This window comes from Saccopteryx bilineata, chromosome 3 (assembly GCF_036850765.1).
Source record: "Saccopteryx bilineata isolate mSacBil1 chromosome 3, mSacBil1_pri_phased_curated, whole genome shotgun sequence".
NCBI classification, from domain to species: Eukaryota; Metazoa; Chordata; class Mammalia; order Chiroptera; family Emballonuridae; genus Saccopteryx; species Saccopteryx bilineata.
In genome coordinates this window covers 203,089,475-203,161,563 of record NC_089492.1, presented here as the reverse complement: position 1 = coordinate 203,161,563, position 72,089 = coordinate 203,089,475, and the positions used below count along the sequence as shown (strand labels likewise).

The following is a 72,089-nucleotide window of genomic DNA, read 5'->3' as shown; positions in this document are numbered from 1 at the left end:
ATTTCCTTGAATACTTGAAACAAGACAAGATGTCTGCTTTCATCACTCTTATTCAACATACTATAGGAAGCCTTAGCTATGAAAATTAGACAAGAAGAAAAAGGGCTTCCAAATTGGAAAGGAAGAAGCAAAACTGTCATTATTTGCAGATAGCCTGATACTGTGTATAGAGAACCCTATAAATTTCATTAAGAAAACCCTACTAGAACTTATAAATAAATTTAGTAATTAGCAGGATACAAAATAAATATCCAAAAATCAGTTGCCTTTTTATGCACAAATAATTATCTATCAGAAAGAGAAACAAAGACATTTACAGTTGTTTCAAAGTGAATAAAATACCAGGAATAAATTTAACCAATGATGTATAAAACCTGTACTTAGAAAATTATATGATCCTAAAGAAGGAAATTAAAAGCACATAACATGTTTATGGATAGGAATAATTAAGATCATTAAAATGTCCATACAGCCCAAAGCAAACTATAGGTTCAACAGAATTCTTATGAAAAGACCAATGGTGTATTTCACAGAACTAGAACATGTATTTCAAAAATGTTTATGGAACCATGAAAGCCCATGAATAGCCACAGCAATCTTGAGAAAGAAGAAAAATAGTAGGAGTCATGCTACCTGATATCAAACTATACACAAGGCTACAGTAATCAAAGAAGTCTTCTACTGGCATAAAACTGACATATAGATTAATGGAACAGAATAGAGAGGAGTGAAATCAACCAAGGTCTTTATAGTCAATTAATACTCAATAAAGGAGGAAAAACATACAATGGGATAAAAATAGTTTATTTAGTAAATCATGTTGGGAGAATTGGACAGATATGTGCAAAAAAAAAAATAGATCACTTTCTTACATCATACACAAGAATATACTCAAAATGAATTAAAGCCTTAATGTAAGACTCAAAACCATAAAACTCTTAAAAGAAAACAGACACTATGGACATTTCTTATAGTAATATTTGTTCTATATATCACTTTGGGCAAAGGAAACAAACAAAAAATAAACAAATATGACTGTATCAAACTAAAAATGTTTTGCATAACAAAGGAGACCATCAACAAAATGAGAATACAACCCACTGAATGAGAGAACATAGTCACTGGTACAACTCATAATTCAATAATACCCAAAATTTACAAAAAATTTATAAAACTAAATACCCCCCAAAAAAAATAAACACTCCAATTAAAAATGAGCCAAGAAGCCTGAACAGGGCGGTGGCACAGTGGATAAAGCTGTGGACTGTGATGAAGAAGACCCAGGTTCAAAACTCTGAATTTGCCCTCTTGATTGTGGGGTCATCTGGCTTGAGTGTGGGCTCTTCAGCTTGAGTACAAGTTCGCTGGCTTGAGCATGGTATCATATACATGACCCCATGGTTGCTGGCTTGAGCCCAAAGTTTGCTGGCTTTAAACCCAAGATCATGGCTTGAGCCCAAGGTGGCTGACTTGAGCAAGGAATCACTCACTGTGCTGTAGCCCGTGGTCAAGGCACATAAGAGAAAACAATCGATGAATAACTAAAGTGCTGCAACAAAGAATTGATGCTCCTCATTTCTCTCCCTTCCAGAATGTCTGTCTCTGTCTGTCCCTCACTCTGTCTCTGCCACAAATAAATAAATAAATAAGTAGGCAAAAGACTGGAATAAACACTTCTGCAAAGTGGATATACAGATGGCCAATAGACCTATGAAAAGATGTTCAATGTCACTGATCATCAAAGAATTGCAAATTAAAATCACAGTGAGATATCACCTCATACCTGTCAGAATGGTTATGACCAATAAATCAACAACCAAGTGTTGGCACGGATGTGGAGACAAGGGACCACTTGTTCATTGTTGGTGAGAATGCAGATTGGTGCACCTGTTACAGGAACAAGTTGGAGGTTGTGCTGCTCATCACTATGAAGCCAACATAGAGACAGGGACTGAAGTGAACATAAGTGTCTTTAATTGAATTGCCAGCAAATGCCAAGAGGCAGAGGACTTTGGATCAGAAGTTTGCCTTCACATTATCAGTTTGCAGGCTGCTTCTACATGGTGACAAGGGCTAGTTAGGGAGGAAAAATAACCGTGGCTATGTATCCTTTCTCAGATCTGAATCCTATTCTTCTTTAGGCTTTGGCATGTTTAACATCTTTAAAGTTTTTCGTCTTGTTACTTTTCTCAAGGACATGAATTTGGTCTGAGAGCTCCATGGTCAGGGCTGTGGACTCCTGTGTTGGATCTGGTTTCCTTTCCTTTTTTTTTTTAAAGTGAGAGGAGAGAAGGCAGAGAGATAAACTCCCACATGTATCCTGACCAGGATACACCTAGCAAGCCAAGTAGGGGGCAATGTTCTGCCCGTCTGGAACTATTGCTTCATTGCTCAGCAACCAAGCTATTTTTTTTAATAATTATATATTTTTAATGGGGTGACATCAATAAATCAGGATACATATATTCAAAGATAACAAGTCCAGGTTATCTTGTCATTCAATTATGTTGCATACCCATCACCCAAAGTTAGATTGTCCTCTGTCACCTTCTATCTTGTTTTCTTTGTGCCCCTCCTCCTCTCCCTTTCCCTCTTCCATTCCCCCCTCCCCCCACCCCGTAACCACCACACTCTTATCAATGTCTCTTAGTTTCACTTTTATGTCCCACCTACGTATGGAATAATGCAGTTCCTGGTTTTCTCTGATTTACTTATTTCACTTCGTATCATGTTATCAAGATCCCACCATTTTGCTGTAAATGTTCCGATGTCATCATTTCTTATGGCTGAGTAGTATTCCATAGTGTATATGTGCCACATCTTCTTTATCCAGTCATCTATTGACGGGCTTTTTGGTTGTTTCCATGTCCTGGCCACTGTGAACAATGCTGCAATGAACACGGGGCTGCATGTGTCTTTACGTATCAATGTTTCTGAGTTTTTGGGGTATATACCCAGTAGAGGGATTGCTGGGTCATAAGATAGTTCTATTTTCAGTTTCTTGAGGAACCACCATACTTTCTTCCATAATGGTTGTACTACTTTACATTCCCACCAACAGTGTATGAGGGTTCCTTTTTCTCCACAGCCTCTCCAACATTTGCTATGACCTGTCTTGCTAATAATAGCTAATTGAACAGGTGTGAGGTGGTATCTCATTGCAGTTTTGATTTGCATTTCTCTAATAGCTAAAGAAGATGAGCATCTTATCATATATCTGTTGGCCATTTGTATTTCTTCCTGGGAGAAGTGTCTGTTCATATCCTCTTCCCATTTTTTTATTGGATTGTTTGTTTGTTTGTTGTTGAGTTTTATGAGTTCTTTGTACATTTTGGATATTAGGCCCTTATCTGAGCTGTTGTTTGAAAATATCCTTTCCCATTTAGTTGGCTTTCTGTTTATTTTGTTATCAGTTTCTCTTGCTGAGCAAAAACTTCTTAGTCTGATGTAGTCCCATTCATTAATTTTTGCCTTCACTTCTCTTGCCTGTGGAGTCAAATTCATAAAATGCTCTTTAAAACCAAGGTCCATGAGTTGAGTACCTATGTCTTCTTCTATGTACTTAATTGTTTCAGGTCTTATGTTTAGATCTTTGATCCATTTTGAGTTAATTTTTGTACAGGGGGACAAACTGTAGTCCAGTTTCATTCTTTTGCATGTGGCTTTCCAGTTTTCCCAGCACCATTTATTGAAGAGGCTTTCTTTTCTCCATTGTGTGTTGTTGGCCCCTTTATCAAAAATTATTTGAATATATATATGTGGTTTTATTTCTGGACTTTCTATTCTGTTCCATTGGTCTGAGTGTCTATTTTTCTGCCAATACCATGCTGTTTTGATTGTTGTGGCCCTATAATATAGTTTGAAGTCAGGTATTGTAATGCCCCCAGCTTCATTCTTTTTCTTTAGGATTGCTTTGGCTATTCAGGGTTTTTTATAGTTCCAAATAAATCTGATGATTTTTTGCTCTATTTCTTTAAAAAATGTCATTGGAAGTTTGATGGGAATTGCATTAAATTTGTATATTGCTTTGGGTAATATGGCCATCTTGATTATATTTATTCTTCCTAGCCAAGAACAAGGTATATTCTTCCATCTCATTATATCCTTTTCGATTTCCCTTAACAATGGTTTATAGTTTTCATTATATAAGTCCTTTACATTCTTTGTTATGTTTATTCCTAAGTATTTTATTTTTTTTTTTGTTGCAATCGTGAAGGGGATTATTCTTTTGAGTTCCTTCTCAATTGTTTCATTGTTGGCATATAGAAAGGCTATTGACTTCTGTATGTTAATTTTGTATCCTGTGACCTTACTGTATTGGCTTATTGTTTCTAGTAGTCTTTTTGTGGATTCTTTGAGGTTTTCGATGTATAGGATCATATCATCTGCAAAAAGTGATACCTTTACTTCTTCTTTTCCGATATGGATGCCTTTTATTTCTTTGTCTTGTCTGATTGCTCTGGCTAGAACCTCTAGTACCACATTAAATAAGAGTGGAGAGAGTGGACAACCCTGTCTTGTTCCTGATTTAAGGGGGAAAGCCTTCAGTTTTGTGCCATTTAATATGATGTTAGCTGATGGTTTATCATATATGGCCTTTATCATGTTGAGGTATTTTCCTTCTATACCCATTTTGTTGAGAGTCTTAAACATAAAATTGTGTTGTATTTTATCAAAAGCCTTTTCTGCGTCTATTGATAAGATCATGTGGTTTTTGTTCTTTGTTTTGTTGATATGGTGTATTACGTTAATCGTTTTACGTATGTTGAACCATCGTTGAGATTCTGGGATGAATCCCACTTGATCATGATGTATTATTTTTTTAATATGTTGTTGTATTCGATTTGCTAGTATTTTGTTTAGTATTTTAGCATCTGTATTCATTAGAGATATTGGTCTGTAGTTTTCTTTTTTTGTGCCATCCTTTCCTGGTTTTGGTATGAGGGTTATGTTGGCCTCATAAAATGTGTTTGGAAGTATTGCTTCTTCAATTTTTTGGAAGACTTTGAGTAGAATAGGAACCAAGTCTTCTTTGAATGTTTGATAAAATTCGCTGGTATAGCCATCAGGGCCTGGACTTTTATTTTTGGGCAGGTTTTTAATGGTTTTTTCTATTTCTTCTCTACTGATAGGTCTGTTTAGGCTTTCTGCTTCTTCTTGACTCAGTCTAGGAAGGTTGTATTGTTCTAGGAATTCATCCATTTCTTCTAGGTTGTTGAATTTAGTGGCATGAAGTTTTTCATAGTATTCTACAATAATTCTTTGTATATCTACGGTGTCCATAGTGATTTCTCCTGTTTCATTTTGGATTTTGTTTATATGAGTTCTTTCTCTTTTTTCCTTGGTAAGTCTTGCCAAGGGTTTGTCAATTTTGTTGATCTTTTCAAAGAACCAGCTCCTTGTTCTATTAATTTTTTCTATAGTTTTTCTGTTCTCTAATTCATTTATTTCTGCTCTGATTTTTATTATCTCCTTTCTTCGGCTGGTTTTGGGTTTTCTTTGTTTTTTTTTTTCTAGTTCCTTAAGGTGGGAAGTTAAGTGGTTCACTTCGGCTCTCTCTTGTTTGTTCATATAGGCCTGAAGTGATATGAACTTCCGTCTTATCACTGCTTTTGCTGCATCCCATAGATTCTGATATGTTGTATTGTCATTTTCATTAGTCTGTATATATCTTTTGATCTCTGCACTTATTTCTTCTTTGACCCATTCATTTTTTAAAAGTATGTTGTTTAGTTTCCACATTTTTTTGGGATTTTTTTCCTCTTTTTTGCAGTTGAATTCTAGTTTCAAGGCTTTATGATCAGAAAATATGCTTGGTACAACTTCGATTTTTCTGAATTTGCTAATGTTGTTTTTGTGGCCCAACATATGGTCAATTCTTGAGAATGATCCATGTACACTGGAGAAAAATGTATACTCAGTCACTTTGGGATGAAATGTCCTGTAGATGTCTATCATATCCAGGTGCTCTAGTGTTTTGTTTAAGGCCACTATGTCTTTGTTGATTGTCTGTTTGGATGACCGATCCAGAGCCGTCAGCGGTGTATTGAGGTCTCCAAGTATGATTGTATTTTTGTCAGTTTTTGTTTTAAGATCAATAAGTAGCTGTCTTATATATTTTGGTGCTCCTTGGTTTGGTGCATATATATTAAGAATTGTTATGTCTTCTTGATTCAGTGTCCCCTTAGCCATTATGAAATGGCCATTTTTGTCTCTGAGTACTTTTCATGTCTTGTAGTCAGCATTATCCAATATGAGTATTGCTACACCTGCTTTTTTTTGGATGTTATTTGCTTGGAGCATTGTTTTCCAGCCTTTCACTTTGAATTTGTTTTTATCCTTGTTACTTAGATGAGTTTCCTGTAGGCAGCATACAGTTGGATTTTCTTTTTTAATCCATTTTGCTACTCTGTGCCTTTTTATTGGTGAGTTTAATCTATTTACATTTAGTGTAATTATTGACACTTGTGAGTTCCCTATTGCCATATTATATCTTGCTTTCTGTTAGTTTTGTGTCTTGTTTGATCCTTCTCTTTCGTTTTTCTATCTTTTGTTTTTATTTGGTTGTATTCCATACATCTTTCCTCTGTTGCTATCTTTTTTATCTCATGTGCTTCTGTGGTGGTTTTTTCAATGGTGGTTACCTTTGAGTAATTAAAAGGGTCCCTACCCTGTTCATTGTAGTGAACTATTTTGTGAGTACCTTTGCACTCCATCTTCCTTTGCTACTGTTAATCTCCATCTTCTCCCCCTCTTTCTTTTTGTTGTTGTCACAGTTTAAATTTGGTTTTATTGTGTTCTTCTTGGAGCTTTTACTTGTGGCTCTGTTTTTTTTTTGTTCTTTGTATATGATTGGAGAACCCCCTTTAGTAATTCCTGGAGTGGGTGTTTTCTGATGATAAATTCCCTCATCTTTTCTGTATCTGTGAATGTTTTTATTTCTCCTTCATATTTGAAGGATAGCTTTGATGGGTATAGTATTTGTGGCTGAAAGTTCCTCTCTTTCAGGACTTTAAATATTGGGGTCCACTCTCTTCTAGCTTATAGAGTTTCTGCTGAGAAATCTAATGATAATCTAATGGGCCTTCCTTCCTTTATATGTTGTATTCTTCTTTTCCCTGGCTGCCTTGAGAATTTTTTCTTTGCTGTTGGTTTGTTTCAATTTCATTATGATATGCCTTGGAGTAGGTTTGTTGGGGTTAAGAAAACTCGGAGTTCTGTTTGCTTCTTGAACTTGAGGCTTTAGTTCTTTCCACAGGCTTGGGAAGTTCTCATCTATTATTTGTTTGAGTATGTTCTCCATTCCATTTTCTCTCTCTTCTCCTTCTGATATACCTATTATTCTTATGTTATTCTTTTTGATGGAGTCAGATAATTCTTGTAGGGCTATCTCATTTTTTTAAATTTTTGAATCTCTTTCTTCTTCTCTCTGTTGTGCCTCAAGTTGCTTGTCTTCTATTTCACTAATCCTCTCTTCTATTTGACCTGTTCTATTAGCTAAGCTTGTTACTTCATTTTTCAGCTCGTGAATTGAGTTTTTCATCTCTGTTTGATTTGTTTTTATAGTTTCAATTTCCTTGGACATACATTTTTTGTGTTCATTGAGTTGTTTTCTGAGCTCCCTAAATTGCCTTTCTGTGTTTTCTTGTATATCTCGGAAGATTTTTAGTATTTCTATCTTGAATTCTCTGTCATTTAGCTCCAAGGTTTCCAATATATTAAATTTTTTCTCCATAGATTTTTCCTCATCTAGCTGTGTTACCTCTCTTTCTTTTGTATCCATGATATTCGATTTTCTCTTCCTTAATGGCATCTGAGGGTGGTTTTGTTGATAGTATTAATGAGATTTAATAAAGAATAAAAAGTTTAAAAAAATAAAAAATCGAAAAGAGTTGTTTTTTTAAAAAAAATTAATAATGAAATAAAGAAAAATAAAATAAAATAAAAATTTTTAAAAAAGGAAATTATTCCCCCCCTCCTTTTTTCCTCTGCTCTCTTCTCCCCTCTTTCTGGAGAAAATCTTGTGGTGAACTGTGATTTATAACAAACAATGCCTGTGATGGAGGGCCTGAATTGGGGAAAAGTAATAAAGGGGCAAAAAAAAAAAAGAAAAAAAAAGAAAAGAAATGGGGTATGGCCCCACAAAAAGCAAATAAGGAAAAAATTTGGGTCAAGAATAAAATGATTTGCTTTTAGGTGTTGGTTGTCTAAGAGTTATGATGAGAGGAATAAGAGGAAAACGGAAAAATGGGGGGACAAATTAAAAAATTACTATTGTATTTAGTGGAACAAGAACTAGATAAAATGGAGAGCCAGGGATGGGAGCACTGCTAGTGAGTTAAAAAGGTGAAGTAAAAAAACCCCAAATGCCACAAACATAAGTTTGAGTCCCAGATAAGATAATTTGTTCGTTATTGAGGTTTGAATGAGAGGAGACATAAAGGAGAAAGGAAGACACTAATATAGAGGGAGAAAAGAAAGAGAGAGAGAGAAAAAAAGAGGGAACCACTAAAAGAAGAAAAAAGAAAGGAGAGAGAGAGAGAGAGAGAGAGTTAAGGGTTTTGGAGTGCAACCCTCATAGAGAGAAAGGAAGAGGAGAGAAAAGATAATGGGAGATGTAACACTTATGGGTAGTGTAGTTCAAGGAGAGGAGAGAGTAAGACTGGCAGAGAGTTAATCGGCCAAATTGGAGGAGGAAAAAAAGTCTCAAGAATGAAGATAAGAGAAACAAACGAACAAATATAATAAAATGGGATAGGTTATAAAGTTTGCAGATTATTCTTGATTTTGAGAGGTTATCTTCTTGCTTTTTCTTTTCTCTCCCTCTTCCTGGTTGGTGACTCTGTACCCCGGGTTCTGCCCCTTTGGCATGCTCTGGTAGAGGTTTGCAGTTGATAAGTCTCTATGGCAATGTCATGTATTGTGCTTTAGTCTCGTTGGCAGTCGAGGCTCATTAGCATTTATAGTCTCCGACAGTGAGAGAGTCCATGTTCCTGGAGCCTTTCTCCTAGTCTTTCCTTCCTCAATTAGTAGCCTGATAATCCAGCTATGTGGTTGCTGCTGCCTCTGCCTGGATAGTAAGAGGCTCAAAGAGCTGGCAACTCCCCACTCTATTTCCACTCAGCACAGGGCTCTGGGTAAGGCTCAGTCAGTCAGAGCTGCTAGCATAATCAGGCGGGGTTTCCGCCCACTCAAAGACCTCTGGCTCTGCCACTCTGTCTGGTAACACAGGCGGGTGCCCACTTCCGTGGTGCTTGGAGGAAACTCTCGCTCACTATGTCTGCATGTAGACCAGGATATACGGCCAGCAGTCTCACGCTCTGAGTGAAACCCCCAACCGCATGGAAAAGTTGCAGCGTTGGAATTGGCTTTAGCTCTGTCCCCGTGCACGGCTTTTGCAAGGCACTGGGGCGGCCCGAGATTCCGCTTTGGCCCACACAAAGGCCCCTGACTCTGCCCCTCTGTGCGATAACACGGGCGCACACTGCCGAGGCACTTGGAGGAATCTCTCACTCCCTATCTGTGCGCGCAGACCAGGATATGAGGCCGACTGCGTTTCCCTCTGAGTGAAACCCCCACCAGCACGGAAAATTTCCACCGTTGGAATTAGTTCTCGCTCCCTTCCATGCGCGGCTTTCCCAGGGTGCTGGGACTGCCCAGAGATTCTGCTTTCGGCCCACAGAAAGGCCTCTGACTCTGCCTCTCTGTGGGGTAACACGAGCACCCACTCCCGGGGCTTAGGAAGAAATCTCTCACCCACTAACTGTGCACTGACCAGGAGATTGGGTAAAATGGCTGCCCCGCTTGTCTTTCTTTGTTTGGGTTTGGCGCGAGTGTTAGCTTGTATTGCCCGGGTTGCCACAGGATCAGTTTTTCCTCCGCTAGGATCTCCGTGCCACAGCCTGGTTCGGCCGTTTTGCCGCGGCCTGGATCTATTCACCCCCTTTGCCCGCCTCAGTTTCTATATTCACAGTTACCAGAGAAAGCTGCCCTGTTTAGGTTAGTGAGGAAGGCGGAGCATTTCTTACTCCCTATTTCCTTCGGGGTTTGGTTATATATTTAGCCAATTTTTCACTCGACCATACCTTCGGGTGTATTGTGAAGCATCTAGAGGCTCCAAGTATAGGTTTTTCTGTTTCTGGTTGAAGATCTTGTTGAATATTGGGGGAGATTTATTGGTATCGCTTCCTACCCCGCCATTACTCTGACGTCATCTACCCAAGTTATTTTTTATCCCCCGAGGCAGAGGCTCCAAGAAGCCATTCTCAGAACCTAGGGCCAACTCACTGGAATCAATTGAGCCATGGCTACAGGTGGGGGAGTGAGGGAAAGAGAGAGAGAGAAAGAAAGAGACACAGAGAGAAGGGAGAGGGTTGGAGAAGTAGATGGCCACTTCTCTGTGCCCTGAATGGGAATCGAACCTGGAATATCTACATGCCAGGCTTATGCTCTACCATTAAGTTAACCAGCCAGGGATGATCTGGTTTTCAAAGCCTGACATCTGGGCTAGGGAAACAGTGCAGCTGGCTTCCTTATGCCTGAAAAATATGAAAAACAAAAACCTGACAATTTTATAGTTATAGTATAAGATTAATGTATTGGAAATATGTCTACTGTCTGTCCCCCCTTACACAGCCACTATGGAAAGCAGTATGGATTTACCTACTTATTTTTAAATGTAACTGCCTTATGATTGAGTGAATTCACTTCTGGTAATTTATCAGAAGAAACTCAAAACACTAATTTAATGGAATATATTACCCCTATGTTCATTGCAGTATTATTTACAATAGCCAAGATTTAAAAAGAGCCCAAGTATCCATTAATAGAAGAGTGGTTGAAAACTGTGATACATTTCCACAGGGTAATATTTACTTGGCTTAAAGTTAAAAGAAATCTTTTACTTTGTGACAGCATGATGGACCTGGATAGTATCATGCTAAGTGAAATAGGCCACTCAGAGAAAGACAAGTACCACATGATTAAATCATTTGTGCAATATTATGAAGAAAATAAACTAACAAACAGAAGTTCAGAGAATAGACTGACAGTTGTCAGAGGGAAAGGGGATTAGAGAGTGAGGTGAAAAAGGGATAGGAATTAAATAAAAAACAAACAAACCAAAAAACAACAACTCATAAAAACAGACAATGGCATGATGATTACCAGTTGGAAAGTGGGAGGAGGTAAATGAGAATATTGGGGGTATAATTGCCAATGGAAGGAGATTTGCCTTGGGGTGATAAACACACAATACATATTGTGTGTATCATCTGTATATTACAGATGATGTATATCATAGAATTGTACATCTAAAACCTATATAATTCAATTAACTAATGTTATCCTGATAAATATTTAAAATATGAAATTAAAAAGGTGATGTCTTTACAAATATAAAATTAAAGATTTGCTTATCTTGTTGGAGGGTGGATCATGATTTTAAAAAAAGGACTTCTACTAAGAACGGCTCCTGGTGGTTATGTGGGCTCAAATTCTGTCATCTGAACCAATCCTTGAAAAGGTTTCCTGGAATTCTATTTGAACTAGTAGGACTGAGGCTTTCCATCATCTATCACTCCTGGACAGTTCTGACCAATCAGAGCAGCTCTGTTTTGATGAATCAGGATAGTGTCTTTTGAACCTATCAAAATGCAAGAATTTGGAGACTTTATTTGCATGACCATACACCAATCAGGGATCAGGTAAAGCGACTCTCATCCATATAAGCAAGCTCCCCAGGAGCTCACTTTCCTTTTCCACTGAGTATGGAGACTGTGTTTACATGTCTGAGTTGAAACACCAAAGATGTCCCCCAAGAACAGTAAATCAGACTGACACAGGTTCGAACCTGGGTCCTCCGCATCCTAGTCTGATGCTCTATCTACTGTGCCACAGCCTGGTCAGGCTTGTCAGATTATTTTCTGTCACCTTATATTTGTCCCTCTTTACACCCCTCCCTCACAATCCCCTACCCCTGGTAACTACTTTATTTTTATCTATGTCCATGAGTCTCAGTTTTATATCCCACCTATGTGTAAAATTATTCAATTTTAAGCTTTTTTCTGATTTACTTATTTCACTCAGTATAATGTTCTCAAGGTTCTTCAATGTTGTTGTAAATAGCAATATGTCATCACTTCTCATGGCTGAGTAGTATTCCATAGTATATATGTACCACATCTTCTTTATCCAATCTTCGGTCGAGGTACACTTTGGTTGTTTCCATGTCTTGGACTCTGTGAATAATACTGTGATAAACATGGGGGTGCATGTTTCTTTTTTTTTTTCTTTTTGCATGTTTCTTTACATACCAATATTTTTGGAGTAGAAACTCAGTATAAGGATTGCTGGGTCATATGGTAGTTCTATTATTAATTTTTTGAAGAACTACCATACTTTGTTCAATAATGATTGTACTAATTTGCATTCCACCAGCAGTGATTGAGGGTTTCCTTTTTTAAAAACTTTATTGGTTCCACTGGTCTCTTCCTGGGATTCAGACTACAGCAGGAACATCAGCTCTCCTAGGCGCAGGCCCACCTTTTGGACCTGATAACCTTCATAATTATGTGAGCCAATTCCATTCTATATATCTACATATCTTCTTGGTTCTGGTTTCTTTCTCTTTTTTTGAGAACCCTAACTAATACACATGGTCAAATTTTTTACAATAACAATAACACTCTCACTTATGAAACTTGTTACAAATTCAATTCTTTGCCCATCGCAGTCTCTCTTTTCTGTTTTGGGAGCTCTTCTTTTAGGTCTCTTACATGAATGCTCTTGAACCTCATTGAAGTCTGTATTCATTGTTCTCACAACCCTTTCACTTCTTCCATGTCCCCTAACCATCTTAGATTCCATGCTTCTGAACTAAACCCTCTCCTGTAAACACTTGTAATTCAGTTTTCAGCTTCTTCTGAATAGTCAGTCACCTTGCTGAAAGTCTGGACTCTTCCTAGAGTGCTCAGTGTTCATCATTCAAAGGCCAATCTCTTAACAGCTGCGGGAAAATGAGAAAGACTACTGAAGCCCAGAGGTCTTCATTAGAGTGGGTGAAGCAACTGCTAAGACTGTAGCTAAACCTCTTTCTTCCCAGCCCCATATTCTTCCACATCTTTTCATAAGTGTTCATCCCAGGAATGCTGCTACCTAAAAATCTCTTCACATACAAATTTCCAACTCAGAATTTGCTTTCTAGGAATTTCAACCAGCAGTAGATTGTACCTGGAGAAGTCTAAAAAATAAGATTTTCTTTTTCACAGAGAGAGATAGGAAGGAAGAGAGAAAGAAGGGAGAGAGATGAGAAGCATCAACTTGTAGTTGCTTCACTTTAGTTATTTTTTTTATTGATTGCTTCTCTGAAAAATAAGATTCTTAAGAGGAATTCTGGATCCAGAACATGGGATTCCTGGATGGCAGGGACCTCACCAGTGTGGTGAGTATGGCATACAGAACCTTGGCACAAGGTAAGTATACAGTTATTCATCTTTGCACCAGTGCTGTTCATAGTTAGTGCCACAGTTAGATCACCATCCCAAGGCACGACATCCATCCTTCTGCTGCTGTGAGTGTTCATTGCTAAAACGCTCGCAGCTGCCCCGTTCTCTGGAGACTTTGCCTTGATAGTATAGTAGCTGCTCTGCTCAAGATGGATGCCCCCCAGACAATGGCTGACAGGGTACAAATGTCTAACCCTTTGCTCCAAGGAGGGACAAACTCTCATGCTATCAGCACTCCAGAGATCCCAATGGACCAGCTTGAAGTTCTTATCCACCTGCAACCATAGCCTCTTTTAATTTTTATTTTCTTGCCCTTTCCCTCTTCCTTTAGACCCCGTTTGTTGAAAGCACTCCCTCAATAAATCATGTGCACAAGAACCCAACACCAGGGCTTTGCTTCTAAAAAATCTAACCTAAGACATTATTGGTAATGTTTTATTGTTTGGTATAAATAAAATTCGTGTGAAGTTCCTTAGTGTGCTTAAAAAAAAGTGTGAGAAGTCTACTATGCTTGGGTTAGGGTCCTACATTTATATTGGGTTAAATTTGTTTATTATTGTTTTTACAATCTTTTATAACTTCACTAGACATTTTCATCATTTTTGTTTGTTTGCTTACTGAGATGTGTAAAAATAATTTTTGTCTCTTGGTGTGGAACTTAAATACTTTCTTGTTTTTTAATTGATTACATTAAATGACAATATTTAGATTTAAAACACCAACTCAAAATTACTCACCTTTATTCTCCTTAAACAATTGAAAGACCTTATAAAACTGGATCTATATCCTGACTCTTTCTGAGTAATTTTATGCTATTTTAACTGCTCTGATATAATCCCAGAATACATTATTATGATTTTACATGCACCAGAGATCTCTTGCTCTCTTGGTTCTGCATTCAGTTTTGTACTTCAGACTGTACCTTTGTGCTATCTTTATTTCTTCCCAATCTGACATTATTAGAATTGATTTACTCATAGAAAACTCTTCTCCAAATATAAATGTTCCACTCATTTTGAAAGTTAACTTTTTCTGCCATACAGCTAGGAAAATGATATTTCACTACCTTGCACTTTCTCTCTTGCACTATTGTTTGATTACCCTTATAATAAAGAATCATGAGAGCCCTTCCCCACCCCCCTTTCCACCATGTGAAGACACAGCAGGAAAGCATCCCTCTATAAATCAGGAGGAGGGCCATTACCAAGAACCTACCAATGAAGGCACACTGGTCTTGAACTAACGGCCTCCAAAACTAGATGAAATCAATATTTGTTTTTTAAGTCACACAAATTATGGTAACTTTTTATAGCAGTCTGAGCTAAGACAAACCATGATGTTCATTTCTATCATATGTACATAGCATCTGATATTTAAGTGTCAACACCTAGCCCCAATGTGTCACAGTCTGTCATCTCCAGCACTAGCTGGGACATCCAAATCTGCAAGGTCACAGTTCCCTTTGTCTCTTGCCAATCGCAGAGAGGCGACACTTCACTTTTAAGGATGATAGGGTCCCTCTCACAATTGCATAGTCTTATGTTTGGTTATTTCTTCTATCACCTTAAGAGTATAATGCAAAGACAGGGAGTAGAAGCTACCATAGCTGAGATTTGAAAGAGAGGCAGGAAACTGTGTGTCTTATTTTGAAGCAAATACAAGTTATTGAGAACACAGCATAAATGAAAACAAGATTAGAGTACAGATTTTATACTTTCTATACTTTGGTCCTAATGTTAGACCTCTCATTGTACAGGCTGATGTCATTTGTAGAAGCAGTGAGCACTTTCATCATCTAATAGTCATTTTCTACATTCTTCTTATTATTTTCATTATTAGTATTAAACTTTACTTTTTTTTGAAATAGTAATACAAACTTTCTTTACAGGATTCAAAAGAAAGTATATAATGGTTAGCAGGAGTAGGCAGGTAGAGGGAAGGGGATAAGGTGAGGGGTAAGTGGAAGACTGTAAAGAAGGACAAATATAAAGTAATGGAAAATGATCTGATTTGGGGTGATGGATATATAGCATAATTAACAGTACATATGCTATACAGATGTTTACCTGAAATCTATGTAATCTTATTGATCAATGTCACCCTGTTAAATTTAATTCTCTAAATAATTTTTTAAAATAAAATTCCATGACTTGTTCATCCCTGATCCCAGTCACTTCTCTCAGGTAGGAACCTATATTACTAGATTCTTTGAGGGATTCCAGAGATATTCAGTGTGTATACACACCTATGTACTTCATTTTTTTCACTTTACAATGTATTTTCAATACTGTTATATATTCACAAAAATAGAGATGAACTTTCAATTTATTTACTGGCTGCATAGTATTTTAGTATATTCACATGCTAAATTTATATTGCCAATTTACATAGATGAATATATAAGTAGTTTCCAATCTTTTGTCATTTAAAGTGTTCACTCAATGGATTGTTTGTAAGTATAGTAATATGATTTTAAACATGTATCCTTTATAACTTAAACAGGCTACATAAAGCATATGTGTGTTCTACTTAATATGGGCTAAGCATTGATACACTCTAGGAAGCACCTTCTATGTTTAAAACTTGAATGAGTGAAATAAAAAATAACACATACCAAGCACAAGTCAGAATATACATCCATATTCAATAATTTCTTTAAAAGAAGAATTATTTCTTTTTATTTCTTTATTTTTTAGATTTTATTTATTTATCTTTAGAGAGAGGTGAAAGAAAGAGACAGAGAAAAGGGAGGAAGAGCAGAAAGCATCAACTTTCATATGTGTCTTGACCAGGCAAGCCCAGGCTTTCGAACTACTAACCTCAGAGCTCCTGGTTGATGCTTTATCCACTGCACCACCACAGGTTAGTCTGAGAATTGTGTCTTTTTTTTTTTTTTTTTTGCATTTTTCTGAAGTTGGAAACGGGAAGGCAGTCAGACAGACTCCCACATGCTCCCGGCCAGGATCCACCCAGCATGCTCACCACGGGGCGATGCTCTGCCTATCTGGGGCATTACTCTATTGTGACTAGAGCCACTCTAGTGCCTGAGGCATCCTCAGCGCCTAGGCCAACCTCGCTCCAGTGGAGCCTCGGCTGCGGGAGGGGAGGAGAGAGACAAAGAGGAAGGAGAGGGGGAGGGGTGGAGAAGCAGATGGGCACCTCTCCTGTGTGCCCTGGCCGGGAATTGAACCCGGGACTCCTGCACACCAGGCCAACGCTCTATGACTGAGCCAACTGGCCAGGTCAGAACTCTGTCTTTTTAAATAGTGAGCCCAACGATTTCACAGCATTACCAATGAGATTAGCAGGAACAGACAATATTGCATAGATCTCATTGCCAAATCTTTCTATGGTTTTTCCAACCCAGGAAGTATCCACATTTTCAGTAGCAGAAATTTCAGCTTTCAAATGATTTATTTCTGCATTCATCTCATCAGCTTGCTTTCTAAATCCACGAGTAAGCATGTCTTCTTGAAGCTAAAAAAAATGTGAGGAAGGAAATAAAATGTTTTAAATTCCCATTTTTACTCAAGAATAACATTCTGTATTTAAGAACATATTCTTAAATACTTGAACTATTTATCTTTCACTCCTAAAATTGTTCCTGTTATGTAATTAAAGTGAATTGTTAACAAGGAATATATCCTGTCTTGGTCCGAAACACTGAAAGAAAGCATAGTTTAGAGCAGTGTTTCCCAACCTTTTTTGTGCCATGCCCCACCTTAACCTTTCTAAAATTTTTATGTCCCCCCCATGTAACATACATAATTTTTAACATTAAAAAATTGATTTGTTCATTTAATAAACATAAATGATAGGTTCTAGGAAGAAATCACTATGAAATTGTTAACAAAACACAGTAAGTAAAATTTCAAAACATATAATGAAAAACAGAAATTTAAATTCCAAATAATTTTAATACAGATTTTTCTTTTTTTTTTTTTCTCTCTCATTTTTCTGAAGCTGGAAACAGGGAGAGACAGTCAGACAGACTCCCTCATGCGCCCGACCGGGATCCACCCGGCACGCCCACCAGGGGCGATGCTCTGCCCACCAGGGGGCGATGCTCTGCCCATCCTGGGCGTCACCATGTTGCGACCAGAGCCACTCTAGCGCCTGGGGCAGAGGCCACAGAGCCATCCCCAGCGCCCGGGCCATCTTTGCTCCAATGGAGCCTTGGCTGCGGGAGGGGAAGAGAGAGACAGAGAGGAAAGCGCGGCGGAGGGGTGGAGAAGCAAATGGGCGCTTCTCCTGTGTGCCCTGGCCGGGAATCGAACCCGGGTCCTCTGCACGCTAGGCCGACGCTCTACCGCTGAGCCAACCGGCCAGGGCAATACAGATTTTTCTATATTAATTTATTACTTTAATTTAGTGTGATCCTTGCGCTTGATGCATGCTACACAGAGATTTTATATTAGGTTCCAATTTGGTTAGCTTTAGTCTCAAGTCTCCATGTTGTGTTATATCCAGCCGATTTCTTTCTTTTTTTTTTTTTTACCAGTAAATCATTTACAGCACTAAATCCACATTCAGCTAAAAATGAAGATGGAAATGGTAGCAATAGTTTTCTTGCACATTTGGTTGAATTTGGGTATTTGATTTCTGTTTCCTCACAAAGCCATACCATCGCTCCTTTGATATTAAATAAAGCTTTAACTGACTCATCATTTTGCAATTCTGCGAGTTCTTCTTGATACTGCATATTTGATATATCAGACAAATCCACTAACATTGGCTGCATCATCCATGTTGGGAAATCAATTTGTTTTAAATCAGAAAATTTTTCTTTTAAATCAGCCGATAGAATATTCAAATGATTGACAATAACAAGTAAAGCAGTATCAGTTACTTCACATTTTTGGAGCCAATGAAGTTGTTTAAAGTTTTTGTTGTTAATATGTTTCTGACATAACTCAATATTGGTAATGAAACCAAATATCTTTGCTTTTGCATCAACAAGAGTTTTATTTGTTCCTTGAAGTTGCTTATTTAATATATTTAGTTTTCAAAGATATCGGCTAAATAACTCACAAATGCTTTACCATCTATTGTTAACAGATACTTCATTTCAGGTTTGTCGTTTAAAAAATCACTAAGAGTATCAAACAGTTCCATAAATCTTTTCAAACAGTTTCCTTTAGATAGCCATCTTACTTCAGTATGAAGTAAAAGTCTCACATGGTCTTCATTTTGTTCTTCACAAAATAGCTTGAAAAGACGCTCACATTGGGCACTAGCTTTAATAGCATTAACACACTTTATTACTGTATGTAATACTTCATTCAGAACAGGCGAGATGTTTTTAGCTACCAAGTTTTCCCTATGAATAACACAATGCACAAGAATCATTTCTGGATTTGCATCTTTCATCAATTTTAAGCAGCCATTTTTCTTGCCCATCATATTGGGAGCACCATCTGCAGCACAAGATGTTATATTTTTCATTGGTATATCATTGACATCTAAGTAGTTTTTTAGCTTATTATATATATCTTTGGAGGTAGTGGTGCTTTCTAATCTTTTACAGAACAACATTTCTCCAGCAAAATGTCCTTTATCAATATATCTTACGTAAGTTATCAATACTGCCTCACTGTCTCTCAAAGTTGATTCATCCATTTGCAAGGAGAATTTTCTTGTTTTCAGCTTTTCAATAAGTTGTTTTTCAATATCCTCACTCATTTCATCTATTCTTCTGCTAAACAGTATTGTCACTGAGTGGCATAGCTTTTACATCTTTGTCATCTTTTTCAAGAACCGTTTTAAGAAATGCTGATATTGATAGTTTTATTAAATTCTCTCCTATAGTGTGATTTTCTCCAGTTTTAGTGATGAATAAAGAAATTTGATAACTAGCCTCAAGAACACGATTATTAGTTGAAGTATGAGCAGTAAATAGAGACTTTAATGTTGTTCTTTTTTCAAAATTTTTCTTTAAAGTTTTAAAGTAACTCAAATCTGAATTAATATGAGCAGTATGTTTCGCCTTCAAATGTGCCTCAAGACGACCTCGTGTCATTGATTCGTTGGTCAAGCATTGCTGGCATAAAAGACAAAAAGGAATCCGCTCATCGTGAACAGCGGGTATGAACCCAAATTTTAAATATTCCTCCAAATATTGATGAGTTTTTTTCTTGCTTGCACCACTCATTTTACTATGGGCTATAATAAAAATAAGATCAATTAAAAACTAATATTAAAATATGTGTTAAAATATATTCAATGTGACATAGAGTAAACATATACTAAAAATTCATATTTATTTAAATGTATATAACACATTTACTACACTACCACCACAAATCGAAAGGTATCTACATTTTTTCCACTTGACAAAATTTTCTGGAAAGTTATGCTCCTAAAATTAAAATTGTCGTGCATGCACTATTATAGCCCCAATAATATTTATAAAATATTAGTGCTTTCTAGCCCCGATGCAAGAAGTATTTAATAAAGAGTTTAATATTGATAAAAATAAAGTCAAATACTTACCAATTATATCTATACAATATAATATGTATATTTATTAAGTCAACGAGCTTTTACAACAGTTTTGACTGACACTTATTTCAAATTAACACCAACTGAATGATGTGAAACACTACAGAACTTGCGATGGGCCAATTAGGTGAGAATAACTGTGTTATTTAGCGAGTTTTTAAAACGTCCAGGGTTCCCCACGGCAGACGGCATGCTCCGCGGTGAATCCAGGACGAAGTTTACTTGATGACGCCAATCACCCAGTTGATATTTTGGTCTCTTCAAATGAAATTATACTTAATAATTATTTACCACAATTATTTAAGAATTGCATTTTTTGTTAAATTTGGCACCGATATCTAGCATTGCATTTAAATGGCCCGGGGCAAAAGAGTTAAAGTCGTGTCAAGTCCATTTTCAAATTGCCCCCCTTAACTATCGAATTGCCCCCCTGTGGGGCATGGGGAAACACCGGTTTAGAGTCTTAAAAATTTTCACACAAAAATAGGGTTTTCCTAGGATGCCAAGCATGGCCTGAAGACAAATGTCATGTTTCAGTTATAATAGCATTTGAGAGGTAACCTTGGTCTATTGGCACTAATTCTCAGTCCCTCTTGGAATAATACAGTCAACTAAAATGTAGAAATAATGGGAACTTAGACACTGTTCTAGATCTCCATTATAAACGTGTCCAGAAGGACAATCAGGAATTCTTCCTTTGCCATATGATAACATTGGTAGTCTATATACACCCAAGATAATGTAGCGAGTTTAAAAGCTGTCTTTCCCCTGTGTTTTGAAGTCTGGACATTTCTGATATGCCTTTGTCAGCAAAGATCTACCTAAAATTCTTTGGGTGTTGGGTAGTAGGGTTCTAAACTTGGCATTGATCTTGGTAAAGCAAACCGGTTCCTGAGCAGAATACGTATTTGTGCTTGAAATACCTATGTATTCAGGCCACATGAAGACCATTTAAAAATATCCCAAAATAACACCTCAAACCCTATTTATATATTCTAATGATTCAGAGGGGAGGTACTTGTCATGAGCACTCCAGAGTGTATCTACAGAGGACATTTCAAAGCCATTTTTACCAAGGAGGAAGACAAGCACAAGAGGTCAAGATTAAAATAATTCCTACTCAGTAAATGTTCTTCTTTCCATGATCTGGCTTTATCGTCATTCATCACATCTGAGGTACAAGGACAATGACCACTGAGCAGTACTGAAGCCACAGCAGACTTACCTTCAGTTTATGTTCCAACATCATAGTATGCTCTCTCAATAGGTTTTCTCTGTCCCTCTCCATTTTCTGCTTCAGTTGGAATATGTTTTCCTCGAGACTTCTCTTCTGCGCCTCCATCTGCTGCTGCTGCTCCTGGAGTTTCTGTCTCATCAGCTCCTGTTCCTTCTCGGCTGCCTCCTTCCTGGCCCGCTCCTCTGCCCCAAGGAGGTTTGAGAAAGGGAAGAAAATTAAGTGAACAATGATCTCTACCCTCCTGAGCTCAGAGACAAAACTAATCTCAAAGAGGAGGTGGGAATTCTCTGAATTCTCTTCTTTGTCCATACCATGAAGAGCATTTCAGAATGTGATGGGAAAGGCCCTGACTGGCTGATCAGTCCCTGGTTGTTTTCAGATTTAATGGCGTATGTCCGACAGAAGAAGTAAAATCTCCCTGCTGCAGGAAGGTTTTGTTCTCACACCTGTCCAAGGACACTGCAGGAGCCCGCCCGCCCACTGTGAGCCCAGCCCTGCCCACACCTGCCATGGCCTTCTCCCCGTCAGTGAGCGCTTTGTCTGCCTGTAGGATGGATTTCTCTATTGGCACCTGTGATTGCAGGAAGCTCTGGAAGACTTCATTCGCCTGAGGAAACAGGAAGGAACAAAGAACCTAGGTTTCCACTGTGTAGAATTTTACTGCAAACACAACTCTGTCCATGTCATTTTGCGTTCGTGCTTAAATTGCTACCATGGCTCCACACACAGTGTCCAAGCTCCTTACAGTGACCAGAGGCTCTCCAGACCGCTGCTGCCTGTCTCCCCCCAGTCTCTCTCCTGGGGCTACTTCCTTCCCCCTCCCTAGGTCCAGCCAGGGAGATCCATGTTCGGTTCTACAAACCCACGGTCTCTGGTGCTTTTTAAATTTACCTTCCCCACGTGAGATGCTGTCTTTAATTAGTGCTTTTCTCTCCTCTGCCACTTGCTGACTGTCACTTTAAATAAGTATTTTAATGTCTCTGCCTCTCAGTTCATGAGTCAAATGTTGACAAAGTGTAGATGCTTCTTAATGCAACTCGAAGAACTGAATTAAAGTTTAGGGAAAGAGCTTAACATTTTGTCTAGAACAATAACAGTTCAATATATTTTAGTTGCATTATTATTATCATTATTTTTTAATATTATTATGAGTTACCACCACTTATGTAGCTAATTTTCTCAGGTTTACAAGTAATGTAACCTTGAATGCAATTGTCTATTTATTTGGCTTCCTTTTCTCTTTTAGTCAGCCTTGAGTACAAAGTCTCTGACTTTAGTAAGTTGTCTGCCTTTGGCACACTAATGTCATGTTTGTTGGATAAAGAAATGATTATTTCCCTTCTGTCTCTGGTAGATTTCAGGAAATCATACAGGGAATCCTCGGGTTATGACACACTTTTGTTCCTACAACATTGTCATAACCTAATTTTAGTGTAAGTTGAAACACACCCTAGCCTAAGTCACTTACCTATTCTAACACAGTTGTAAAATCATAATCTAGAACAGTAGTAGTCAACCGGGTCCCTACCGTCCACTAGTGAGTGTTCTAGCTTTCATGGTGGGCAGTAGCAGAGCAACCAAAGTATAAATAAAAAGATAGATTTAACTATATAGTATGTTGTTTTATAAAGATTTATTCTGCCAAACTTAGCGAACATCTGACATAAGGTACTTGGTAAGTAATTATTTTTATATGCTTTAACTTGCTATAACTCTGATTTGTAAACTTTAAAGTAAAGTTACTTCCCAACTTTATAAATCACCATTACTGTGGAACCGGTGGGTGATTCGAAAATTTTACTACTAACAGAGATACAAAAGTGGGCGGTAGGTATAAAAAGGTTGACTACCCCTGATCTAGAATATAAAAACACAGGTAAGCAACGGGGCACTGTACTGTAGTAACAAAAATAATAATAAAAAACTATTTTGCCCATGTAATCCATAAATACAAAGCTAATGACCTAAGCTGAAACATTCACTTCTCAATTTTTTAAAGATTTTATGGGAGTATCATACACTTGAAACATACTATGTTCATACTGTTGTAACTCAAGGACCCCCTGTACCCTTTTTTTTCATTTTAGTGGGAAGCAGAGACAAACTCCTGCATGCCACCCATCCTGATCTACCTGGCAAACCCACTAGGGGGTGATGCTTTGCCCATCTGGGACCCTTGCTCTGCTGCAAGCAGAGCCATTTCTTAGAGCCAGAGGCAGAGACCATGAATCCATTGTCAGTGCCAGTGGCCAACTTATTCTAATAGAACCTTGGCTGCAGGAGGGGAGGAGAAGAGAGAGAAAAAAAGAGAGAAAGAGAGAAAGAGAGAGAGAGAAGCGAGGGAAGGAGGGTGGACAAGCAGGTGGACGTTTCTCCTGAGTGCTCTGACACTCCTGGCTGACATTCTACCACTGAGGAGACCAGCCAGTGCCCCCTTGTACTCATGTTGGAGAATGGACATTTCTTCTCTCTTCAGGAAGAAGGAGAAAAGAGTAGGCTTTAAAGCTAAACAGTCATAATATGCCCATGATCTCATATTACACACAATGATGTTGTGCTCTCACATTTTCAGGAGACCTTCTTGACCTCATTCTGTGGGATCCTCATGCTCCCCTCCTACCTCACCTTCACTCCTTTCCTGGGCACTTGCCAATAGTCCTGTTCAATTCTTTCCTTTGTTTCCAAGTAGAGCTTGTGACCACCAGGAACAGAGAAAGTTCCCACTGAGATACTTTCCATTAGGGCCATTAAAAGCTGCTCAAGTTCATCTCGGCAGAATTTGGCAGATGCCTCTTCATTCTGCAGCATAAAACCATCCTTCTTGTCCTTTATGACTTCCTGCAAGAGAAGTATAGACAAATGTCACCAGAAGAAAGGAAGAGAGGAGATAAAATTCCAAAGAACCTGGTAGAAGGGAGTCTAGCTCTGGTCCTCATGAGAAAAGCATTCTCAACTGAGACTCATGGACACAGATAAGAATGATGTGGTTACCCAAGAGAGGAGGTTTGGGGGGGGGGTTTAAAGAGGAACAAATATACAGTTATGGAAAATGATTTGATTTTGAATGATGGGCACACAACACAATGAACAGTTCAGATACTACAGAGATGTTCACCTGAAACCTATATACTCTTACTGATCCATGTCACCCCACTAAATTTAATTTCTAAATAAAAAATAAAGTATATTAAAATTAAAAAGGAAAGACATTCTGTTGGAGAAGGTCATGGAATAAAACAGAATAATGAGGCCTAATTTACTAACAAGCCTGAAAATTCCATGTGAGGCAGGGGGAAGCTTGTTAACCCCCCTGGTCTCAGGGTCTTAACCCCCCAAAATCCAGGGTTGCATATCTTATCTCTATGCTCTCTGCAGCTGCAACATTCAGTGATTCATCTTCAGTGATACAATGACACAACAAGGAACATTAGAAATTGAAAATAGCCTGGGATTAGGTTATTAAGAGATATTTTGGTTCCTGAGAATGGGAGAAGGTTCTCAGAAAAGCAACCAGCTCAGGAGTGACTTTGGGGTGTTCTGGGCAATCTTGAAATCATATTCACTTCAGATAGCTATCTATATTGATTGTGCATCAGAGATCAGAGAAATTTCTGGATTCAGTACTTGAGGTTTTGGGGGTAGGGAGATGCAAATGTAGTTCTTTGAAAGTTTATCCCTCATGAGATCCATACTACTTGACCCCTGAGTGACAGAGGAGCCACAGGGTCATAAAAGTCCTTCTAGGCCTCATTCTTCAAGGGGAAGGGTCACAAAGAAGAAATAGCACTATGACAAAGTACCACAAGATTCTTCTGGAACTCCTGGTTTTCATCCTTGAAGGAGTTCTCCATGAACACTTGAATGGCTTCCCTCTCGCAGGCCATGTGCACATCCAGCAGCTCCTGGAGCGTGTCTGTGGGGAAGCTCACTCGCTGCGCCATCTGCTGGCTGTAGTGCTCAGCTGCCTTCTGCATGGCCGCTGAGTTTTCAATCTGGGCCAGAGTTGTCACTGCATTCTCCAAACAAGGCACTGCCCCACTGTTGATGGCGTCCACATAAGTCACCACCAGAGTCCCCAGTCCTAATAAGCCATAAAATTTAGAGGGTAAATATCAAATTACCACTCAACAGGATTCAAGATTCTGAAACTATATCTAAATCTTACACTCTCTGTTTTGAACACATACACACAGACACACACACACACAGTAACTCTGTTTACTACTGTCCCACTGACAATTTTTATGGTTCTTCAGGCCACAAGCCTAAAAGAATTCAATATCTATCTTCATTTGACATACTAAGATATCTAGAAAACAATTTCTCATTAAAACAGAAGTAAATTGTTTACATATGTAGATAGACAAGGCAGTGTAAATATGATCATATTTATTCCAAATTCTGAAGTTTCCAGTAAATTTTCAGAGGTTTTGGGGCTAATATTCTTTTTTTTACAGGGACAGAGAAAGTCAGAGAGAGGGATAGATAGGGACAGACAGACAGGAACGAAGAGAGATGGGAAGCATCAATTATCAGTTTTTCGTTGCAACACTTTAGTTGTTCATTGACTGCTTTCTCATATGTGCATTGACTGTGGGCCTTCAGCAGATCGAGTAACCCCTTGCTCAAGCCAGCGACCTTGGGTCCAAGCTGGTGAGATTTTTTTGTTGTTGTTGTTCAGGCCAGATGAGCCCACACTCAAGCTGGCAACCTCGGGGTCTTGAACCTAGGTCCTTCTGCATCCCAGTCTGACGATCTATCCACTGTGCCACCACCTGGTCAGGCAAAGGGCTAATAATCTATATTGGACTTCTCTAACCTCCCAAAATACCTTTTGCATTCTCCTTGGAAATCACACTCAGTATAAAAGCCTTCCTTTGAAGAAAGAGTATATCCTGTTTTTATACTCAGTTAAAGATTTACTATCAATAGCAGATTTTTTCATGTATAGGGACTCTGCAGATATTAATGATACCATTTGTAATTTGGGAGAGGAATGTATAAACCCCCTAAAGTGTGAGAAAGATACACTTACCTTCATGGAGTATGAATATCTGTAGAGCCGTAATGCATATAGAATCAATCAGAACTCTTGGAGAACACATCATATAATATATTGAACAAATATTAGGCCCCACAGAGTGTGAAAAGGAGACTCACGTTTCCCGGTGACTGTGATTCCCTCTCTGAGGGTCTTGGTTCTTGCTTCGGTGCTAATGTAAGAACAGAATTTTTTTATTTGCTCCTTGAATTTAGGATGTAGTTGGTATTCTTCAATAATTTCAATATTGGCTAGAAATTCTGTGTCATCTGTTGGCCGGATAAAGGCAAAACACTTCCGTTTTGGAAAGTATTGCTGAATGCACTCTCTTGGGAGGTTGCATAATTGGACTTTTGGACTCCTGCCTGAAAGATTAGAAATAAAATGAGAGATCACAGTAGAACAGTCTGAGGACAATGACAGGAAAATTTTGTATGTTTGCCTTATTCTTTGTGTTTAACTTCTGTTTATAATTCTCTTAGTATAGATATCCAGTGCCTCTTTAACATCAAATTTATCAATGATACAACTCTGGAGAGAAATATCAAAGAGATCAATCATGGTAAAAAAATGTATTGCTGTCATCAATCCTAAAAATAGTAGAGCATTGTCTATATTATTGTTATTGTTTACTGAATAAATGACTAACAGAAAAACAGATCCAACATAGAGTTTTGGCCTGTTTGGTCCCCTGTGGAACCAAAATGAGAGCCACAAACAAGGCTTAATAAAACAATATTAGAAATGACACCCACATTATTTAAGGAAAACTGTTTTGATGCTAAACATTATGTGTACAGCATTAGCTTTCTTAAAAAAAGATTTGAAGAATAAATATTACTAAGATGTAATTTTAAAATGTCAGCACTAATCTCTAAACTATTTAAGGTAAAGAAATATATTTGATTGACATTGTTACTCATTTGACTAGCATTTTTCATTGTTTTGAGAAAGCATAGATAGAAATATGAAGATAAAATAAATAAATCAGAATTAATATTTCTTTCAAGGTTTCATCAGATACATATGCACACACATGAATGTATAACTTATTAATTTGAAATTATAGCAGGGATACATATTCAGGAATTGAAAAACACTGTAATATGTAGAAAGAATTAACATCATTAATATATCCATATTGTCCAAAGTAATCTATAGATTCAATGCACTCACTCTTTATCAAAATCCCAATGGTGTTTTTCACAGCACCAGAATAAATAATCCACAAATTTATAGGAACTGCAAATTTATATGGACCCAAATAGCTACAGAAGTCCTGAGAAAGAAGAAAATATTTGGAGGTATCATACCTGATATTAAACTATACTACCTACAAAAATTAAGAGATATTTCAAAATGAATATGAAACAATAAAAAAAGAATTTGATTTTTTTTTAATTAAACAAGAACATCAGAAAAGCAAATGCCATGTCAAGGAAAGTTGCTTGATTATGCAAATAAGATAAAAACCAACTTTTACTTCACTGGTGAAAATGCTCTATACAAAATCTGAAAGTACTGGAGTATCTGCACATTCCCTAATTTTAAAAGTGCATGTCCTGCAATTTCCTAGTCCTTTCAATGACTCTGCAACACGATTTGAGTGAATGTGAAGCATGTAAAGCCATAGGACTTCTTGAAGCTGGTCAAACATAGATGACAGTGGCAAGAGCACCTAAAATATCCCAAAGCATGATTAGCAGACTGTGAAATCATTTTCAAGAGACTAGCACAGTATGAAGAAGACGAGGGCAGGATCACCCATCTGCCACAACAACAAAAGACTGCTACTTGACGTTATTGGCAAGAAGGAGTAGGAACAGCACTGCAAGAGAGCTGCTGGGACAGTTTCTTGCTGTCACTAGATGATGGTAGGTACCTAGACTATATGAAATCCACTCCATTGTGTTGGACTGGATTCTCAGCAACCAATGGTAGGCATTCTGTTTTCTGCTGAACACTGTAGAACCTGTAGAAGGTGAGCTGATGAGCATCATCATTAGACCCATGATGAGTAGTCAATTGTTCTCTTCTCTGATGAGCCACAGTTCAGTCTGCATCCTGACAATCATTGTGTCCTGATATGGTGTGAACAAGGAAAAAGGGAGAATCCATGTTTCATGTGAGAAAAGGACTCCTTCAGTGGTGGTGAAATCATGGTGTGGGCTGGCATCAGCATTGTTGGTCGTACCGACTTTCACGTCATCAGAAACGGATTGCTGACTGCTGTTAGATATTGAGTTGAGGTCCTGTACTTTATAGGAGTACCCTATGCTGGAACTGTTGGAAACAACTTTCTTTTCATGGACAATAATTCAAGGCCCCACCATGCACATCTTGTCAACAACATGCTTCAGGAGGCAGAAATTGAATGCATGGACTGGCCTTCATGTTCTCCAAACCTGAATCTCATTGAACATGCTTGGAATGCACTGGGAAGATGTCTTGAGCTGGAAGTTTTCCTGAAGCAAGAATGTCAGAGGATCCCACAAGAACTGGTGGACAATCTGATCCTGTCCATGCCCTATTGCTGTCAGTGTGATTTGGCAGTCTTGGGTGACCATACTCCCTGCTGAATAGTCAATGTGTGGCATTCTCATTCAGTTTGACATGCTTCTGTTCACCCTCACCAATATGTCACTTGCTACTCAATCATGATAATTGAGTTTGCATCTCATTTGCATAATTGAACAACTTTTTTTTGACTTGTTTGCTTTTCTTATGTTATTTTTTAATAAAAAATCAAATACTTCTTTTTTATTGCTTCATGTTCATTTTAAAATATCCCCTAATTTTTGTGAGCAGTATACAATGTTGTAGTAATCAAAACAGTATGGAACTGGCATAAAAATAAACACATAGACCAAGGGAACAGAATAGAGACCCCAATAATAAATTCATGCCTGTAAGATCAACTAATGTATAACAAAAGAAGCAACAAGATAAAATAGGGTGAAGACAGTCTATTCAACAAATGGTGTTGGAAAAATTGGACAGACAGTTGTAAAAAAATGAAATTAGACCACCTCCTTGGATAATACAGAAAAATAAACTCAAAATAAATTAAAGACTTAATTGTAAGACGTAAAACCATAAAACTCATAAAAGGAAACATAGACAGTAAAATATCTGACATTTCTCTTAGCAATATTTTTTTAGCTATATCTCTTAGAGCAAGGAAAACAAAATAAAAATAAACAAACAAGACTACATCAAAATAAAATGTTTTGCACAAGAAAGAAAAACATCCACAAAACGAAAAGACACCCACTAAATGGATGAAGATATTAGTCAATTATATAACCAATATGGGATTAATATCCAAACTATATAAATAACTCACATGCTCAATATAAAAACCATTTGATTAAAAAGTGAACATAGAACCTTAATAGACACTTCACAAAAGAGGACATACAGATGGCCATAGACATATGTAAAGATGCTAAATGTTTCTAATCATCAGTGAAATGCTAATTAAAACCACAATGATCTGTGCCCTCACACCCGTCTCAACGGCTCACATCGTAAATGAAAAACAACACATGTTGGTGAGGTAGTGGAGAAAAGGGAACCATAGTGCACTGTTGGTAGGAATGCAGATTGGTGCAGCCACTATAGAAAACAGTAAGGAGGTTCCTCAAATTAAAAAAAGAACTACCTTATGACCCAGAAATTTCACTGCTGGGTATATATACAAAGAAATTCAAAACACTAATTCAAAAAAAATATATGCACTCCTGTGTTCATTGCAGTGTTGTTTAAAACAGCCAAGAAATTGAAGTAATACAAGCACCCAACAATACATAAGTAGATAAAGAAGAGCTGGTACACATATACAATAGACAATTAAGTGGCCACAAAAAGTAATAGGATGAATCATAACATGGGTGACAGCATGGATGACCCTAGAGGGTATTATGCTCAGTGAAATAAATTAGACAAAAAATAACAAATATCATATGATTTTACCTATATGTGAAATCTAAAGACAAAATAAACAAACAAAATAGAAACAGATTCACAGATAAAGAGAACAGACTGATGGCTGCCAGAGCATAAGGGGATTGGTGGAGGGCTGGATGAAAACAGTGAAGGGATTAACCATTTTCTTTGACCATTTGAATGGTCAAAGAAATGTAAAATACAACACAGGGTATATAGTTCATAGTATTGTAATAACTATGTATGGTGCCAGATGGGTACTTGAAATATTGGGAGGATCACTTTGTTAATTATCTGATATCCAACACTATGCTATATACACTTGAAAATAATGCAAAATAATTTTGAATGTAAAATTAAATTAAAAATAAAATTTATTTTTTTAAAAAGCTATGATATAGAAATTAAAATGAATATTCTAATAATTATCAAAAATATCACAAATACAGTGATAGAGTGTCAGCCCTGTGTGTGGATGCCCCAGCTTTGATTCCTGGTCAGGGCACACAGAAGTGCCTATCTGATACTCCACTGTTCTCTCTCTTTCCCTCCTGCAGCCATGAAGCCATTGGAGCAAGTTGGACCCGGGCACTAAGAATGGCTCCATGGCCTCTGACTCAGGTGCTAAGAAGAACTCAGTTGCTGAGCAATGGAGCAACACCCCAGATTGTCAGAGCATCGCCCCCTATGGGGCTTGCAGGGTGGATCTGGTCAGGGTGCATGCGAGAGTCTGTCTCTGCCTCCCCTCCTCTTACGAAATTAAAAAAAAAATCACAAATACATAGAATGAAAAGACAAAAATACTTCTTCAGTTTTACTAGAACATAAATCATATTTATTGATAAAACATGTATAAAGTCATTACACAGCCTGACCAGGCGGTGGCACAGTGGATAGAGTGTTGGACTGGGATAATCATTTGGTTTGAGTAAGGCTCACCAGCTTCAGCCCAAGGTTGCTGGCTCGAGCAAGGGGTCACTGTAGACCCCGCCCCCACCAACGCACATATCAGAAAGCAATCAATGAACAACTAAGGTGCGACAATGGAAAATTGATGCTTCTCATCTCTCTCCCTTCCTATCTATCTGTTCTTATCTGTCCCTCTCTCTGACTCTCTGTCTCTGTCTAATAACAAATTAGACAGTTATATGCCTATTTTAGAAGAATATTTTCTAATTATTTGAAAGATATTTTCTTTCATTAGATAGACTTGAAATTTTATGCTTAACAAGTATCTGAACAGTTGTTTTTCTCAACATAAAAAAGTAGAAGTTAAAATAATAAACATGAGTGTCTGGTTGTTAAAAGTTTTAGCACCATTGCATTCTAAGTTGCATTTGAATGCTAAATTAGGAACTGTGTAAAGAACAGATTGGTTGGTTATGAATAATTTTCCTCTACATTAGGTTTTACTTTTCTTATGTGAAGTTAAACTCCAGTTCATAGAGCTTTACAGCCAATCTCCCAGCCACCATTTCTGCAGACTTCATCTAGTCTAAAATACAGATGCAACTCCAGAGGTGATGAACAGTGTTTAGTATCTCCCACCCTCTGTTGGACCACCCACTGCACAGCCATGCTCTGTTACCTGGAATCAGCTTCAAGGCATTCTCCAGGTACTGATCTTCCGTGATAGGATCACCATTTAACTTTAGCTCCAGGGTGAAATCCCGTACAGTCCAGATAAAGTCTGGGAAGAAGCTCACAAATTCTGTAGAATCTTCTACTTCATCCCCATCTGATGTAGGGGAGGACTTAGCCCTGATGAGGTCTGTGAGCTCTGTCACATAACTAGGAGTTGGCTAAGGAAAAAGAAATTCCTATGCACAATTTCTACATTTCTCTAATAAAAAATATATGTGTATAAACACTATCTTTTGCACTGGTTTCTTCTGTTCCCCAAGACCGTTAAGTGAGAGGGCAAGAGAAACTGACTAGATCTCTCTGTTCTCAGAGACTCCGTGAGACATGATGGTTCAGTTCCAGGAAGGATACTGCAGCTGCTCCAGGGCCTGGTGGTTGATGGTGCCCATGCTGTTGTAGACAAACATGCTGCTCAGAAGCACAGCCAAGGCGAAGATCCACAAGTCATTTTTAGGGTCGCCCTAGAAGCAGATTAGGGCAAGACATGTGAGAGTTTTAGAAATTCAGTCAGACACTAAGTCTATCAGACTTTCATTTACATTTCAGTTAATATACTCAATATGCAAAAAAGTTAAGTTTAAAGATGGGCATAACAATAGATATTAGCTTTGACAATTACAAAGACATTTCTTCATTTTTTTATATATTAATTAGAAAGAGAGAGAGATACACTGATTTGTTCCATTTATTTATGCATTCATTGGTTGATTCTTATATGTACACTGACTGGGGATCAAACCCACAACTTTGGAGTTTTGGAACAATGCTAAAAACAACTAGGTATCTGTCCAAGGCCACAAAAGTATTTCTTGTGATAGCGATTTTTTCATATACAAAAAGACTCTATCCTCACATGTCTTTCTTTTCATTCAATTAGTTGAAATAAAATAACAGAAAAACTTACCTGGTGGATTACCTGGTATGCAATTAGGTTCAATGAAAGGTATTAACACATATTTATTCTATACATATTTGTTGGTCATGAGCTACATAAAATATTTCATAATTAACATAGCAAGGGATAGATTCAACAAATGTCTATGAATATTTCCAGTCATTAAATTTAAAAAGCATTTAAAAATGCCAATTATTACTTTCAAGGTGACTATTTCAAAGCCTTGACTAACATCTATGACAATGAATGTGACAAAGATAACAATAGTTATAAGAAGCATACATCTTAATAATGAATATAAGCATTGGAATCTAGAGCTATAACAGTAAATTAAAATTTAAACATCCACAGTGGAATAATAGAGCTCCAAATGTTGGAAAACTGTACAGACATGAAGTCTTCCTTAACATCTTCATTAAAAATGAAAGACTTGGTAGAATGTGAACTTTAAGAAATGAAGGTGAGGCCCTGGCCAGTTGGCTCAGCGGTAGAGCGTCAACCTGGCGTGCGGGGGACCCAGGTTCGATTCCCGGCCAGGGCACATAGGAGAAGCACCCATTTGCTTCTCCACCCCCACCCCTCCTTCCTCTCTGTCTCTCTCTTCCCCTCCCGCTGCCAAGGCTCCATTGGAGCAAAGATGGCCCAGGCGCTGGGGATGGCTCCTTGGCCTCTGCCCCAGGCGCTAGAGTGGCTCTGGTCACAGCAGAGCAACGCCTCGGAGGGGCAGAGCATTGCCCCCTGGTGGGCAGAGCGTCACCCCAGGTGGGCGTGCCGGGTGGATCCTGGTTGGGCGCATGCGGGAGTCTGTCTGACTGTCTCTCCCTGTTTCCAGCTTCAGGAAAAAAAAGAAAAAAAAGAAATGAAGGTGATCCTGCAGATAGAAAGACCCACAGAAGCAAAAGTAGATATGGTAGAATACAGGGGTCTTTGCAAATAAAGTAGAGTTATTTGATTTGACTGGAACTCAGGGGAAATCGAAAAGTTAAGATGGATAGTGAGCCCAGTGTAACCTAGCTGAAGGACCTCAATGGCTGGGCTAGTTTGTCTATATAAAACACAGCAATATATAAATAATGACATAATACAGATTTTTTCCTTTCATAAACAGTATCTAAAGTTGTTCCCTAGAGAAAAAAGTAAAAGTACCTAGAAAACTCAATAAAAAATTTTTGGTGAAAAAAATGTTGATTGGTTAATTTATTTTCTCATACCCCAATTTGAAAAAATAATCCTATTAGGATAAAAAGTAGCACTTACAATACAAAATAAGTTATATAAACAGCAAGACTATAGTACTGTTTGATATATACAAATAAACAAAATTTTGAACTCTTCTTCAGGTAGAAATAGAGAGTAGTAGAAATTTAAGTACTATGTCCAAATAAGTCTCAAAGTAAAGCAGAAAAAGAGAAATTATTCATTTTACCCATTAGTAGAAAATGAAAATATAAAATGTTCATCTTAAAATGTTGTTGTAGGATAATCAAATGCTTTTATATAAGGTCTACCGGAAAGTTCTGTCCGTTTTTGGAATAAAACAAAATACAAAATTTTCTTACCGTCAATAAACTTTATTAAATAATATAACTGCCATTATTATTAATGATTTCTTACCAGCATAAGGGCAATTTGTATATCCCATTTTTGAAAAATGTTTTATCTTTTGATGCAAAAAATTGAACCAGTGCTTCTTTGATATCTTCTTCATTTTTGAATTTTTTGCCCTTCAAAAAATTTTGTAAGGACAAAAACAAGTCTCTCTCTTCTCCTCCCGCAGCCGAGGTTCCATTGGAGCGGAGTTTGCCCAGGTGCTGAGGATGGCTCTGTGGCCTCTGCCTGAGGCGCTAGAGTGGCTCTGGTTGTGGCAGAGCGATGCCCCAGATAGTCAGAGCATTGGCCACTGGTGGGCATGCCAGGTGGATCCTAATCGGGCGCATGTGGGAGTCTGTCTACCTCCCCGTTTCCAACTTCGGAAAAATACAAAAAAAAAAGTGATAGAGGGTGCTAAGTCTGGGGAATATGGTGGATGCGACAGACATGCTTCTGTAGCATTTCTTCCTTGTTGAAATTCGTAAAAATTACAGTGGCATAAATGAACTTTATCAGTAGCCATGGGTACACTATCGCTTCACACATAAGACTAATGTGAATCAACTTTGTTTTAGTTAATTTGCTACGTCAATATGTATACATTAAGGGATAAAAATAGAGAGGCGGAGTGACGTCAGAGAAATGGCACCATAAGGAGTGATACCGATAAATCTCCCCAAAAATTCAACAAGATCTTCAACCAGAGACAGAAAAATCTAGCCTTGGAGCCTCCAGCAGTTCCACACTAAATGCAAAGGTATGACTGAGCAAAAAATTGACTAAATATATAATCAATCCCGAAGGAAATAAGACGGAGGAACAAACACCCTGCCTTCCTCACTAACCTAAATAAGGGCTGCTTTCACTGGGAACTGGGAGTAAAGGAACTGAGGCGGGCATAGAGTGTGAATAGTACCAGACTGCGGCCCAAACGCCCAAACCAGGCTGTGGCACGGACATCCAAGCCGAGGAAAAACTGTGCTTGTGGCAACCCAGGCAATACAAGCTAACGCTGGCGCCAAATCCAGACAAAGAAAAACAAGGGGGGCAGCCATCTGCCCTGATCTCCTGGTCAGCACACACAAATAGTGTGTGAAAGATTGCTCCTAGAGACCCGGGAGTGGGTGCCCGTGTTACCGAACAGAGGGGCAGAATCAGAGGCCTTTGTGTGGGCCAAAATTGGAGTCTTGGGGTTGCCCCTGCACCCTGAAAAGCAGCACATAGGGAGTGAGTAGGAGCAAAATTCCCTATGCTCATACTTTTCCATGCGGGTGGGGCGCCTCACCTGGAGCGACAGGTGGCCGGCCTGATATCCTGGTCAGAGAGTGCAGAGAGTGGGCAAGAGATTCCCCTGGGAGTGGGCGCCCATGTAACCGGACAGAGGGGCAGAGTCAGAGGCCTTTGCATGGGCTTTGACTGGAGTCTTGGGGGTAACCCTGTGCCCTGAAGAGTGGCGTGTGCAAAAACGAGATTCCCTATGCTTGAACTTCTCCAGGCGGGTGGGGTGCCTCACCCAACCATACAAGCTAACAGACCCGTGAAGGATTAGCTTACCCACAGTCTGCTGACCTCCCAACTGACCTATGCGACCCTAACTGACAAGATCTCTCTCAGCCAAAACAGGTTACAAAATGCCAAAAGCTAGGGGAAAGGGGTCCCGCAGAGTACTGAGACTTCTGGACGTGCCTAGAGGTGCATAGAAAGGCATCTTGAAAACAACTGGCTCCCACCCCTGCCCAATTATGCTAGCAGCCCTGACTGATTGAGCCTTACCCAGAGCCCTGCGCTGAGTGGGAATAGAGTGGGGATTTGCCAGCTCTTTGAACCTCTTACTCTCCAGGCAGAGGAAGCAGCAACCCCATAGCTGGATCATCAGGCTGCTAATTCAAGAAGGAAAGACTAGGAGAGAGGCTCTAGGAAAACGGACTCTCTCCTTGTCGAAGCCTGCAAATGCTAATGAGCCTCGACTGCCAATGAGACTGAAGCCCAATATATGACATCACCATAAAGACTTATCAACTGCAAACCTCTACCTAAACATGCCACAGGGGCAGAACCCAGGGTACAGAGTCACTAACCAGGAAGAGGGAGAGAAAAGAAAGAGCAAGATGATAACCTCTCAAAATCAAGAATAATCCACAGATTTATAACCTATCCCATTTTATTATATTTGTTTGTTGCTCTTATCTTCTTGTCTTGATTATTTTCTTCCTCTTCCAATTTGGTCGTTTAATTCTCTGCCAGTCTTAGTCTCTCCTCTCCTTGAACTACACTACCCATAAGTGTTACATCTCCCATTATCTTTTCTTTCCTCTTCCTTTCTGTCTATGAGGGTTGCACTCCAAAACCCTTAACTCTCTCTCTCTCTCTCTCTCCTTTTGTTCTTTTTTCTTCATTTTGTGTTTTCCTTTTTCTGTTTTACTCCCTCTATATATGTTTTTTCTTTTCTCCTCTCATTCAACCCTCAATCACAAACAAATTATTTTATTTGGGACTCAAATTTTTCTTTGTGGTGCTTTGGGGTTTTTTTACTTCGCTTTTTAAACTCACAAGCAGTGCTCCCAACCCTGGCTCTTTATTTTATCTAGTTTTTGCTCCAGTAAATACAATAGAAATTTTTAAATTTTTTTTACCATTTTTCCTGTTTCCCTCTTATTCCTCTCATTATGTCTCCTAGTTAACCATCACCTAAAAGCAAATCATTTTATTCTTGACCCAAATTTTTTCCTTTTTTGCATTTTGTGGGTCCATAACCCCCCCTTTTTCCCCATTATCATTTCTCCCCAACTCAGGCCTTCCATTATAAGTAGTTTTTGTTCTATTTAGCACAATATAATTCACAGTTCACTACAAGATTTTCTCAAGAAGGAAGGGAGAGGAGTAAAAAAAATGATATAATATATTTTTTTATTTTTTTTAATTTTTTGATCTTTATTAATTCTCATTAGTACTATCAACAAAACCACCCTCAGATTCCATTAAGAAAAAGGAAATAGAATATCATGGATACAAAAGACAGAGAGGTAATACAGAGAGATGAGGAAAAATCTATGAAGAAAAAATTTAATATATTGGAAACCTTGAAGCTAAATGACAGAGAATTTAAAATAGAAATCCTAAAAATACTCAGAGATATACAAGAAAACACAGAAAGGCAATTTAGGGAGCTCAGAAAACAACTCAATGAACACAAAGAATATATTACCAAAAAATTAAAACTATAAAAACAAATCAAACAAAGATGAAAAACTCAATTCACGAGCTGAAAAATGAGGTAACAGCTTAGCTAATAGAATAGGCCAGTTAAAAAGTAGGATTAGTGAAACAGGAGACAAGCAACTTGAGGCACAACAGAGAGAAGAAGAAAGAGACTAAAAAAAATGAGAAAGCTCTACAGGAATTGTCTGACTCCATGAAAAAATTTAACATAAGAATAATAGGTATATCAGAAGGAAAAGAGAGAGAAAATGGAATGGAAAACATATTCAAACAAATAATAGATGAGAACTTCCCAAGCCTGTGGAAAGAACTAAAGCCTCAAATTCAAGAAGCAAACAGAACTCTGAGTTTTCTTAATGCCAACAAACCTACTCCAAGGCACATCATAATGAAATTGGTACAAAGCAACGACAAAGAAAAAATTCTCAAGGCAGCCAGGGAAAAAAAGAACACAACATATAAAGGAAGGCCCATTAGATTATCATCCGATTTCTCAACAGAAACTCTACAAGCTAAAAGAGAGTGGACCCCAATATTTAAAGTCCTGAAAGAGAGAAACTTTCAGCCAAGAATACTGTACCCATCAAAGCTATCCTTCAAATATGAAAGAGAAATAAAAACATTCACAGATACAGAAAAGATAAGGGAATTTATGATCAGAAAACCCCCACTCCAGGAATTACTAAAGGGGGTTTTCCAACCAGATACAAAGAACAAAACAAAACAAAACCACAAGTAAAAACTGCACCAAGAAAACAATAAAACCAAATTTAAACCATGACAACAAAAACAAACAAACAAACAAAACGGGGAAAGGACAGAAATTAACAGTAGCAAAGGACGATGGAGTGCAAAAGTACTCACAAGATAGTGCATTACAATGAACAGGGTAGGAACCCTTTTCATTACTTAATGGTAACCACCCTTGAAAAAGCAACACAGAAGCACATGATTTAAAAAAGACAGCAACAGAAAAAAAAAGTATGGAATACAACCAAACAAAAACAAAGGATAGAAGAACAAAAGAGAAGAATCAAACAAGACACAAAACGGACAGAAAGCAATGTATAAAATGGCAATAGGGAACACACAAGTGTCAATAATTACACTAAATGTAAACGGATTAAACTCACCAATAAAAAGGCACAGAGTACCAGAATGGATTAAAAAAGGAAATCCAACTGTATGCTGCCTACAAGAAACTCACCTAAGCAACAAGGATAAAAAGAAATTCAAAGTGAATGGCTGGAAAACAATACTCCAAGCAAAGAATATCCAAAAAAAAGCAGGTGTAGCAATACTCATATCTGATAATGCCAACTATAAGACAGCAAAAGTACTCAGAGCCAAAAATGGTCATTAAATAATGATTAAGGGGATGCTGAATCAAGAAGACATAACAATTTTTAATATATATGCACCAAATCAAGGAGCACCAAAATATATAAGACAGCTACTTATTGACCTTAAAAGAAAAACTGACAAAAATATAATCATACTTGGAGACCTCAATACACCGCTGATGGCTCTAGATCAGTCATCCAAACAGAGAATCAATAAAGATATATTGGCCTAAAACAAAACACTAGAGCACCTGGATATGATAGACATCTACAGGACTTTTCATCCCAAAGTGATAGAGTATACATTTTTCTCCAGTGTACATGGATCATTCTCAAGAATTGACCATATGTTGGGCCACAAAAATAACATTAGCAAATTCAGAAAAATCGAAGTTGTACCAAGCATATTGTCTGATCATAAAGCCTTGAAACTAGGATTCAACTGCAAAAAGGAGTAAAAAAACCCCACAAAAATGTGGAAACTAAACAACATACTTTTATAAAATGAATGGGTCAAAGAAGAAATAAGCACAGAGATCAAAAGATATATAGAGACAAATGAAAATGACAATAAAACATATCAGAATCTTTGGGATGCAGCAAAAGCAGTAATAAGAGGGAAGTTTATATTACTTCAGGCCTTTATGAACAAACAAGAGAGAGCCCAAGTGAACCACTTAACTTCACATCTTAAGGAACTGGAAAAAGAAGAACAAAGACAACCCAAAACCAGCCAAAGAAAGGAGATAATAAAAATCAGAGCAGAAATAAGTGAAATAGAGAACAGAAAAACTATAGAAAAAATTAATAGAAGAAGGAGCTGGTTCTTTGAAAAGATCAACTAAATTGACGAACCCTTGGCAAGACTTACCAAGGGAAAAATAGAAAGGACTCATATAAACAAAATCCAAAATGAAAGAGGAGAAATTACCATGGATATCATAGATATATAAAGAGTTATTGTAGAATACTATGAAAAACTTTATGCCAGTAAATTTAATAATCTAGAAGAAATGGATAAATTCCTAGAACAATACAACCTTCCTAGACTGAGTCAAGAAGAAGCAGAAAGCCTAAACAGACCTATCAGTAGAGAAGAAATAGAAAAAACCATTAAAAACCTCCCCCAAAATAAAAGTCCAGGCTCAGATGGTTATACTAGTGAATTCTATCAAACATTCAAAGATTTGGTTCCTATTCTACTCAAAGTCTTCCAAAAAATTGAAGAAGAAGCAATACTTCCAAACACATTTTACGAGGCCAACATAATCCTCATACCAAAACCAGGCAAGGATGGCACAAAAGAACAAAACAAAAACAAAAACAAAAAGACAACTACAGACTAGTGTCTCTAATGAATACAAATGCTAAAACAAAACAAAATACTAGGAAATCGAATACAACAACATATTAAAAAAATAATACATCATGATCAAATGGGATTCATCCCAGAATCTCAGCGATGGTTCCACATACATAAAACGGTTAACATACACACCATATCAACAAAACAAAAAACCAAATCCACATGATCTTATCAATAGATGCAGAAAAGGCTTTCGATAAAATACAACACACAATTTTATATTTAAGACTCTCAACAAAATGGGTATAGAAGGAAAATATCTCAACATGATAAACCATCAGCTAACATCATATTAAATGGCACAAAACTGAAGGCTTTCCCCCTTAAATCAGGAACAAGACAGGGTTGTCCACTCTCTCCACTCTTATTTAATGTGGTGCTAGAGGTTCTAGCCAGAGCAATCAGACAAGAGAAACAAATAAAAGGCATCCATATCGGAAAAGAAGAAGTAAAGGTATCACTTTTTGCAGATGACATGATCCTATACATTGAAAACCCCAAAGAATCTACAAAAAACCTACTAGAAACAATAAGCCAATACAGTAAGGTCGCAGGATACAAAATTAACATACAAAAGTCCATAGCCTTTCTATATGCCAACAACGAAACATTTGAGAACGAACTCAAAGAAATAATCCCCTACATGATTGCAACAAAAAAAATAAAATACCTAGGAATAAACATAACAAGGAATGTAAAGAACCTATATAATGAAAATTACAAAGCATTGTTAAGGGAAATCGAAAAGGATACAATGAGATGGAAGAATATTTCTTGTTCTTGGATAGGAAGAATAAATATAATCAAGATGGCCATATTACCCAAAGCAATATACAAATTTAATGCAATTCCCATCAAAATTTCAACTACAATTTTTTTAAAGAAATGGAACAAAAAATCATCAGATTTATAAGAAACTATAAAAAAACCTCGAATAGGCAAAGTAATCTTAAGGAAAAAGAATGAAGCTGGGGGCATTACAATGCCTGACTTCAAACTATATTATAGAGCCACGACAATCAAAACAGCATGGTATTGGCAGAAAAATAGACACTCAGTCCAATGGAACAGAATCGAAAACCCAGGAATAAAACCACATATATATGGTCAAATAATTTTTGATAAAGGGGCCAACAACACACAATGGAGAAAAGAAAGCCTCTTCAACAAACGGTGCTGGGAAAACTGGAAAGCTACATGCAAAAGAATGAAACGACTACAGTTGTCCCCTTGTACTAAAATTAATTCAAAATGGATCTAAGACCTAAATATAAGACCTGAAACAATAAAGTACATAGAAGAAGACATAGATTCTAAACTCATGGACCTTGGTTTTAAAGAGCATTTTATGAATTTGATTCCAAAGGCAAGGAAAGTGAAGGCAAAAATAAATGAATGGGACTACATCAGACTAAGAAGTTTTTGCTCAGGAAGAGAAACTGATAACAAAATAAACAGAAAGCCAACTAAATGGAAAATAATATTTTCAAAAAACAGCTCAGATAAGGGCCTAATATCCAAAATATACAAAAACTCATAAAACTCAACAACAAACAAACAATATAATAGAAAAATGGGAAGAGGACATGAACAGACACTTCTCCCAGGAAGAAATACAAATGGCCAACAGATATATCAAAAGAAGCGCATCTTCATTAGCTATTAGAGAAATGCAAATCAAAACTGCAATGAGATACCACCTCACACCTGTTAGATTAGCTATTATCAACAAGACAGGTAATAGCAAATGTTGGAGAGGCTGTGGAGAAAAAGGAACCCTCATTCACTGTTGGTGGGAATGTAAAGTAGTACAACCATTATGGAAGAAAGTATGGTGGTTCCTCAAAAAACTGAAAATAGAACTATCTTATGACCCAGCAATCCCTCTACTGGGTATATACCCCCAAAACTTAGAAACATTGATACATAAAGACATATGCAGCCCCATGTTCATTGCAATATTATTTACAGTGGCCAAGACATGGAAACAACCAAAAAGCCCTTCAATAGAAGACTGGATAAAGAAGATGTGGCACATATACACTATTGAATACTACTCAGCCACAAGAAATTATGATATCGGATCATTTACAACAAATGGTGGGATCTTGATAATATTATACGGAGAGAAATAAGTAAATCAGAAAAAACCAAGAACTGCATTATTCCATATGTACGTGGGACATAAAAACAAGACTAAGAGACATTGACAAGAGTGTGGTGGTTGGGAGGAGGGAGAGAGAGGGGAAGGGGAGGGGGAGGGGCACAACGAAAACTAGATAGAAGGTGACGGAAGACAATCTGACTTTGGGTGATGGGTATGCAACATAATTGATCGACAAGATAACCTGGACATGTTTTCTTTGAACATATGTACCCTGATTTATTGATGTCACCCTAGTAAAATCAATTAAAAAATAGAAAGGCACACATGCGTTAAATAAAATGTGCTTATGTGTCGAAACTTGTGATGGAAACAGAAAGAACTTTCTGGTAGACCTTATAGAATCAGTGCATTCAAAGTTGTCTCAAATTATATATACTAGAATGCTCTGTGAATACTTAGTGGACTTCATGATAGGACTGCAAACTCTTTGAGGGCAGGACTTTTACTTTGGTCACTAATATATACAGTAATAATCTAGAGACCTGAGAACATGCTGCTCAGTAATTATTTATTAAATTAAATAAAATTATTCACCCAGTGCCAAGAAATAAAGGAAAATTTTATTCCTCTTAACTCGAAGTAAGATTTAAACAAACAAAAATTTGCCTGATATATAGTTGGATTTTGAGGTTTCACAAGTAGATTGAGCAGTTAAATTACTAAATGCATGAAGAGAATATCCAGATTAAAACAATTTATCTGTGACCCTCTGCCTTACCTTTTCCACATCGCCCAGGCCCTCAGTGTCCAGAAGGACCAGCATGTGGTCAGGCTTACAGGGATGAGGCACACACCACATCCAGATGCCCTTGGTTTTAGACTGCACCGTAGAGCCCAGAGGGAATCCTGTAAAGGAAGGAGAGACCCAACACACACTGACAACAGTTAATCTAAGCAGCTTAAAGGGCTATAATGACAGACTTGCTGGAAAGTAAGTACTGCAGAATAAAGATGGTGCTTTCCCTACTTTGTAAAAAAGCCTTAAGTTTGTCATCTATTTCAAGGAAGAGCTAAATATAAACTGTGAGAATGATACCTGGCAAGGGCTCAAGATGGAGGCGAGAGGCATCCACGAACCAGATGTAATGGAGATCACACTGACAACTACAATAAATGCATTTTAAAAGAAAGGCCAAGTCCAAAGCCAGATAGAAGTGAAAAGAAGAAAATCAAGAGAAATTTAAAGGAAAACAAACAAATAAAGCAATAACAACAAAGAAATTAAGAAAATATCTTTCCAGTCTAAGCGATAAAAAAAAAATGACAGGAGTTGGGGAGATTGGTAGCTATAATGGGATGTGAACTCACAAAAATCACTGGGGAACAAAATTTTTGTTGCATCCTCAAAAACACTTGTTCTTACCTAATTTGAGAATGCTGATCTCAAATCTGACATTAGTTTTTCTCTGTAAGCTACAGTTCTTTTGCAATTCAAAATTTTATGTTTTCATCTTATTGTAAAATTTTCAACATTTAGTTTAACATAATGAAGTAGAATGTCTTCTTGGGCATATTTCTTTGTGAAAATATATAATTTATATAATGCAGTAAATATACCAATACACTAAAAGATATGATTGCATCAGAATTTGTTTACAATTTCAAAATAGAACATATTAAAACACTTATTTTAATCATAAAATTTGTGCAAAACTTATTTAAATTCTATTCAGGCAAAAATTTACGTTTGTAGCTCTTGCTTGTGTGTACTTGTTGAAGACAATCTCGTTTGATGTGCCACAGTAGTCTGCTCATCACTAACAGTTCCAAGGTTTTTGGAAAACTTATCAAGGTGACTGTCAGGAAGTGAATCTTAACGCTCATGTTACATCCAATGTTGCAGAAAGCCAACAGCATCCTTTGAACCAGAAGTGCATAGTTTTCTGCTTTTTTGTTGCCAAGGAAGTTCTTTGTAGCTGCCACAAAAGACTGCCATGCTGCTTTCTCCTCCTTATTCATTTTCCTGGCAAATTCTTTGTCACGTATGAGGGTTCGAATTAGAGGTCCATCGAATACACCTGCTTTATCTTCTTGAAAGACAAGGCAGGAAAAGCAGAAGTAATATGTTGAAAGCATTCACTTTTTCTATTCAAAGCCTGAACATACTGCTTCATTAAGCCAAGATTGATGTGAAGTGGGGGAAAAATGATCCTGTCTCGATTGACTACAGGTACATTCACAATATTTTGTATCCCTACTTCCAGAGCTTCACGTTTTGGTCACTCCTTTTGTGTCGAGCATTTCTCCTGAGCCTGGCTGTCCCATAAACACAGAAAGCAAGGATACTTCATAAAACCTCTCTGTTGTCCTAGCAGGAAATTTACCATTTTAAGGTCCACACAAATGATCCAGTTATGCTCCTCGTACTTCAGAAAGTCAAGGACAATTTTTATATCATTCTTACTAAGTCATTCAATTTGGGTTGGCTAAACTGTTGGCATCAGAAGAAGACCCTTCAGATTCTACAACCACTTCCTCGTGAATCTTATCAAAATATACTTGATCACCATGTTCACTTTCTTCATCCTTAGAAGAAATAAAACCATTGAAAACTGGAACCAGGAGTGTCTCAGAGTGTAGGATAGGTCATATTGCTGAAGAAATATTAGGATATGGATCATATGTCATTTTTTCTTGCTGATGCCCTTTGTATGGATCAGACAGAAATAACAGTCACTGCTGTGGTTCTTAGGTTCACGCCAAACCATGGGAATATCAAAAGGCATTCTTTTGTGTTTTCCTTTTGTCCAGTCACAAAGCATTTCCTCACAATTATGACACACAATATGAGAAGCCCAATTCTTATTTTGATCGCCAAGAGGAACTTAAAAATAGGCAATATATGCACATGTCACAAATGATGAAATATTGCACCTCTGATGTTGAAGTGTGTAACAGACACATATATAACAGACGATTTCAGGACTATTCATACACTTACGCCTACTTGAAGAAGCCATGATTCAATCTTAAAACAAAATAAGAGGGTGTCTTTATTAGATAATAATTTTTTACATTTAAAAACAACTACAATTATGTAAAAGTGATGTTTGTAAAACATTAATTGCCTTGTGGTTATGTTCAAGAGTCATTGCCCTTTAACTCCAATTTAAAAACCAATACATGTCATTAACTGTAACAAAAAAGAAATTAAAATTGCATAAAAACTAGTGCATGCACCAAAACACGGATGTCATATTTGGAATCAGCAATGCAGAAGTATATAGAGACAGTTCTAAAACCTCATACAACTGAAAATGAAAAAAAAAAATGTGTTCCCCATTGAATCTATTTTTTTTTAAGTGAAAGGAGAGGAGAGAGACAGACTCCTATATACATCCAGATAAGGATCTACCTGGCTATCCCCCATCTGGGGCTGATGCTCTGCCCATCTGGGGAAGATGATTATAACTTAGCTATGGTTAGCACCTGAGGTGGAGGCTCAAAAGAGCCATCCTCAGCGCCTGAGGCTGTTGTGCTTGAATCAATGGAACCATGGCTGCGGGAAAGGAAGAGAGAGAGAAAGAGAGAAGAGGAGAAGTAGATGGTCATCTCTTTTGTGTGTTCTGACAGGGAATCATCACACACCAGGTGGACCCTCTACCACTGAGCCAACTGGCCAGGGCACAAAAGAATTTTAACATAATGACATATATTCAAACATCTTTATATGCTGATGGAAATATTCCACATCAAATATGTTATGAGAGAAAGAGGGGAAACACAATTGTAACAGCCCAATGCTTGCACAGGTAAAATAAGGTAAAAAGAATCTGTCTGTTAGTGGGAGAGGTTTTTCTTAACAAGAGTAATACAAAGACTAGTTGGGTAATAGAATACACTAAGGTAGTAATTTAATGGTAAGAATTAGAATTAGAAGGTTGGTTTATTGAGAGAAGCTGAGTTCTTTCTTCATGTAACCAGGGAAGAAAACTAGGAAACTTGACTAGAGTCAAAGAATTGTCCCCTGCTTCCAACAACACTCACCATGGTTCTGTCCTGCAAGTTGGTTCATCAGGTAGGATTTGCCTGTACGATACAGTCCTACAATGGCCACAACCACCAATGGCTGAGAAATCTGGTCAAGAATCTGTAGAGCTTCCTGATTCACTGACAGCTGCTCATTGATGTTTTCCACCAAACAAATGGGGGCCATCATGTTGAGTCTAGGTGCCATGGCAACCTGCCAACCTGAAAAAATATCCCAGTAGAAATAAAATTATAATGTTATTCTTTGATGCAGAGTTATACAAAACACTTTAGGACAATTTAAGTTTTTTGGCTTTGTTTTTGTTATAGTAAGCATAGGCTAAGCCCTACACTGAGAGATTCATCTATTTTTGGCTTTGCCTTTATAGTGATTTTAGGCAAGAGCCAATAAGTTCCTGATGTTGTGAGGATATCAGATTGAATGTTATTGCTGGCACTAGGCAGCCACAACTTGGAATGAAATAGAATGGCTCTACCCAATGCAAAGTTCACCATCACGAGAAACAAAGCCTTCACGTCAATTGAACATCATCTCCCCAGACCTGTGGTTTAACCAGCATTAAAGAGGGCAGTGAGGCTGATGCTGAGGAAGAACCTAGGAGCAGGACAACTTCGGAATGAAAGCCCTAAATTGTTAAACTACAGTTTCCACACATCTCTTCTGTCTCGTGATCCTAGTTGTTGAGAACGATCATGAAACTAGTAATGAGTATGGCAAGTAGTTATGAGTTTTTAAATGGACAATTCAGGCTGACATATGATAGATCAATGAAATGTAATATATATAGAAGCATTTATGCTATTCAATGGACTAAATGAATTTGGGGTGTCTGAAGGAAACAGCTTTTGATTTTTCTTTTTAAGAAGTTATCAAAATATATATTTTTAACCACAAAGTATAAAAGTCATCTCCTTTGAAGGAAACCTAATTCACTAGGAGATTGATTTTGATTTTCAAAATAAAAATGTGCATAAAAATAAAAAAGGACTATATATTTTAAGCCAATAGAAAATATATATTAGTAAAATTCAATGAAGAATAACAAGAGAACCTTCAAATTCTTGCACCTTCCATGTAAGTTTTCAAAAATATCCATGTTGCCATATATGCAGGTGATTTGATACAATATATAGAAAACCTTAATGATTCTACACAGAAAAAACTATTAGCACTAATAAATAAATTCAGTAATGTAGCCGGATACAAAATTTACATTCAGAAAACAGTTTCATTTTTATACACCAATTACCAACTATCAGAAAAAGAAACTAAGACAACAATTTCATTTACTTTTGCATCAGAAAGAATAAAATACCAGGGAATAAGTTTAAGCAAAGAAGTAAAAGACTTGTACTTTGAAAACTATAAGATATTAATCACAGTAATAAAGAAGTTACAAATAAATGGAAGAATATATTGTACTAGTGGGCTGGAGGAATTAAGATCACTAAAATGTTCATACAATCTATGGAGTCAATGTAATCTTTATTGAAATACTAATGGCATTTTTCACCTAAGTAAATCAAATATTCCTAAAAGATATATGGAACCACAAAAGACCTCGAACTGCCAAAGTGCTCTTGGGAAAGAAAAACAAAGTTGAAGGTATCATTTTATTTAGTATCAAACTAGACTACAAGGTATTAGTAATAAAAAACAGTATGTAGTAGCACAAAATAAACACAAAGGTCACTGGAGCAGAACAAAAAGCCCAAAACCCCATATTTATGTGGTCAATAAATCTATGACAAAAGAGACAAGAATATACAATGGAGTAAAGTATGTTCAAGAAGTGGTGTTTGGAAAAGTGGACAGATACAAGCAAAAAATAAAACTAGACCGCTTTCATATGTATATATATATATATATATATATATATATATATATATATACTCAAAATGGTTTAAAGACTTAAAAGTAAACCTTAAAACCATAAAATTGCTAGAAGAAAACAGGCAATAAATTCTCTGACATTGATCTTAGCAGTATTTTGAGGAGATATTTCTCCTAGGGCAAAGACAACAAAAGCAATAATAAACAAATGGAACTAAATTAAACTAAAAAGCTTTTACACTACAAAGGAAAACATCAATAGAACAAAAAGGCAGCCTACTAAATGGGGGAAGATGTTTGCAAAATATGTCTTGTAAGGGGTTAATATCCAAAATATATTTAGAACTCATTTCTCTAAAGAGGCTCTTCATGTGATCAGCAGACCATGAAATAATGTTCAACATCACTAACCACTGAAGAAATGCAAATTAAAATCACAATGAGATGTCACCTCATACTGGTCAGAATGGCTATCATCAAAAAGACATCAAATAATAAATCTTGGCAAGAACACAGAAAAAAAGAAACTCTTATGCACAATGGTGTGATTGTAAACAGGTGTGGCCTCTATGAAAAATAATATGGAATTTCCTCTCAATACTAAAAATAGAACTACCATATGACCCATCAATTCTACTTCTAGGTATTTATCTGAAGAAGTAAAAAACACAAATTTAAAAAAGATATTTGCACTCACCACTATGCTGTACATCTGAAACAAATACAAAATAATATTGAAAGTAAACTTTAACTGAAAAATAAAAGACTAAAAACAAAACAAAAAGATATATGCACGCCTATGTTCATTGCAGCATTAACTACAATAGCCAAGATATGGAAGCAATTTAGGTATCTAACGATAGATGAATGGATAAAGATGCGGTATACGTATAAATGGAAAATGGTAATTACCATAAAAAATGCAATCTTGCCATTTGCAAGAATATGGATAGACTTGGAGGGTGTTATTCTAAGTGAAATAAGTGAGAAAGACAAATACCATATGAAATCATTGTGGTATTAAATGGACTCTAAAAAACAAAATAAATGAACAAACAGAACAAACAGAAACAAACTCATAGATGCAAAGACAAACTGTTGGTTGCCAGATTGGAGCAGGTGGGGGAATGGGCAAATAAATTGAAGGGGATTAAGAAGTACAAACTTCCAGTTATAGAAAGAGTCATGGGGATGCAAAGTACAGCATAGGGTATAGAGTCAGTAACATCGAAAGAACAATGTATGCTGCCAGATGGGGACACCAACTAAAAATAATATAATGTTGTTTGTCAACTATAATTTAAAAATACACTTAGAAAAGTATCCATGTGAAAAGAGTCATACTAAACGCCATCCTCAAATGGGTCTATAAACTCCTGAACTTGCCTGCCCTACAATTTGGGAGAAGAAAGGCCAATTTATTTTGTAGGAAAGGCTGAGTTGGTGCTTCCCAATTTTTAGAACATACCATGAAAGTATCTGTCCCAGGAGGTATCTGCAGCAAGCTTGGACCTGACCAATGACTTACGGCCAAAACCCAGAGATAACATGCTTACTTTCCAACTTGTGAAGGTGCAATTGGGGATGAGAATGAGGCCATAATCTTTAGGCAGCCCATTTGATTCTGGCTTTCTCTTTTTTTCTCTCTCTCGATCCAATTAATAAAAGCAGCCAGAGCTCTCTGAGACAATCCTGCTCATGATTCTATAATAATAGTAATAATAATGAACAATAATAATTTAGGAGGCAAATCTAATCTAGTGTGCAGTCAGGGTTGAGATACCTTGATAAGTCTATCCTGATGCAAATTACTATTAGGAACATTGAGCTCACAGATGAAGAAACTGCCACCTGCCCTTAAAGAGCCAGAAGAAACTAATCTCTCATCCCTCCCTGCACCTATCTTTTCCAGATCACTTGCTGCTGTCCTGGTTATGTGACATGCTGCCAGGCTGTCACCACACACCCACCACTGCTCCAAAGGCAGAAGCTGAGCTCCCAGAACCAGAGCCAGCAGCTGAACCCTGCATCCTAGACTAAGGGGCTGCCTGTGCTCTTCCTCCAGGGTCCTCAGAGGCCGTTTTGAGTCAGAAATTGAGAGGTTTAAGCTCAAGACCAAGTTGTCTGTAAAAGAAAGTTGATGAATGAGCACTTCTGCCCCACAGCTCCTGGAGTCTGTGTGTTCAAGAAGTTCCAGTGGTTTCTCACTCCTCCTTGCTCCCTTTCCTCCTCCCACTTCTCTGTTGCTGTGTTAATAGACCTTACAAACAAGCTGAGGAAGTTTTTTTTTTATATCCATACAAAGGAAACAGCAAGAAACTAAACCTGAAAATAAAAGTGTTTTTTTTTTGTTTGTTTTTTTTTGGTAGACATCATACATTTGGTAACAGCATAGGATAAAAAACAGGCATACACTTTATAGTTACTTTTAACAGCTGATTATTGAGCATGAGAATAAATTATTTCATCTAAATACCGCTTTGTATTGTACAATCTTTGGAATGGTGTATGTGGTTAATACAGTAAAGAATGGTTTAATATTGAAATTGTGCTTTGAGGACCATCTTTTCTGAGGTGGGGAGCAGGGAGGCGGAGGAAGGCACTGTCTTTAACAAGCGCTTCTGCTAGGAGGCCGGTTTGGTTCCTCAGAGAAAGGACTTCTGCCCCTTCCTGCAGGTGATGGAGGATGCACTCCTTCTCCCATGCAGGAGGGCTCTTTGTGCAGCCCTGGGTGGATGCCCAAGAAGCAGCGGCACATCCGAGGAACAAGGTGTGCCCGTTGCTGCCTTACGATTCAAATGGAGACGCTGTGCTGCCCTGAGAATAGAGTCCCGCGGGCCACACCGCTTCGGGCATCAGCCGCCAGCCGCCAGCCCAGGGACGGATCCACCGTCGCCCGGCCCGGGCCGCCAGCGCGGGATGTGCCCCGAAGTACGGATTGTTGTTGCTGATGTTACTTAACAACCATGCGCATGAAAGACCAAGGCTAGCAGCAAACTTACCTGTCTCCGGGTCTGCAGACCGGAAGAGTTCCCAGCTGTCCTTGCTTGCTTCTCAAGCGCTCTTCCTGAGTCTGGCTCAAGTGGAAGAAAGCTGCTTTCTGGCTTCGTTTTAAACGCTGAAGATCCAGCCGGTAATCACTGCCAAGTAGTTTTGAGTCAGGTTGAAAAGATCTGAAACCGAAAGGTCACAGCATTTTAGGTGACATTAACTCACCTCTCCCCACTCCCCGTCCACCGGAAGGAATGAAACCGGTGGAAAGAAAGACATGTTTCCTGTTCACCGGGATCACGAATCCCAGCTAGCCCCCCTCCTCACTTGGCTTGTGTCCCCTGACCCCACAATAAACACAGAGCAGCAGGCTGGATGGGAGCCCCTAGCAGCAGGCTGACAGAGGTCCGCAGCCTTGCCTCTCAGGAGTACTTTTTGGAAGGCACTCAAGGTTTTTTGTAATTGTTGTTTTCATTTTATGCTTAGACTCCCTTTCTTTCTTTCCTTTCTCCTTCCTTCCTTCCTTCCTTCCTTCCTTCCTTCCTTCCTTCCTTCCTTCCTTCCTTCCTTCCTTCCTTCCTTCCTTCCTTCCTTCCTTCCTTCCTTCCTTCCTTCCTTCCTTCCTTCCTTCCTTCCTTCCTTCCTTCCTTCCTTCCTTCCTTCCTTCTTTTGTATTTTTCTGAAGTTGTAAACAGGGAGGCAATCAGACAGACTCCCGCATGTGCTGACAGGGATCCACAGGGCATGCCCACCAGGGGGCAATGCTCTGCCCATCTGGGGCTTTGCTCTGTTGAGACCAGAGCCATTCTAGCACCTGAGGCAGAGGCCATGGAGCCATCCCCAGCGCCCCGGGCCAAATTTGCTCCAATGGAGCCTTGGCTGCTGGAGGGGAAGAGAGAGACAGAGAGGAAATAGAGGGGGAGGGGTGGAGAAGCAAATGGGCGGTTCTCCTGTGTGCTCTGGCCGGGAATCAAACCTGGGACTCCTGCAAGCCAGGCCAATGCTCTACCACTGAGCCAACCATCCAGGGCTAGACTCCCTTTTTATTTCTAGCGTTTTAAAAAGCTCTTTTTAACATCCCTTTTCATTACCAGTAAGTTCATCCATAAAAGTTCTATTTTTCTGGTCAAAAGATAATCACTATAATTTTGTAGCCTATTCTTCACCTTACATTTTTTTGTGGTGGCTTTGTGGGGGTTATAAGGGTCCTGTGTTTATATTTTGAGCATTTGATTTAATAAAATAATATAAACATAAAAATTCAAAAGTGAATAATTGAAATGAGCAAAGAAATTCTAACCATCAACAAATTTTAAAAGTTGGTAAGTGCCTCAAATATTGTCTCTGTTTTCTGGTTTTATCTTCTATTATGTTTCATTCTCCTATATTTGAATTTTAGTGTGAATCATAATTCAGAAACAAAATATATGTAATTTTAAGGGATTCTAATGTATTAAACCACTGAACAAAATTGTGTAATTAAATTAGTCTTTTGTTACACTTGTTGCATTCTGGATAGATATAAGTAGAAGCTGTGTTACTGAAACAATTTTTGGTTAGTTTCATTGCCTATTTTCTTCCTCCTAGATTATTCTGAGTCAAAGACATTAAAGTATTAAGTCCACTTTCACTAATATGTTTGGTTGAAATTGGCTCTTTAGCATGGTAAAAACAAAGTAGCAACAGCTAGACTTAGATTCACCTTATAGCATTATCACGAATAGATTGCTAAAATGAAAAACTAGAGGATGACGTCAGAGTAATGGCGGAGTAGGAAGCGATACCGATAAATCTCCCCCAAAACTCAACAACATCTTCAACCAGAAACAGAAAAACCTATACTTGGAGCTTCCAGATTCTTCGCAATACACCCAAAGGTATGATTGAGTGAAAAATTGGCTAAATATATAACCAAACCCCGAAGGAAATAGGGAGTAAGAAATGCTCCGCCTTCCTCACTAACCTAAACAGGGCGGCTTTCTCTGGTAACTGTGAATATAGAAACTGAGGCGGGCAAAGGGGGTGAATAGATACAGGCCCCCGCAGCAAAAACGGCCGAACCAGGCTGTGGCTCAGAGATCCAAGCCGAGGAAAATCTGATCCTGTGGCAACCCGGGCAATACAAGCTAACACTCGCGCCAAACCCAAACAAAGAAAGACAAGCGGAGCGGCCATTTTACCCGGTCTCCTGGTCGGTGCGCAGTTAGTGGAAGAGAGATTTCTTCCTAAGCCGCGGAAGTGGGTGCCCGTGTTGCCCCACGGAGAGGCAGGGTCAGAGGCCTTTCTGTGGGCTGAGGGCAGAGTCTCTGGGCAGCCCCAGCGCCCTGGGAAAGCCACGCACGGGAGGGAGTGAGAACTAATCCCAACGGTGGAGATTTTCCGTGCTGGAGGCTGTTTCACTCAGAGGGAACCACGGCCGGCCTCATATCCTGGTTTGCGCGCGCAGATAAGGAGTGAGCGATTCCTCCGAGTGCCTCGGCAGTGTGCGCCAGTGTTATCGCAGAGAGGGGCAGAGTCAGGGGCCTTTGTGTGGGCCAAAGCGGAATCTCGGGCCGCCCCAGCGCCTTGCAAAAGCCGCACACGGGGACGGAGCGAGACTCAATTCCAACGCTGCAACCTTTCCCTGCGGTTGGGGGTTTCACTCAGAGCGTGAGACTGCTGGCCGGATATCCTGGTTGCAGACAGTGAGTGAGAGTTTCCTCCAAGCGCCCCGGAAGTGGGCGCCCGCTTGTGTTACCGGATAGAGTGGCAGAGCCAGAGGTCTTCGAGTGGGCGGAAAGCCCGCCTGATTATGCTAGCAGCTCTGACTGACTGAGCCTTACCCAGAGCCCTGTGCTGAGTGGAAATAGAGTGGGGAGTTGCCAGCTCTTTGAGCCTCTTACTATCCAGGAAGAGGCAGCAGCAACCCCATACCTGGACTATCAGGCTACTAATTGAGGAAGGAAAGACTAGGAGAAAGGCTCCAGGAACACGGACTCTCTCACTGTCGGAGCCTATAAATGCTAATGAGCCTCGACTCCCAACGAGAATAAAGTACAATACATGACATTGCCATAGAGACTTATCAACTGCAAACCTCTACCTGAGCGTGCCAAAGGGGCAGAACCCGGGGTACAGAGTCACCGACCAGGAAGAGGGAGAGAAAAGAAAAAGCAAGAAGATAACCTCTCAAAATCAAGAATAATCTGCAGACTTTATAACCTATCCCATTTTATTATATTTGTTCGTTTGTTTCTCTTATCTTCATTCTTGAGACTTTTTTTTCCTCCTCCAATTTGGCCGATTAACTCTCTACCGGTCTTACTCTCTCCTCTCCTTGAACTACACTACCCATAAGTGTTACATCTCCCATTATCATTTCTCTTCTCTTCCTTTCTCTCTATGAGGGTTGCACTCCAAAACCCTTAACTCTCTCTCTCTCTCTCCTTTCTTTTTTCTTCTTTTAGTGGTTCCCTCTTTTTTTCTCTCTCTCTCTTTCTTTTCTCCCTCTATATTAGTTTCTTCCTTTCTCCTTTACATCTCCTCTCATTCAAACCTCAATAACAAACAAATTATCTTATCTGGGACTCAAACCTATGTTTGTGGCATTTTGGGGAGTTTTTACTTCACCTTTTTAACTCACTAGCAGTGCTCCCATCCCTGGCTCTCCATATTATCTAGTTCTTGTTCCACTAAATACAATAGTAAGTTTTTAATTTGTCCCCCCATTTTTCCATTTTCCTCTTATTCCTCTCATCATAACTCTTAGAAAACCAACACCTAAAAGCAAATCATTTTATTCTTGACCCAAATTTTTTCCTTATTTGCTTTTTGTGGGTCCATACGCTCTTTTTTTTTTCTTTTTTCTTTTATTTTTTTTCCTTTTTTTTTTTTTTTTCTTTTTCTTTCTCTCTTTTTTGCCCCTTTATTACTTTTCCCCAATTCAGGCCCTCCATCACAGGCATTGTTTGTTATAACTCACAGTCCACCACAAGATTTTCTCAAGAAAGAGGGGAGAGGAGAGGAGAGGAAAAAAAGAGGGGGGGAATAATTTCCTTTTTTAAAAATTTTTATTTTATTTTATTTTTCTTTATTTCATTATTAATTTTTTTAAAAAAAACAACTCTTTTCGATTTGTTATTTTTTTATTTTTTTTAACTTTTTATTCTTTATTAAATCTCATTAATACTATCAACAAAACCACCCTCAGATGCCATTAAGGAAGAGAAAATCGAATATCATGGATACAAAAGAAAGAGAGGTAACACAGCTAGATGAGGAAAAATCTATGGAGAAAAAATTTAATATATTGGAAACCTTGGAGCTAAATGACAGAGAATTCAAGATAGAAATCCTAAAAATCCTCCGAGATATACAAGAAAACACAGAAAGGCAATATAGGGAAATCAGAAAACAACTCCATGAACACAAAGAATATATGTCCAAGGAAATTGAAACTATAAAAACAAATCAAACAGAGATGAAAAACTCAATTCACGAGCTGAAAAACGAAGTAACAAGCTTAGCTAATAGAACAGGTCAGATAGAAGAGAGGATTAGTGAAATAGAAGACAAGCAACTTGAGGCACAACAGAGAGAAGAAGAAAGAGACTCAAAAATTAAAAAAAATGAGATAGCCCTACAAGAATTATCTGACTTCATCAAAAAGAATAACATAAGAATAATAGGTATATCAGAGGGAGAAGAGAGAGAAAATGGAATGGAGAACATACTTAAACAAATAATTGATGAGAACTTCCCAAGCCTGTGGAAAGAACTAAAGCCTCAAATTCAAGAAGCAAACAGAACTCCAAGTTTTCTTAACCCCAACAAACCTACTCCAAGGCATATCATAATGAAATTGACACAAACCAACAGCAAAGAAAAAATTCTCAAGGCAGCCAGGGAAAAGAAGAATACAACATATAAAGGAAGGCCCATTAGATTATCATCAGATTTCTCAGCAGAAACTCTACAAGCTAGAAGAGAGTGGACCCCAATATTTAAAGTCCTGAAAGAGAGGAACTTTCAGCCACGAATACTATACCCATCAAAGCTATCCTTCAAATACGAAGGAGAAATAAAAACATTCACAGATACAGAAAAGATGAGGGAATTTATCATCAGAAAACCCCCACTCCAGGAATTACTAAAGGGGGTTCTCCAATCAGATACAAAGAACAAAAAAAAACAGAGCCACAAGTAAAAGCTCCAAGAAGAACACAATAAAACCAAATTTAAACTGTGACAACAACAAAAAGAAAGAGGGGGAGAAGACGGAGATTAACAGTAGCAACGGACGATGGAGTGCAAAAGTACTCACAAAATAGTTCGCTACAATGAACAGGGTAGGGACCCTTTTCATTACTCAAAGGTAACCACCATTGAAAAAACCACCACAGAAGCACATGAGATAAAAAAGATAGCAACAGAGGAAAGATGTATGGAATACAACCAAATAAAAACAAAAGATAGAAAAACGAAAGAGAAGGATCAAACAAGACACAAAACTAACAGAAAGCAAGATATAAAATGGCAATAGGGAACTCACAAGTATCAATAATTACACTAAATGTAAATGGATTAAACTCACCAATAAAAAGGCACAGAGTAGCAGAATGGATTAAAAAAGAAAATCCAACTGTATGCTGCCTACAGGAAACTCATCTAAGTAACATGGATAAAAACAAATGCAAAGTGAAAGGCTGGAAAACAATACTCCAAGCAAATAACATCCAAAAAAAAGCAGGTGTAGCAATACTCATATCGGATAATGCTGACTACAAGACAGGAAAAGTACTTAGAGACAAAAATGGCCATTTCATAATGGCTAAGGGGACACTGAATCAAGAAGACATAACAATTCTTAATATATATGCACCAAACCAAGGAGCACCAAAATATATAAGACAGCTACTTATTGATCTTAAAACAAAAACTGACAAAAATATAATCATACTTGGAGACCTCAATACACCGCTGACGGCTCTGGATCGGTCATCCAAACAGACAATCAACAAAGACATAGTGGCCTTAAACAAAACACTAGAGCACCTGGATATGATAGACATCTACAGGACATTTCATCCCAAAGTGACTGAGTATACATTTTTCTCCAGTGTACATGGATCATTCTCAAGAATTGACCATATGTTGGGCCACAAAAACAATATCAGCAAATTCAGAAAAATTGAAGTTGTACCAAGCATATTTTCTGATCATAAAGTCTTGAAACTAGAATTCAACTGCAAAAAAGAGGAAAAAAATCCCACAAAAATGTGGAAACTAAACAACATACTTTTAAAAAATGAATGGGTCAAAGAAGAAATAAGTGCAGAGATCAAAAGATATATACAGACTAATGAAAATGACAATACGACATATCAGAATCTATGGGATGCAGCAAAAGCAGTGATAAGAGGGAAGTTCATATCGCTTCAGGCATATATGAACAAACAAGAGAGAGCCCAAGTGAACCACTTAACTTCCCACCTTAAGGAACTAGAAAAAGAAGAACAAAGACAACCCAAAACCAGCCAAAGAAAGGAGATAATAAAAATCAGAGCAGAAATAAATGAATTAGAGAACAGAAAAACTATAGAAAAAATTAATAGAACAAGGAGCTGGTTCTTTGAAAAGATCAACAAAATTGACAAACCCTTGGCTAGACTTACCAAGGAAAAAAGAGAAAGAACTCATATAAACAAAATCCAAAATGAAAGAGGAGAAATCACCACGGACACCGTAGATATACAAAGAATTATTGTAGAATACTATGAAAAACTTTATGCCACTAAATTCAACAACCTAGAAGAAATGGATAAATTCCTAGAACAATACAACCTTCCTAGACTGAGTCAAGAAGAAGCAGAAAGCCTAAACAGACCTATCAGTAGAGAAGAAATAGAAAAAACCATTAAAAACCTCCCCAAAAATAAAAGTCCAGGCCCTGACGGCTATACCAGCGAATTTTATCAAACATTCAAAGAAGACTTGGTTCCTATTCTACTCAAAGTCTTCCAAAAAATTGAAGAAGAAGCAATACTTCCAAACACATTTTATGAGGCCAACATAACCCTCATACCAAAACCAGGCAAGGATGGCACAAAAAAAGAAAACTACAGACCAATATCTCTAATGAATACAGATGCTAAAATACTAAACAAAATACTAGCAAATCGAATACAACAACATATTAAAAAAATAATACATCATGATCAAGTGGGATTCATCCCAGAATCTCAAGGATGGTTCAACATACGTAAAACGGTTAATGTAATACACCATATCAACAAAACAAAGAACAAAAACCACATGATCTTATCAATAGATGCAGAAAAGGCTTTCGATAAAATACAACACAATTTTATGTTTAAGACTCTCAACAAAATGGGTATAGAAGGAAAATATCTCAATATGATAAAGGCCATATATGATAAACCATCAGCTAACATCATATTAAATGGCACTAAACTGAAGGCTTTCCCCCTTAAATCAGGAACAAGACAGGGTTGTCCACTCTCTCCACTCTTATTTAATGTGGTACTAGAGGTTCTAGCCAGAGCAATCAGACAAGACAAAGAAATAAAAGGCATCCATATCGGAAAAGAAGAAGTAAAGGTATCACTTTTTGCAGATGATATGATCCTATACATCGAAAACCCCAAAGAATCCACAAAAAGACTACTAGAAACAATAAGCCAATACAGTAAGGTCGCGGGATACAAAATTAACATACAGAAGTCAATAGCCTTTCTATATGCCAACAATGAAACAACTGAGAAGGAACTCAAAAGAATAATCCCCTTCACGATTGCAACAAAAAAAAATAAAATACTTAGGAATAAACATAACAAAGAATGTAAAGGACTTATATAATGAAAACTATAAACCATTGTTAAGGGAAATCGAAAAAGATATAATGAGATGGAAGAATATACCTTGTTCTTGGCTAGGAAGAATAAATATAATCAAGATGGCTATATTACCCAAAGCAATATACAAATTTAATGCAATTCCCATCAAAATTCCAATGACATTTTTTAAAGAAATAGAGCAAAAAATCATCAGATTTATATGGAACTATAAAAAACCCCGAATAGCCAAAGCAATCCTAAAGAAAAAGAATGAAGCTGGGGGCATAACAATACCTGACTTCAAACTCTATTATAGGGCCACGACAATCAAAACAGCATGGTATTGGCAGAAAAATAGACACTCAGACCAATGGAACAGAATAGAAAGTCCAGAAATAAAACCACATATATATAGTCAAATAATTTTTGATAAAGGGGCCAACAACACACAATGGAGAAAAGAAAGCCTCTTCAATAAATGGTGCTGGGAAAACTGGAAAGCCACATGCAAAAGAATGAAACTGGACTACAGTCTCTCCCCCTGTACAAAAATTAACTCAAAATGGATCAAAGATGTAAACATAAGACCTGAAACAATTAAGTACATAGAAGAAGACATAGGTACTCAACTCATGGACCTGGGTTTTAAAGAGCATTTTATGAATTTGACTCCAACGGCAAGAGAAGTGAAGGCAAAAATTAATGAATGGGACTACATCAGACTAAGAAGTTTTTGCTCAGCAAGGGAAACTGATAACAAAATAAACAGAAAGCCAACTAAATGGGAAATGATATTTTCAAACAACAGCTCAGATAAGGGCCTAATATCCAAAATATACAAAGAACTCATAAAACTCAACAACAAACAAACAAACAATCCAATAAAAAAATGGGAAGAGGATATGAATAGACACTTCTCCCAGGAAGAAATACAAATGGCCAACAGATATATGAAAAGATGCTCATCTTCTTTAGCTATTAGAGAAATGCAAATCAAAACGGCAATGAGATACCACCTCACACCTGTTCAATTAGCTGTTATTAGCAAGTCAGGTAATAGCAAATGTTGGAGAGGCTGTGGAGAAAAAGGAACCCTCATACACTGTTGGTGGGAATGTAAAGTAGTACAACCATTATGGAAGAAAGTATGGTGGTTCCTCAAAAAACTGAAAATAGAACTACCTTATGACCCAGCAATCCCTCTACTGGGTATATATCCCCAAAACTCAGAAACATTGATACGTAAAGACACATGCAGCCCCATGTTTATTGCAGCATTGTTCACAGTGGCCAGGACATGGAAACAACCAAAAAGCCCATCAATAGATGACTGGATAAAGAAGATGTGGCACATATACACTATGGAATACTACTCAGCCATAAGAAATGATGACATCGGAACATTTACAGCAAAATGGTGGGATCTTGATAACATGATACGAAGCGAAATAAGTAAATCAGAAAAAAACAGGAACTGTATTATTCCATACGTAGGTGGGACATAATAGTGAAACTAAGAGACATTGATAAGAGTGTGGTGGTTACGGGGGGGAGGGGGAAATGGGAGAGGGATAGGGGGTGGGAGGGGCACAAAGAAAACAAGATAGAAGGTGACAGAGGACAATCTGACTTTGGGTGGTGGGTATGCAACATAATTGAACGACAAGATAACCTGGACTTGTTATCTTTGAATATATGTATCCTGATTTATTGATGTCACCCCATTAAAAAAATAAAATTATAAAAAAAAAAAAAAAAAAAAAAAAAGAAAATATAACTAGAATTAAAAGTAGGAAATAAAAAGTTTAAAATAAAAAAAAAAAAATGAAAAACTTGTTCCAAAGAAGCTATATATTGAATATAATATCATAAAATAATTGAAAATTGGAATCCTCTCTTTCCATATGTGATGTAATACTACCAATCATAATCTTATGGAGTGTTTGTCTATAATATGTTTATATACTGGATTTATGTTCAAAGTTATAATGTATTCATTTTTAAAATATTTTTTTTATTCATTGAGTTTAGAGAGAGGAGAAGGAGGAGAAAGAGAGAGAAAGAGAGAAAAATCATTGATTTATTGTTCTATTTATTAATGCATCCATTGGTTGGCTCTTGTGCATGCCCTTACCAGGGATCGAACCTGGAACCTTGGCGTATCGGGTTGATGCTCTATCCAATTGAGCTAATAGGCCAGGGCAGTTACAGTATATTCTTATTGTGTAATATTAGTTGGTCATTCTTTAAAACTTGATCTTATTAGGTATTTTTAATTTGGGCAATGCTATTGTTTTTCTGTAACACATGGTGGTATACTTCACTGGTAAATGAAATATAATTCTGAGGCCCGTTGCCTTTGCATATGTAAAGATTAACAAAGGAAGCATCTCACCAACTTTGAAATGCTATTAAACCATATCTAACAAGACTGAAGATGCACTACCCTATGACTCAGGAATTCCACTTTTGGAACATTCCACAAGGGATCATATGTACATGTGACAAGTGTATATTTTAAAATTTTTTTTGAAGAAAGTTTTCACAATAAAAAAACTGAAAATGCAGATATTTCTCAGTAATAGAATAGTGCTATACCTTTACAGAATAGAGCACATAAGCATACAAGTGCAAACAAAATGGATGAATATAATCAATGTTTTACTGAACAACAAAAAAAAGCGAGACACACACACAAAAAAATAAAATACAATTTACTTATATAAAGTGGGAAAGAAGGCCAAACTAAAACACATTACTTGAAGAAGCACATATAACTGATAAAATTCTAAAAGATAACTGACAAACTTGTCATAGAGATTGGTTCTAAAAGCTTTGTCAGGACTATAATAAGCATTAATAAGCAACTTTATGTGACTGACAAGTTCTGTTCTATACCCGTTCAGTGAGATGATGTTCATTTTTCAATCAACAATTATATTGTATATTGTGCTTTTTATAGTTTATGTAATTTTTGTGTTGTGTTTCACATTTTAACAAGAAGAAGAAAAAGAAGGAGAAGAAGAAAAAAAAGATGAAGAAGACAATGTAAGTTAGCAAAATTGTGCTTTGAAAAAAAGCAGAAAAATTCTTATTGAAAACCATGATGGTCAAAAAGAAATGGCACAATATTTTAAGTGCTGAAAGGAAAGAACTTTCCAACCAAAATTATCTGTCAAGAACGAACAAATTAGGAACAAAAGGGAAATCAATTTCTCCATTATAAGGGCAACTAAGAGAATTGTTTTATTAGCACATCTGCTTTAAAGTTAAGGCTAAAGAAAGTTATAAAAAATGATAAATGAAGGAAATTTGAAGTATTAGGAAGGGAGAAGAATAACAGAATAAAATGAAAAGAATAACAGACATAGGAAACTGAAATTCAGCTAATTCACAGAAAGATAGGATAAGAAAAATGAGAAAAAATAAAAACATTAATTAAAAGTGATAGTAAAACCCTAATATATCAATAATTGCATTAAATATAAGTTTTCTTAAAACACCAATTAAATATAGAGCTGTGCCAAGTAAATAGATAACAAATGACCCTAAACAGGCTGTCTGGGGTGCAGAGGTTGCCAGGGTACATACAGGAGCAGCTCAATGTTTCTGTCTCTCTCTCTCTCTGCCTCTATCAAAGAAAAAACAAACAAACACAGTCAACCAGAAACCTACATCAAGTATATGCTGATGAGCATGATATAAAGAGGGTAAAATTGATCACACACAAAAAATAAAAGAAATAATTCCAGGAGCTGAGCTCCCAAGAAGGTAACATAGGACTAATGGGGTAGATTTTTATTTGGTGGGAGGGAGGGCTATAGAGAAAGGGAGAGAAGAGATGAATACGAGAACATAAATTTCCTTTGTTAGAAAGAGCTGGTTTGACTTTTCATGAATTAATTCCTGGTTCACTAGGCCAGACTCCCCATTGTTTTCTTCTGCCAGCAGGTTTTATTGGTTGTATTTTCTTGTCTGATACATCCCTACAGGATCCAACCATTACATACTGAGAACTTGTACATTCTTCATTGCCTCCTAATACACAGACAGCTGCTGATTTTAGTTTTTTAGCTGGTGCATGGGAGCCAACATGAGGGGTCCAGACTCCAGTAAACCCTGAGCTAGTGGAGGATGGGATACCCTGTGTTTTCTCACTACCAAGCCTGGCATTGGCTGATGGCACAGTTCTTTCTTCATCAAACCCCTAATTGCTGTTGATGACTCATTGTCATCAGTCTCCAAGATGTATTTCTGTAATAACATTCTGATTCTGCTCACAATTTACTGAATTTCTAACTATGTCCAGCCCTGATGCAGGTGATTTCAGGGGCATCCCAGGAGGCTAAGGGAGGCTTCAACCTGATACTGGGATCCAGCTTCTCATCTTGACCTAAAAAAGGATTTGAGAAGGTGACAGAGAGATTTAGCAAAACACAGTAAGTGTATTAAAACAATAGCACCCACTTGAGAAAGCAGGTGACTTTGGAGAATGAGACGCCCTATGGGATATGGTAGAAAAGTTTTTATTAAATGTGAGCAAGGGTGGATGATAGGGTGGTCCTTAGCTTTTTATAAATCAAGGCAATAATTACAGGGAAGATTAGATGTGTGTTTCACCTACTGTATACTTCTGAGCACTTTTCTGTTCCTATGTTATGTTTTACTTTGAAAGGTTAAAAGTTATGACAAAAGTTATTATTATAAAAAAGGGTCATGTAGGGGATTTAATTATAAACTCTATGCCTGAAAAAGAGGAAACAAAGAACAAAATAAAACACTGAAATAAAAACTGTTGCCTCATTTATGTGACAGCAAATAAAATTTGGAATCTTTATCGAAGATCTGGACAATTCAAAACCTGGTCTAAATTTCAGGTTCTTACTCATGCTATCAGTAATACAGGCTTAGCTGAGAAAATAACCACCATGTCAATGCATTTCAGAGATATATTGCAATTCTCATCTGACTAAAATTATAAAACAACACACTAATTCTACCTATCTCTCCTCTTCCCTCAATTTTTGTTTGATTAATATTTTGCAAAAGATAAGTTTAAAGTTCATCTCAGCTTTTTGTAAATATAAAATTCTGGTGTCAATTTCAGGACAAAATTTGATACTCAACTTTCTATTAATAGAAAGTGAAGTAGAGCAAGAGTACTTTGAAATGGGCAGCTGCTGGGAAACCAGCTGCTTGTTCTTCTGCCCAATAAAATCTTTATGTCAGGGAAGCAAAGGAGCTCCAGGGACAAGACATGTTTTTATAAACTTTTGAACTGAAATTCTTGCCAATCTTCCAAACCCCTTTCCAGATAAACTAAAGTTATTTACTGCACTCACATAGACTTGGAATTATTTGTAAGAGTAATTTAATTAGTGAAAGGTACAGTTGTAGTCTGTTTTTGTTTGTTTGTTTGTTTTTTTAAGCGAGAGGGGAGTGGACAAGAAGAGAGGAAGGGAGACAAATGAGAACCATGAACTCAAGGTTGCAACCTTAGTTGCTTATTGATTGATTCTTATATTTTCCTTGACTGGGGACTGCATCTGAGACAGCGACCCCATGTTCAAGCCAATAACCTTGTCCTTCAAGTCAGTGACCTTTGGGCTTAATCCAGGGACCATGGGATCATGTTGATGATCCCATGCTCAGAGCAGCAACCCTGCACTCAAGCTGTTGAGCTCGCGCTCAAGCCAGATGAGTCTGCCTCTGGGTTTCAAACCTGGGTCCTCAGCATCCCAGCTCAATGCTCTTTCCACTGTGCTACCACGAGTCTATTTCTGCAAACAAAGAAACAAACAAACAAACCCATAAATCAATAAGGTATAAAAAAATCCCAGAAGAACATGTACACTAAAATTAACAGTATTTTTAGGTCACTTATGTAATTTAAGGTTATTTTTATACTATTGTGTGTATTTTTGAATTTATTTTCAATGGATTTAAATTATTTTTTAATCATTGAAGTATGCATATATTATAAAATATTTTTAATTTTGTAAAGAAAATGATTTAAATTATATATTTCAAGTAATTTTTGGACTAGTTTCTATGTAATAGGTATTGCTAGCCAATTGGTCATTTTTCTGTTAGACAAGTATCTAATAAGCACTGAATATATCCAAAACTTTGTCACCCATTATAGCCCAACTGGGCATATTTATGCTATTTATATTATAGGTCAGATAGGAAAGGCAACTTGGATAAGCAGTTGCATTTTCCCCTGTCGTTAGGACAGAAGCTGGGCATTTGATAGAGTGGCACACCCTCCAGAGAGGTATTTTTATCTGGTGAGCAAATAAGAAGGTAAAGCTTCATGATAGCAGCAGGCTTGAAACTGGCACAATTACTATAATTTTGTTTTTATAATAATTTAAATTGGCCCTGGCTGGTTTGCTCAGTGATAGAGTGTAGGCCTGGCATGTGGATGTACCAGGTTCGATTCCCGGTCAGGACATACATGAGAAGTGACCTTCTACTTCTCCACCCCACCTCTTCTTTCTCTGTTTCTGTCTCTCTCTCTCACTCTCGTTCCCCCACCTCACACAGCCATGGCTCAAATGGTTTGAGCAAAGTTGGCCTCAGACGCTGATGATGACACCATGGCCTCACCTCAGGTGCAAAAATTGCTCATTTGTTGAGCAATGGAGCAGCGGCCCCAGAAGAGCAGACCATTGTTCCCTAGTGGGTTTGCCAGGTTGATCTCAGTTGGGGTAAATGTGGGAATCAGTCTCTCTGCCTCCCTGGCTCTCACTTAATAAAAAATAAAAGAAAAGAAAAAATAATTTAAATTTCATAGTTTTTACATTTTAAATATTTCTCATGTACAAGAGGTCCTTGGGTTATGACAGTCTCGACATATGATGTTCAGAATTTACAACGCTCACTCTCATAAAACCTTTAAAAAGTTGAGACATGAGTGTTTCAGCTTATGCCTTTAGTGTTGTATTTACAGACTTCATGGGTGAACTAGTGTGGTTGCACATGGCAGAAGAATATGTAGTAACGCAGAGTAGGAGTGAGGCAGTTGCTCCCCCAGTACACTTACTTACACCATTTTGGTTGATTAAAAGCACACATGTTCCATTTGTGTTAGGATAGGGTGTGTTTTCACTTACCCCAATATTGGGTTACTGCTATTGTCTTAGGAATGAAACTGTGTTGTAATGTGAAGACTCCCTGTATTAGTGAAAAATAGCTGTTGCTGTGAGTCGGGGGCACAGAGAGAGAGAGATCAGCAAATGAAATGTCAGTGAACTAGCAAACGACCACCGCTTGCTCAGGCAAATGGCGCTGAGTTCATGCTGTGTCTTATTTTTATTCACAAGATTTCAAAAAGTTGGTTTATTTAGAAATTGGCATAAGAATCAAGCATAACCTTTACTTAAAGATACATGGAGTACATCTGCACGATAGCTTAATAACAATACAATATCAAAGGCATAAACTGATATTGCTTCTATGGTTCCCACAACATTCCTTTCTATATCTCAAGGAATAGCCTTGAAAGGAGCAGTAAAATCTTATAAGAATATTTTACTGAGAAGAGAGTCTAGCAGCCACCTTCAGTCACATAAACTTGTTCCAGTGACTCACCTTCGAATCACAAAAAAATTCTCTTGGCAAAACATTCTTTTCTTCCATGAGGAGGAGTTGCAGTGTTCTCTCAAAACAAACAAACAAACAAACTCATTCTTTTCTTGTTAGCTGTGTTCCCATACAGGGTCACGCAATGGATTGTTCCACTACAAATAGCAATTCCCTTTTTTTATTTTTTGGTATTTTTCTGAAGTGAAGCCCGGGAGAGACAGACAGATTCCTGCATGCGCCTGACTGGGATCCACCTGGCATGCTCACCAGGGGGCAATTCTCGGTCCATTTCAGGTGTTGCTCCGTTGCAACTGGAGCCATTCTAGTACCTGACCTGGAGGCCATGAAGCTATCCTCACCACCTGGGCCAACTTTGCTCCAATGAAGCCTTGGCTGCAGGAAAGGAAGAGAGAGACAGAGAGAAAGGAGAGGGGGAAGGGTGGAGCAGCAGATGGGCGCTTCTCCGGTGTGCCCTGGCCGGTAATTGAATCCGGGACTTCCACATGCTGAGCTGACACACTACCGCTGAGCCGACGCACTACCGCTGAGCCAACTGTCCAGGGCCAGCATTTCCTTTTTTAATTTAGTTACTGAAGAGTATTTTTTATATGTAGATCCCATAATTTTCATTCCTAGTAACTGACAGATGATTTTATATTCGTTTCAATCTTTTGTCTTCCAGTTTTGGCTACCTCTTTGTGTTTGTTTCTTAGTAGTAGATAGATCTGCTATAATTCTCAGTTTTCTAGGGGTGACCTTATGTAGTAGGTGTCCTACTGGGTACAGTGGTGCAGTCTCCTTGGTAATCTCAGCTGGGTGCTTCAGGAATGACCCTTGTGTGACTTATGTAAACTGTCCTGTTTTAATTGAATTTTCATTGCCTTGGGCCCTTTCGTGCATGGGATCAACCCTCAGGCTGGCCTACTGTACGGCTCTACCTTGACCAAAGCATGCAACCTGCTGTGCAGATGCTGACTACATTAAGGGAAATTCATTTCAGCATGAGTAGGTGCTTGATGAGATCGCCCTTTGAATACGCTGCATGTAAAGCTAAGTGAATCTTGCTCTGAGGTTCTCTGAAGCTGGCCACTGGATGTGTCGGTTCTGGGTATCTTGGGAAAAAACCTGGTGCAAGTCAATGTAAGAGACAGCCTGTGACTGGCCTTCAGCAGCCTGTTTGGAGCTACAAGCAATCCACAGTTTGTGACCACCTCTGCTTAGCTTAGGTGAACATGGAATAGACCAAGCTCTCACCAAGATCGGCTTTTACCAGCACCAGGCCCTGGGTCAGGTCAGCAAAAGTCATAAGACACCTTAAAATCCACCTCCAGTTGCCTCTGCCTGCTGGCTGCCTGTTAGGGTTAGTCATTGAAAGAGTCTCTTGTAGAGTCAGGTGGATGGAAACAATGGATCTCTCCTGAAGGGAAGGTGCTGGTCAGGCTTCAGGGAAAATAGTGAATGTCACCTCTCAAGCCCAGTGCTACAATTTTCAGTCTGCCCCAGATTTTGCCCTGACATTAGCAAATATCAGGTGGGGGTCAATACAAGTCTATATTGTGTGGAGGTCTGGAACCCCAACGTTAGGTGTTCTGACAGCAGGTGGATGGTTCTAATGGGTCTCCCATAAATGGAAAGTGCCATTTGGTTTCACAGGAAAGTGGGGAAAATAGCCCATGCCTCAAAGCAAGACAACTGAATCATAGTCACCTCCGGATTCTGTCCAGATCTTTACTCCATGGCCAAAGTCACTGATTCTCAGCAGGGTCTAATCTCTGCAGGGTGGGGTGAGATGGAGTCCAGAGTGTAGGACAAATATCTTCATCCAGGCTGATGCCTTATGTAGAGGAGGGCTCCATCTGAGAAAGATGATGACTGCAGTACTAGCGAATAACTCAACACAAGGGTCCTGGTGCCTGTCCACTTTGTGTCTTTCCCAGAGTAGCCAGCCCTTGAGTTTCCTCAGACAGCTCTAGTCCACTCAGCCATCCCTCTATGAGAGCCCAGGGTAAATGGCTATGAACGAGGGTTTGTGGGTTGCCCCTTTGAAAGAGTGCCTGCATTTCTACGGACTCCTGGATTTTTCTGGCAGACAGAAATCTTGTGCTTTTTACAGCAAAATGCTATGATGGGTGACTCTTTCTGGCTCTGGTGTTCTGAGCTGGAGAGTCTGGCTTGGATTTTAGGCCCCACATAATTCAGGGGGAATAACCTACAGTTGAGCTATTCCTCTGGAAACTGAGCTGCTGTTCATGGGAGCAAGACAAGCCCTTTTCAAATATCCACTCTTCCTACCAGTCTTGATGTGGCTTCTTCTGTGAGTCTTTGGTATAAGCCTCCTCTCCTGTTAGTCCTGAGTAGGTTATTAGGGATAAGTGTTGCTAAAATTAGTTGTAATCCACCTTGGACCTGACAGGAGCTAATTGTAACATCCACTTTCTTCACTGCCATCTGTGGTCCTATGAAGAGGTAATGTAGGCTTACTGCTTATTAATTCTCAGTTCCAATTGAGGTTCCTTAGTCACTTTAGTGTAAAAGAATGAAATGTTGACCCTGTATGGAAAACTGATTACTAAGCTCAGTGTTGGGGCAAAGAACAAATATTGTTCTGTGCTTTATAGAGTGATGCTGGCAGATCTAGAAACAAATGCATCACAATTTAGAGCTTTCATCATTCCATATTCCATATCATGTCAAATTTCATACTTTCAAGATTGGATGGATCTAGTTTCAGATGGTTGTAGAAAGAATTCTGTTAAATTTTTATATTTAAAATTTATAGATCAAGAGGGGTAAGGCTTTATTCATATGGGGTAAATGAGACTTCTCATAAATACCACTCATTCTTTTCTTCTCAGCCATGATCTTGCCATGTTTCAATAATCCAGGGTAAATATAACAAATCCCATTTTGAGGACCAACTGGGTCCAACAGTCCCTAAGACTGTTCACCTCCTGTTCAAGGATTTATTAGAAGGACACTCAAAACTCTTGCTAAGTTTTATACATAAAGGAAGGGTTCATTACAGTAAAATGCTACAAATTAAATCCAGCAAACAAAAAAGTGCATAGGCTGGAATTCAAGAGAGACCAGGCAGAGAATTCTAATTGTCTTCTCCCAGGAGAGGTGTACAGACAGCATCTACTTTCCCAGAAACAATATGTGATGACTGGTACAAGAATTGTCAGTCGGGGCAGCTCAACCAAGCCATGCTATCTAATATTATAATTGAAGACAGTCAATTAGGTTTAGGGAGCTCAGTGGCTAATCTTAGTAACATAATCTCCATTTTATTTAGGGGTCTAACTAATAAAGTATAGCCCAAGCCTTCCATGTATATAAAACATTCATAATAAGCAGAATATTTCAAGGACTGATGGATTTAAACCCAGGGGCTAGTCTAGCTCAGACCTTCCCTTGGAATGTGAAGGAACCCAAACCTACTGAGATAACTGTTGGGGACCACAAGCCAACAGGGTCCTTGTGGTTTAGATTTTGGAGGGAAGATGTGTGTGGAACTGGCAGTAAGCTGACAGTCTGCCCAACACCCCACTTCACTTGCTTGCTTAAGTTGCTAGAAGCAATTTATATGTTCTTCCTCTCACCCTTTGTTTGTTCTGATGTTGGTTGATTTCAGTTATGCAGGGTGGAGGGTTTCTGCACTTGAGAGAATTCTTGGGTTGCCTTGGAGATGTGTGACTTTGTATGGGAGACTTTTTTATTTGTCTGTGGCTATATAATAAAGCAGGTCCGGACCTCTTGTCTTTTTGCAAGCTATCTTTTGTGTTGCAAAGAGACCTCTAGATCCCATTGTCTTTCCCTTTGTGCTTATTTCTTAATTCCCCGCTGTTCTCACTCAAGACCTGGAATTGCTAGCCATACTGATTCATGGCAAGTGGCATCCAAACTGGGACATGAGGAAGAAAATCCTAAACTAAAGGCAGGTGATGGAACTCCCTAAGTGCAAAAAGTAAGTGAAGTTTTTCAGTAGAGTTTTTTGGAAAAGTAGTGTTGGGAGTAATAAATTATGGGATGATTAGGGTCAAAAGTAAGGGACTTTTTTGTAAGAATACTTATGCAGCCAGAAAGCATTTTTTGATATGTTTAAGATGTGTGCCCCTGGTTCCTGGAGGAGGGAACAGTTAGTTCTACTACAAGAGAGCAATAAGGTAAAGTTCTGAAAAGGCAGGGCTGTAAGGACACTAGGGCCAGAAGAAGGAAAGTGGCAGTCTCTCTGGCGGTTGGGGCTGCACTTTGCAGCTTGGGACCGAGAAACATGGGACAGTGAGGCTGCTTCTAGTTCTCTCTGGCTATTTGCCACTCAGCTGGAATTGGTGTGAAGGAGAGATCTCAGCATAGACAACCTGAACTGCAAGCTACAGCAGCTATGGAATTTGAGAAGGGATAGTAGACTCAGGTATTAGTAAAGTTACAGCTTCTCCTGTTATGGTCTGATTTTCTTTAATGTTTAGCTACAATCCTCTGAATTGTCATTTTGTTTCTTTCCTATTCTTTGCCTGTAATTTAAGCAGGGGACCCCTGGTGGATCTGATTACAAAATTTCCCAGCAGCTGCCAAGTATTTTTCTCTAGGAAATTATGTCCCTACATTAGTTCCATCCATTGTTAGTCTGTCTATCAGAAAATGCCCTGACTGAGATTAGGCAGGCATCTTTCTAGTCTGATTTTGCTCTGAAATCCCGGGTTTCTCCCTGCTTTGTTTGATTCTAGTTTCTGTTTAGTTTTTGTCTGATGTTGTCTAAAATGTGATTTTTAAGGCCTAAATTAAATTCTTGCATGTAAAATTGGAAATGAGGACTCTAATATTGAAAAGATAAAATAAAAATAAAATAGCTTTATCGCTACATTTCTGCTTTAAAATTGGAAGTTGTAAGGAGAGCTCATTTAAATTAAATAGAATGGAATATGGATTTTTAAGACTTGCTAAGAGGGGGAGGCAAGGGGGGAGGGGAGGGGCACAAAGAAAACCAGATAGAAGGTACGGAAGACAATTTGACTTTGGGTGATGGGTATGCAACATAATCAAATGTCAAAATAACCTGGAAATGTTTTCTCTGAACATATGTACCTTGATTTATCAATGTCACCCCATTAAAATTAATAATAAATTTATTGTTATTGAATTAAAAAAAAAATCATAAGAAAGATAAAAAAGACTTGCTAATTTGTTTGGTGCATTGTAAGGTGTGTTCTGATTTGGGAGCCAAATAGTAACTCAGGCATTAAGATTAATCAGATTTATGTGTTATACTAGTGTTTCTGTACTTTAAATTGTCTTGTTTGTGTGTAAAGCTATACTCAGGTCTGTAAAATAAAGGAACTGAACAAAATTAAGCAGGGCCCTGATAAGTCATTTAAGAATAAAAATGCTAATTC

At 37.9% G+C, this 72,089-nt stretch overlaps 1 protein-coding gene across 3 annotated transcripts; it reads right to left on the bottom strand.

The window, feature by feature from the left end:
* Positions 1–16,301: 16,301 nt before the first annotated feature.
* LOC136330948 (guanylate-binding protein 6-like) lies at positions 16,302–51,708 on the bottom strand. 3 transcript variants are annotated; one of them, XM_066268597.1, is made up of 12 exons: positions 51,564–51,708; positions 51,283–51,453; positions 46,444–46,647; positions 43,175–43,302; positions 32,228–32,337; positions 31,821–32,023; positions 26,404–26,649; positions 25,044–25,324; positions 23,869–24,081; positions 21,748–21,850; positions 21,232–21,425; positions 16,302–16,982 (listed from the first exon to the last, which is right to left on the bottom strand). In XM_066268597.1, the coding sequence occupies exons 3-12, from the start codon at positions 46,631–46,633 to the stop codon at positions 16,749–16,751; spliced, it is 1,902 nt and encodes a 633-aa protein (XP_066124694.1). In that variant the 5' UTR covers positions 46,634–46,647; positions 51,283–51,453; positions 51,564–51,708; the 3' UTR covers positions 16,302–16,748. The 3 variants fall into 3 exon arrangements, with proteins under 3 accessions (XP_066124694.1, XP_066124693.1, XP_066124691.1); XM_066268596.1 differs by having other exon boundaries at positions 51,599–51,708; XM_066268594.1 differs by lacking the exon at positions 51,564–51,708 and having other exon boundaries at positions 51,283–51,555.
* Positions 51,709–72,089: the final 20,381 nt, after the last annotated feature.

Bases quoted from the DNA above. Each gene is read 5' to 3' on its own strand.
- LOC136330948 (XM_066268597.1), bottom strand. From the start codon at position 46,633: ATGGCACCTAGACTCAACATGATGGCCCCCATTTGTTTGGTGGAAAAC. The intron at 32,338-43,174 runs GTAAGGCAGAGG...ATCTGCTTCTAG, and splicing joins GCCTGGGCGATGTGGAAAAG to GGCGACCCTAAAAATGACTT. The intron at 32,024-32,227 runs GTATCCTTCCTG...GCCAACTCCTAG, and splicing joins CAGGCCCTGGAGCAGCTGCA to TTATGTGACAGAGCTCACAG.